The sequence below is a fragment of the Bidens hawaiensis genome, unplaced genomic scaffold (genome assembly GCF_021521415.1).
Source record: "Bidens hawaiensis isolate Kalapana, Puna unplaced genomic scaffold, B.hawaiensis_p1.1 tig00000326_1, whole genome shotgun sequence".
Taxonomy (NCBI): Eukaryota; Viridiplantae; Streptophyta; class Magnoliopsida; order Asterales; family Asteraceae; genus Bidens; species Bidens hawaiensis.
This window is the reverse complement of record NW_027491025.1, coordinates 7,067,750-7,128,697: the sequence shown is the minus strand read 5'-3', so window position 1 is coordinate 7,128,697 and position 60,948 is coordinate 7,067,750. Positions and strand designations below refer to the sequence as shown.

At 37.9% G+C, this 60,948-nt stretch overlaps 1 non-coding gene and 1 pseudogene across 1 annotated transcript; both read left to right on the top strand.

Moving 5' to 3' along the window:
* Positions 1 to 5,350: 5,350 nt before the first annotated feature.
* LOC143622516 (U6 spliceosomal RNA) lies at positions 5,351 to 5,453 on the top strand. Its single transcript, XR_013151724.1, has one exon. It is a non-coding gene; the product is annotated as a U6 spliceosomal RNA (small nuclear RNA).
* Positions 5,454 to 28,305: 22,852 nt separating this feature from the next.
* Positions 28,306 to 30,971, top strand: LOC143621712 (protein kinase PINOID-like; annotated as a pseudogene).
* The last annotated feature ends 29,977 nt before the right edge of the window (positions 30,972 to 60,948 follow it).

The window sequence follows — 60,948 nt, the reverse complement described above, 5'->3', positions numbered from 1 at the left end:
ATGTTATCCTTGGGTAGAGGTTCGGGTATTCCAGCCTTCTTTGCTTCATGTACATAGCTATTCATCATCTTCTTGAAAGACATCTAAAAAGTTGGGTGGTTTAGAGTGAGGAGGGAAAGAAAATCTTACCAGCCTATCTTATCCCAATTAAAATAGAACAAGTAATAACAATTATTTTTCGTATGTACTTGGATCGAAGCTTAGGTATTATTTTGTAATTCCTAATTTGCTAAGATCGATGGCTCTGATACCAACACCTGTCACACCCCAAACCGCAGCCTAGGCGTATGACACATATGTTGGTACCACATTTTTAAATATAGCAGAGTTAAGTTTTTAAAGCGGAAGTCTTTAGAAACATGTGGATTTAAAATATAATATTTACATTCATAAAAGACGGGATTTAAAAATTCCCGTTTAATGTTTTAAGGATTACTTGTTTTAATTACAAAACCACCATTTATATTATATTAAGTTTAACAAAAATATCCGAGCCATTGGATATCTTGAGCACTTCGTCATCCCAAGCCCTAACCTTGATCACCTGCAAAATGTTTAGAAAATACGTCAGCAACGCATGCTGGTGAATATGCTAACGCTAAAAATATTTTCTTTTACTTAATCACCCCTCGAGACTACGTAGGTCTCGGCCCATCGTGGCTTAGGAATAACCAAGTTAAAACAACACAATTTATAAACTCGAGTCTCTACACTAAATTCCCCAGCAAACACCGCAGCGTTCGACATAGTTATGTAACCATATGTATACACATGGTCATTAACTCCCCGCAGGTAAGCATCAATATAACCAGGTGTGGTGTGCCCACCACATATGTAAGGATCTAGACAAACGTATACTATGTCCTGAGGGCTAGGCTTATACTATTGTTTATAAATGTTTTAGAGACACGTAGTCTCATGTAAACCTTTTCATTTAAACACGTTTGACTCGTTTTAAAACAAGTTTGTAAAGTTGTATTCACCTTTTTGATTTGGATCGGCTTCAATACACCGTCCGAGAGTCTTTCCCGTTGCTATCTCGCATCTATAGTACGAGTATAACCCTTTGTTAGTCGGATATACAATCATGCTTAAGACCTTTAGTCTTTTTATAATCTTTACCTCGATTATTTTCTTTTGTGAACCTTTAGTTCAAATCTCTCTTTCTTTACTTTAAAACCTTTAGTTAAAAAGTATTCTTTTCTTTTGTAAACCTTTAGTTTATTTTCTTTAAAACCTACGTTTCTTCTTCTTTAAGAAACATATTCTTTTCGTTATTATTTAAGAATAGTTATTATTACTTAAATAATATTCTATAACAAAGAATTTAATAATATAATCACATTGATCTTATATATACATTCATAATTATATCTTTTATTCTCTTTGTTATATTTTCTTTTATTTATCGAGGTATCGAGTATAACCTCGATTTTAGGGTTTAAGCCTTTATAATATTTTATTATTATTTTATTCGTCATTATGCCTACCTTTGTCGGCTTATAATAACTCTAGACGATCGAGCAGTACTTCGACGTCTTTTACCCTTTTTAACTTTTTCTTGATCAACAGGTCACTTAGGCACGCAAAACGAAGCACCAACACTTCTTCTCACGCCAGCACACTTACGAGGCGGGTCGTCGGGACGTCGAGATGGTAACTCCTTCTTGGTTAGAACGTCCATGGTATATTGCACGCACTTCGAGGATCGAGAACGGAAAACGAGTATTATGGACACGTTTTTCGAGGTGGATCGAGGGTACGATTTTCGGGTTCTAGAGAGATGTTAGGGAGATAGAGAGGAGTGTGAAATTTTGGTGTGGAAATGGTTTAACACGTAGTTTCTATTTATAAGAAATTTCAGGGGAGGCATCGCGATACGCGATGGCCTCCTTGGCTAGCCCGTCGCGTATCGCGGGTCGCAGATCAGCTTCGTCACCATCTAGACCTGCCACGTGGCGCCACGTGGCTGGCGTTGTGCCACGTGTTGACACGTGGTGATACGTGGGGGCGTGCTACCACGTGGTGACACGTGGCGAACATTGTGCCACGTGTGGACACGTGGCAAGCCACGTGTTTCGCGTATCAGACAACCCATCGCGATACACGATGGGTTTCTCTTTTGATCCATCGCGTATCGTGATGGTTCAGGAAACCAGAATTTTCATTTTTAACCCTATGGTTTAGAATTTGACATTTTTGGTCCTTTGACTTTGAAAACTTAGTATTTTTGATCCAATATTTTCACGATGTTACAATTTACTTAAATATGTTACTTATAATAAGAGTTAAGTGCCATTTTAGTACATGTAGTTTAGCCAACTATGCAACTTTAGTACCTAAACTTTATTTTGTGCAACTGGCTACCTCAGTTTCAAAAAACTTACCATTTTAGTATTTTTGGCTAACGTTAATTTTTCTCGTTAAGTCAAGGGTAAACTTGTAATTTAAGTTATTTTATTAATTCCTTTAAGAGTTAAGTGCCATTTTAGTACATGTGGTTTGGCCAACTACGCAACTTTAGTACCTAAACTTTAGGTACTAAAGTTGCGTAGTTAGCCAAACCACATGTACTAAAATGGCACTTAACTCTTCATTTAATCAAATTCCCCCTTTTGTAAAGGTTTTGTTTAGTTTTTAAACATTTGAAAACCCTGGGGACCGATGGTGTCAAATCTAAAACTAAACAGCCCCCACCCCCTTTCTCTTTCGTTTTCCGACTTCTGTCCCGATCTCAATACCGGCGGGATTCCGGCCATCTCAGCTCTGGCCAACTGGTTAATTTTCATTTTGAATTCCAACCGAAAACTGCTATACAATATGTGCAGTTCATTGACCTGATTAAGCAGGGGATTAACAGCTCTGATTGACGAAATCGGAGGGTGGAATTGGGCCCAATTGTGGTTGTGTACTAGTTGCATGATCCGTTATGACCAATTTTGACATTTCTATGGTTTATGAGGATTTGGGGGTCTTTCAAACTTGACTATAAACGTATTCAGAACCAGCTTATGAACAAGTCAGTCACTTGTCCTACTGGCTATTGCATCCCTCGTTAAAACTTTGTAAAAACCATAGGCGCGAGTTCGAGTCCCTGTCACCACATATTTTTTTGAATTTATGATAAAATAATTGAAATTACAAGTTTACCTCGACTTAATGAGAAAAAATTAACGGGGTTAGCAAAAAGTACTATAATGGCAAGTTTTTTTTGAAGTTGGGGTAGCTAGTTGCACAAAAAAAAGTTTAGGTACTAAAGTTGCGTAGTTGGCCAAACCACAGGTACTAAAGTAGCACTTAACTCTTTTTAAGTTTATAATAAAATAATTGAAATTACAAGTTTACCCCTGACTTAACGAGAAAAAATTAACGGGGTTAGCAAAAAGTACTAAAATGGCAAGTTTTTTGAAGCTGGGGTATCTAGTTGCACAAAATAAAGGTTAGGTACTAAGTTGCGTAGTTGGTCAAACCACAGGTACTAAAGTGGCACTTAACTCCTTATAATAATAATTGTATATATTTAAAATATGTTATTTTCTATAAACATTAGATAAATAAGAGTGATAATAAATTAACGTAATATATAAACTTTCGCAAGAACACACTCGACCATCACTTTCCGAACTATCTAACTTTAGCTTCGTATGCAATCCATATTTATTTTCCCACAATTATGATTACTTAGGACTTCTCGTCGGTATCATTTTCGAAGAGCTTCGTTTACCGCTTTCTTACCTATTCATTATCTCTTGCTTAATCATCGATGTGAGTACCACATTCCCCCATTTTACTTCTTTTTCCACGTTTTGGGGACATATGCATAAATTATATTTCTTATATGTACTTATACTCAAAACTGCAACTATTGTCTTATGTGTTAACAACTTATACCTTATTTGTTTATGTACTTATTTGCTTTATATGCTTCCGCATTCGGAGAGGTCCAACATAATCTCAGTCTAGTATAATCATACGCCAGTCGTTATAGCCTTTGTGCTTCTCGACATCTCAGTTATACTTGCTCATTTGGTTAATTTGTTATTCTCATATGACTTGTTGCAATTACTTATATATATATGTACATTTAAACTGGTGTGTTGCTCACTCAACATGTGTTGTTGACAAAATTCTTTTTTATACACGTATGCAGGTTATCATAGAAATTTAATGCAGGTTGGTGAAGACTTAGTGAAGAATTTAAGTTAGAAAATAATTAATCAAGATCATTTGTGATATAAGTTGTATTGTTGTGTGATTATGGATTATGTATTTGTTTGTATTTGATTTATTTGAAAACTTAATTTAATTAATATATATTGTCATTTTAATAATGCACGATAGTAACCTTTGAAAAGCTGTGAGAAATCAGTTCGCGCCTCCGACATTTCCGCCATAGGTTGGGGTGTGATACTCAAAATGAATTAATAAACCAAAATAAGAACAAGATCTTCACAGCTACCTTGCTGCGCTACGCAGCCAGGTTAGGCTACTCTCCCCGCGCGGCGTGGCTTGGGAGGGTGTCCATAACTTTTCCAACTTGACATTTTTAGTTCCGGTGGTTCCGAAAATGCATTTTTTTAGCCATTTTAAGCAATTTTAAGAGTTTTTAAGGGCTATTTGGCAAGTTTGAAAGTTAGGGTATTATAAACTAAGATAAACATGAATAAAATACTCATAAATGCATGATTTTATTGATACGAAATATCCGAATTACATTCCCGAATCGTGTAAACAAATACGAATTCAAACACGAAAGATCCGAAATGTTACATCCCGACACCAATTCGTATCGCGACCGGCTTAGAGAAACCCCGTCACATAGCGCGACGGATGGATAAATCCCATAGTTTGTTTTTTTAGACAAAATTATCCCCTGGACTTTGTTTAGTTGCGATTTTGAAATTGAGTTTGTAAAATATCCTAAAAATATAAGTGAACATGATTAGACAAAATTTAACGCGAACGAACATAAATGAAAATCCGAAAATTTAAACGAGTCAGGTTTTTGGGTTTGGAAAATAGCAAATGTTACATGGAACTCATTCAACAGTTAAGGTCAACACTATATCAGATAAGGGAAGGTTCATAATAAAGAAAAGATCCTTTGATTGTAACGGGCCAGGTAAACTGTGCCAAAATATTGTCTGCTTTGCCCTCGATGCATTAACCGTCTAAAAACTCATGGTATTGTTTTGACTCTAAGAATTGCTCACACGGGCAAAATGTATATAGTAGTGAAGGTTCCCACCCCTTTATACGGAAATTTGTGTTCTCCTTCTCAACCGGCAGGGGACTTACATCTCCACCCTTTTAGAGAGCCTAGTGTCCTCGGTGGCACATTGGCTCGGATGCCCCTTCATTGATATCCGTTAAAACTGGAATGTTACAGGAAAGATTAGTTTGACCCTTGCGTAAGAATGGCATGCACATATCGAGAAATAGTCTAAAAAAATTCTACACGAGAATTTAAAAGTAATAAATAGTATCAAAGCCACTCTTGAGTCATTTGAGATGGAGGGAAAATCTCACCAAAAATGACGAGTCCTTGGGGGTGTCCTTGAAACCACCATAGGAAAATTCCACATCTCTAGTTGGGATGGTAGGGTAAACCTCATTGGGAACGATGAGCCCATTTATAAGGGGGTGGGTGGTGATTGTAATACCCGAGGAAAATTTCACATTCGTTGTTGAATAATAGATTCATAGTTCATAAGGAATGTCCTTCCTCATATATCACCAACGCCTTTTGGGCATAATTGTGGAGTCAATGCAAAGAACAAACTCCGCAGTATGCGTTTTCGAATGAGAGTAATACCAGGATGGGTGAACTTTTGAAAAGTTTCCACAGTGACAACCAAGCTAAATCTGTAAGTTCCTAGATAAACAATCAATCTGGGGTCACCCCAAAGTAATTAACTTGTAATGAACCTCAATTATTCCAAGGGAATAACCACATCGTTCGATAACCATGAATACCTTTTTCAAGACCCCTCCTTATCAACTTGTATTAAAATCTTCGTTAGCTTCATCTAGTGGCGAATCTTAGACAAAAACGCTGGGTGGCCGGATTCGATATGTATAAAGAAATTTATAAACTGGAGTGGTCGGGCTCAATATCTTCAGACAAAAACGAGTAATTTACACTACGTATAAGAATTTTCGAACAAAGCACGCATAATTTACACTACTGAACAAGAAAACAGAACACCCAGACCACAATACAAGTTTTTCATTTGGCTTCAACATATCACACACCTTGACAAGAATTAACCTATGAACCATTGGAAATGATATATTATCTGCTATAATTTATATAATTTAAATTTACAAGAAATTTTGGAAAGAACAATCATACAAAATAAAAGATTAGAAGTCATCTCAAAATAAAATAATAAAAAATTAGATGGGACATTGTAAAAAGAAAAGATTCCAGTGTGTAAAAGGCACAGGGTGGTAAAATGGAAAATTGGTTGATGTGAGCGGTTTTTGTTTGTTTGTCCCCCCATCAAAACACCGAGAATATTGCGTGCATGCTCCTTTTCGTTTCTAATAACTCAAATTCTTAGTTTTTTTTATATATTTTATATCAATTGCGTTGTCGTGGATGGTTAAAAGAGACACCAAATTCTTAGTTATAAATACTTTGCTTGAAGAGTGGAAATGAAAAGAATTCATGTGCTACTTGTTTTGGGAAAACGTAATATTGACGTCGGCTAAGTCGTGTGTCCAATGTGTAGGTAGGAGTTGGCGGGACACTTATTTTCATCATGTAGATTTGCACATTTAATTTAGGATAAAAAAAATGTGAGTTGGCGTAAGGTGCATAACTTCTTTTTTTCAATTTGTGGTTTTCTTGAAGCGCATTGGTGTTTCATGTCATTCACTTAACAACAATATGGTGTATTTGGAAAGCTAGAAATGATTCGGTGTTTAAAGAAAAGAGGCTAATCTAAGTGGAGTAATACGAGAAATAAAGGGTTTAAGTTTTCTATAGATCTGGAATAGATCAAAACATATAAGCTTAACTTGGGAGAGATGGGACGATTTCAACTTTGATCTATTGTATGGGTTACGGACGATTTGAGTAGTTGGTTTTTGGCTTGGTATTAACCTTTGTTATGTTTTTGACTGGGCTAGCATTTTGTTGGTTTCCGTTTACTTTTTTTTAATAGTATTTCTTACTTGGTCGTTAAAAAAAAAAAACCACCAAATTGATATTTTTATTTGTCTTTCTGAATGATGAAATATACAACTTTCATGAGAAAATATCGTCTACATTCCCACTCATGATCATGTACGTATTTGCAACTGCTTCAATCCTCAAAGAGCAAGTAACATGTTTCTAATTTTCTATTAATCTTTGCCACACATCTCACTTTTATATCTATGACTGTTAAATTAAATTTAATACGATTTTCCATGGACATAGTCACCAACAACTACAAGTGCTAAGATCATGTGTAGTCATAAAGCTCCATATTCAGACGTTATGTGCCACGTGGCGCTCGATCAAAGTTATAGTTTTTACAAAATCAGGGTGTAGTCATAAAGCCCCACACCCAGGCGTTATGCGCCACGTGGCGCCCAGTCACTATTAATTGTTTTGTTTTTATAAATAATAATTCATTTAAATAATTAAATATAAAATTAAAAAACTACATTAAAATTAAAAAACTACATTAAAATTAAAAAAAAATGAACTCACAAATAAAAACTAAATTAAAATTTAAAAAATACATTAAATTAAAAAATACAACAATAAATAATAATAAGACTACATGTTGTATTTTTCAAAATTTTTCGCTTGTCGAATTGCTTTTAGAGATTGGACTCTCTGGTCGTCTTCGGATAACTCCTTTGTTAAAACCTCGATGTCGTGGTCCAATTCATTCCTTTTAAGTACTTCGACGACGTTTAGCTCCAAGTTCTTGTATATCTTTGAGTCGAATGTTCATTTCTTTTAAATGACTTTCCATTTCAGCATTTGAACCCGTTGTCGACAACGACGCGACCCCTTTCCCCTTTCCCTTTCCTTTGCTTCTTCTACCCCCCGGTCGAGGCATCTCAGTAATATCCGCATAAGGATTTTCGGCTTCATTATCGCTTAGGTTGAAGTTTCGAGCGTCGGAACGGGGCGTTTCTGGATCAACCGAAGACGATGTTTTAGACCTTTTTTTAGGCTGACTACTTTCGATGTTGGCCTCCATAACCGGGCCCCATTTTGGGTGAAACCTCAGGTATTGCTTCCATAAGACAAAGTAACTGAAGCTCCCCGAGACCTTATGTTGATACTCTGTCAACGCTCTTTCCATTATTTCCACGTCAGAGACACCGCTACTACACGTTCGATTCATACGAGAGTGAACCGTATGAAATGCCGTGCATTTGGTGTTGATATCGTTCCATTTCGACTGTAAGGAATATTTTTCTCGACGCGAGTCCCCGCCAAATCCGTGGAACAACTCTTTAATCTCGTGCCAAAATACGCCCGTTTGTTGATAGTTCGCTAAAAAAATAAAAACATTACAGGTTCAATGTTTGTTCTAAAAAATTTAAAAAATATATATATTTTTTTAAAAATTTACCGCACTCGGCATCTTCTGATATCGCGCACCAAGAAAGAGTACGTAGTTCGCACTCGTCGATACTCCACGGTATAGTGTTCTTTTTAGCCCGAGGTTCGCCGGCGGGTTTCTTTGCGCGTTTTCCCGGACATCCGCGTTTGCTCGAACTGCCGCGAGTCTCCGGGACAGGTTGTGGCTCCGGGTTGATTTGTGTCTCCGGCACTGTCTCGTTGTCGGGTTGAAAACCCGAACCGGCCATCATGTTGTGGTTGGGTTTTGAAAACCGAACACCGTATTTGGGATAGGGGCTCCGTAACTTAGATATTGCATATACGCAGCCATACGTGCTTCGAACGGATACGGGGATTGTGGGACGGGGACGGTTGGCATCGGGACAGTAGATGGGTTCGGTTGTGGATTTTAGTTGTTTGCGTTGCCTTGACGAGCATATTGACCGAAATCGAGAACATTTTGGTTGTTAAACAAAAACATTTTGGTAGTAGTAGAATTGTGTAAAAAATATTTGATAGAGAAGTAGTAGAAAGAATTGTGTAAAAAATGAGGTTTGGGTTTGTTTGTATAGTACATTTATATTAATATTTAAAAAAAAAAAAATTTAGTTCCAACGGCTATATCCTCTTCAACGGATATATTTTTTTTTGAAAAATGAGCCACTTCTCGCGTTATTATCAAAACGCCGGACCCAAAAATACACCCCAAAACGAGGGGGGAGGGGCGGTGTGCCCCCGGCGTTATGGGGCAAAACGCCGAAAAAAAAAGCCCGACCACGGTTGGTCTAATTGAATAGAAAAGATCTTTATTAAGGGTATGTTTGGGATCCCTTATTTTGCCTCCTTATAATTTTTTATTAAATTAATAACTTATAAAGTATAATTTATGGAACTTTTCCTCTCACAATATAAGCAATCCTAAACACAAAATTACTTTTCAAAAAGTTATAAATTATAAGTTGATTAAAATAAGATCCCAAACACCCCCTAAGAATGAGTCTCTTAAAAATCATATCTAACTCTATACATCAAACATTTGAAACGCTTATTTTGTATCGTTTAGGGGTGAGCAACTTAACCACCCTAACCAATAAACAGAACCATAACCGACATAACAGAACCGATTTCAACCGATAACGGACATAACCGGTGGGTCGGTTAATGGATTTAAAAAACCGCCAAATACGGGTCGGTTTTGGTTAAAGATAATTCCAAACCGCTATAACCGAACCGACCCATTTATTTAATCAACAATATGTTTGGGATTATCTTCCACCAAACATGTTGTTGAATTATATAATTTTGATACCTATGATTCAATGTTTATTATCAAATTATGTTGAATTTCATTGTTGGATTATATGCCATTCTTTTTTTGAAAAAAGGTCTGGGACAACTGAATATTACAGGAAAATGGAGGATTTTAGATCCTAGACGAGGGTTGATCTCAGTGACATTATTAATGCTCCTTTTCACAATCCTAACAATGACAAAAAGGCTATAGATTTCTGGATTTCTTGAGGAATCAAGTTGATTGAGGATTCCCGAATATGACTACAGCTAAGTTATTCTTGAAGAAAGCCAAAGGGGTCCGAGATCCGAAGACGGGGAAGACGATGGTCAATGTTATCTAGCCGAAAACCAAGAAGGAAACTCACATTCCTTTGTCTAACATAATTCCAAATGAGGCTTTAGATGAGATGACATTCTAAACGTATGACGGTGAGACGGCTACGATCGTTATCCGTCTACGAAAAAGACAATTTCGATTTGTCGACCCACGTGATCTGCTGAAGTTTGGTGAGAAAGACATTAAAACTCTTAACAATTTTCAGATTATGGCTGAACCATTGTATAAGCCTGCTGCTAAAGAGTATACAAGAATGGTGGGATCGATCATCAAGACATGTTTATGGGAAGGTGCTTACAAGGAAGCGGACACAAATATTCTTGGGCACGATTAACGATGAAGATACAAACCAAGGGGGAGATTGTTGGGCTAGTATTAGTATGGTTTGTACTTGGTATTGGGCTTACATTGTAAACCGAAATTTCTATGGATCTCGATGGGCTTTTGGGTTGTTTTGGTCTTGAGTGTAGTGCCTATATAAACTATGTATCTAGGTTTATCATAGGTTGGTTGTGCATAATATAGAGAATGAAATGTCGGTGTAGTTGGTGTAACCATTGTGTTTAAGCACCAGACGGAATATACGTGTGTTTTGAAGCAGATTATTTGTGTTCTTTGTGTGTTTGCTTGCATAACATTGAATCATGTCTTGTTAGTTTCCGCATAACAACGAGATTGTGTGATATCATATTTAAAGATCCGTCTAAAGGACTTACATGGTAATCAGGGTGGTAGTTCATCGGGTGGATAGAATCAGGACTAGCAGAAAGGGTCCTCGGGTAATTTAGATGAGTCCGTGCACTCGAAGTTGGACGCTTTGCTGAAGATAGTGAAAAATAATCAAAAAGAAACTCAAAAGTAGTTCGAGTTACGAGACAAATCTTCTGAAACAATGTTAAAACATACTGGCAAGCTCGCCGCATATACGACAAAGTTGCATAAAAGTGCGGGTCAGCTGCCGAGTGACACCACAGTGAACCCGAATCATTACAGTTCGAGCTACAAGAAACAGGTGAACCAGGTAAGTGATGTGCTAAAAGTAGTCAAATAATTTATTAACTAAAATATGCTAATCTAGAGATTAAGTAATAATTCTAGACTCTTAAACTTAACTTCAACTACTAACCGGCAAGTGAACCGGTTGACTATAAGACTTACCAGTTTTATAAATTAAACTTCCTTATGGTTATTTAATAATTTATGTTCAAGTATCTTTATGACGAAAACCTACCTTACAGCGCAGAATTCAAAGATAGCAAAGCAGAATCAATTAACTTAATAGACTAAGCTGACAATCAAATCTAGACAGACTCCTTACGAAGAACTAAATCTAGCAATCCTAACCAACAAACATCTATCAATAGCTTATCACCTTACAGTTTTCTAGGCTGGCAGTTCACTTTTTTCTATTTAATTAGTTTTATTGTTTCTATGATCTTAATCGATATCAATCATAAATTAGTCAATAACACACAGTAAATGACCTAACAAAACCCTATCCTATGAAACAATCAACAAGGGTAATGTGAAACAATAAATCTAAATAAATAAACCAAGTAATCATACGCATCAATCAATTCAAACTTACCAGTTTACTTAGAACATAAAATCCATAACGAAAAGAAATCCCAAATAATATCAAACCAAACAAAGGTTCATCACAAGCATAGGCAGTCTAATGTATAGCCTAGCATATTAAAATCAAAGAAACTAAAATAACTAAGTGGAACAACCAAGCTCATTAATAAAATAATAAATTCAAATCGAACTATGTTGATGCTTGGGTGAGTAGGTGTTAAACCCAAACGATCTCGACTCAAACGAACGCTTTCGTCCTTCCAAAACACCTTATTTGCGAATGTTCAAATATGTCGAACAAGGGAAGTGGTTTTGTGGGGTTCTCACCTCTGCCTCCCCTTTCTTTATTAATTTATTCCATAAATATATATTTTCTTAAAATTTCATCGACCCTGTTCTTGTTAGTAGGCCCAAAACGCTGGCCCACCTTTTACTTCATAATCACGTAATCTTGGCAAATAATTCATACCACTCCTTTTAGTCTTTTAGATGCCACTTACTGTATCACATATAAAAAACGTTTCTTTAAGATATGAATTTGAATAACAAAAAAAACAAATTAACTATATTCATGTTTAACCATATTGCTTTAATTTATATTAGAGTGCACCCTTTAGTAATAATCAAATATAAGTAAAATACACTCAAATGTCCACTCGTTGGTCTCAAATTTAATATGCATACTCAATTTTAGCTCGTTGTCTCAAGTTTAGTAAAAGTAAACAATTTTAGCTCATTACATCTTAGAACCTTAAAAAAAACACATATGAAACAGCTAAGAATAATATTCATTAAAAATCTAGTTTCAAAGTACTTAAAAGTGTAGGAAATATTTATATAATAATATATATATTTTAGACCATATCAATAAGTATATTAAGAAAAACGGTAAGAAATATGATAATGAGGTTGGGCTTCCATCACCATTGGTTGAGGGAGTGGTGGAAGAAGTTGAAACCGTCATCAGTGATGACGAACCAGAACCGGTTACTTTAACTAAACATAATAAAAGTGAAAATAAAATTAACAAACCGCATCTGAAAGACGGCACCACCGATACTAAGGACAAGCGGATGGTTAAAACCGTCCCGTGTCCCGATGCATTGTTAGCGCCATCTAAGTCGAAGATGGCAACAAAATGGGGCCCACAACAAGAGGATATGTGGGAAATATTTAAACATGTTAAAATTAATATTCCCCAATTAGTTGCCATAAAAAAATTCCCGCCTATTCTAAGTACTTTAAAAAGTTGTTCACACAAAAGAGGAATCACAAAATTCATAAACAGGTACTGATAAAGTGAGTGTAATTCTTTCGGTTGCTCTTCAACCTAATATACAAGATACAAAAGCGCCTATTATGCCCATTCAAGTGGGCGATTTTAAAAACTCTCTATGAAAATATGCCAAGGTTATATAACGGTTATACTCAATGGTGTAAAAGTTGGACAAGTAGTCGCAAGTACTCGGTAATCTTATAAGGCGCTTTCCTCCTATAGTACTCAGACTCGGATTTAGGAGGTCAACCTAGAGCCACAAGGATCTAGTGGGCAATTACTCGTATCTAGACGGTGGTCAACTAGGAACTTCTCGAAGATTACTTGGAGCAACTCCGATTTACGCGATTATTAACACTTGTCCGTTTAGTTAATTATAATATTCATGTACGTCGTTATAAATATTAGTTAACTTATTATAATTGACATGTGACTAGTATACAATTTTGCAAAAAAAACAAATATATCTTTATTATTTTACATGTTACAATCCCATACTACTCCCGGCATAGGCCGGGTACTCACAACTAATTTGTCGACTGACCTGACATCGTCTAGCAACCTTTGGATATAGTATGTTGAGGGTTGGTTCAAAATATAACCCTAACCCCGATGGTGGATGATTGTTATGTTTTTTAAGCTGACAACATTATGTTTTTTAAGCTGACAACATAACACATCTCTTTTCTAACAAACCATCACAATTATCATACTCACACAATCTCTTTCTCCACTATAAACACATTTCTCGCTCATGTCTTTTTCTTTCTCTTTACTCTCTCAAAAAAGAAGTTTTACCACTTAACATTACCCATCCCTTCTCTCCTCGACCCTCTCACGTATTCCATTCATCTCATTTTTTCTCTTTATTAAAAACCCACATTATGGAATGACTAATGGAAAGATTATAGATTGGATCATAAGAACAAGAAACCTAGCAATTTGATATTTATTTCAGACTTTGGTCGTTTTATTGAACATCAAAAGTATTCGAGAAACATAACAACATTTAATTTAAAAAACTAATAATGGCAACAACATATTGATGGATATCCCCCTCTACAATTATCACTATAAAAGCCTACACTTTGGCAAAGACCCGCACAATCCGTATGTGAGTCACACCGTGCTAGGCATGGTGCAGAGATAGCTGTATGTAGAAACAATCGATTAGTACATTTTACCATTGAAGTGTTTTTGAAAAAGTAAAGAAATTTTACACACCATCAGATGGAACTAATGCCATGACAAGAAATGCCAACATAAAATGTGCCAACATAACAGAACGTTTCGACATGAACACCATTAGTTATATGATTTTTGACGTTTCTTGATAATGTTTTTTTAGATAATGTAAAGATGATAGTTGTTGTGGCCGTAAGGCTTCTTAAATAGCCATATATATTAAATGCGAAAGATATATATTCTTATCAAGTAATATTGCATTAATATGATATGTAATCGTTAAAAAAAGTGTTATGATTTTTTATTTAATACAATATATGTCTTGATGTAAAGTTCTCGTTTTCTAAAAGAGTATTTGTTATAAAAAACTGTGTTAATATTTTGCTTTTTAGAAACTATTTACCAAAATAGTATTGCCATATCTTTTTACTTAACCAACATAGGATCCTATACCATATATTAGGGGTGAGCATCTTAACCGACATTGCCGTTAAACCGAACCATAACCGACATAACCGAACCGATTTCAACCGATAACCGACATAACCGTTGGGTCAGTTAATGAATTTTAAAAACCGCCAAATACGGGTCGGTTTCGGTTAAAGATAATTCCAAAACCGCTATAACCGAACCGACCCATTTATTTAACCAACAATATGTTTGGGATTAACTTCCACAAAACATGTTGTTGGATTATATAATTTTGATACTTATGATTCAATGTTTATTATCAAATTATGTTGAATTTCAATTTTGGATTATATGTCCTTCTTTGTTTAAAAAGAAGGTCTGGGACAGCCGAATATTACAGGAAAATGAAGGATTTTAGATTCTGGACGAAGGTTGATCTCAGTAACCTTATTAATTCTCCTTTTCACAATCCTAACAATGACAAAAAGGCAATAGATTTATGGAATTTCTTGAGGATTCAAGTTGGTCGAGGATTCCCGAATATGACTACAGCTGAGTCATTCTTGATGAAAGCCAAAGGGGTCCGAGATCCGAAGACGGGGAAGACGATGGTCAATGTTAAGTGACCGAATTCCAAGAAGGCAACTCACATTCCTTTGTCTACCAGAATTCCAGATGGGGCTTTAGATGAGATGACATTCTAGACGTATGACGGTGAGACGGCTACAGTCGTTATCCGTTTAGGAAAAAGACAATTTTGATTTGTCGACCCACGTGATCTGCTGAAGTTTGGTGAGAAAGACATTTAAACTCTTAGCAATTTTCAGATTATGGCTGAACCGTTGTATGAGCCTGCTGCTAAAGAGTATACAAGAATGGTGGGATCGATCATCGGAATAGGTTTATGGGCAGATGCTTACAAGGAAGCGGACACAAATATTCTTGGGCACGATTAACGATGAAGATACAAACCAAGGGGGCGACTGTTAGGCTAGTATTAGTATGGTTTGTACTTGGTATTGGGCTTATATTGTAAACCGAGATCTCTGGATCTCGATGGGCTTTTGGGTTGTTTTGGGCTTGAGTGTAGTGCCTATATAAACTATGTATCTAGGTTTATCATAGGTGTGTCGTTCATAATATAGAGAACGAGATGTCGGTGTAGTTGGTGTAACCATTGTGTTTAAGCACCAGACGGAATATACGTGTGTTTTAAAGCAGATTATTTGTGTTCTTTTTGTGTTTGCTTGCATAACATTGAATCATGTCTTGTTAGTTTCCGCATAACAACGAGATTGTGTGATATCACATTTAAAGATCCTTCTAAAGGACTTACATGGTAATCAGGGTGGTAGTTCATCGGGTGGATAGAATCAAGACTAGCAGAAAGGGTCCTCGAGTAATTCAGACGAGTTCGTGCACTCGAACTTGGACACTTTGTTGAAGATAGTGAAAAATAATCAAAAAGAAACTCAAAAGCAGTTCGAGTTACGAGACAAATCTTCTGAAGCAATGTTAAAACATATTGGCAAGCTCGCCGCATATATGGAAAAGTTGCATAAAAGTGCGGGTCAGCTGCCGAGTGACACCACGGTGAACCCGAATCATTACAGTTCGAGCTACAAGAAACAGGTGAACCAGGTAAGTATATTAATAAAAACGGTAAGAAATATGATAATAAGGTTGGGCTTCCATCACCATTGGTTGAGGGGGTGGTGGAAGAAGTTGTTGAAACCGTCATCAGTGATAACGAACCAGAACCGGTTACTTTAGCTAAACCTAATAAAAGTGAAAATAAAAATAACAAACCGCATATGAAAGACGGCACCACCGATACTAAGGACAAGGGGAAGGTTAAAACCGTCCCATATCCCGATGTATTGTTGACGCCATCTAAGTCGAAGATCACAACTAAATGGGGCCCACAACAGGAGGAGATGTGGGAAACTTTTAAACATGTTAAAATTAATATTCCCTTATTAGATGCGATAGAAAAAATTCCCGCCAATTCTAAGTACTTTAAAGAGTTGTTCACACAAAAGAGGAATCACAAAATTCCTAAACAGATTGATTTTACTGATAAAGTGAGTGCAATTATTTCGGTTGCTCTTCCACCTAAGTTACAAGATCCAAGAGCGCCTATTATACCCATTCATGTGGGCGATTTTAAAAAAGTTCTATGAAAAGATCCCAGGTTATATAACGGTTATACTCAGTGGTGTAAAAGCTGGACGAGTAGTAGGCAAGTACTCGGTACTCTTATGAGGCGCTTTCCTCCTATGGTACTCTGACTCGTATTTAGGAGGTCAACTTAGAGCCACAGGGATCTAGTGGGCAATTACTTGTATCTAACCGGTGGTCAACTCGGAACTTCTCGAAGATTACTCGGAGTAACTACAATTTACGCGATTATGAACACGTGTCTACTAAGTTAATTATAATATTCATGTACGTCGTTATAAATATTTGTTAACTTATTATACTTGACATGTGACCAATATAAAATTGCGCAAAAAAATATTTCGTTATTATTTAACATGTTACTAATCCCATACTACTCCCAGCATAGGCCGAGTACTCACAACTCATTTTTCGACTGACCTGACATCGCCTAGAAACCTTATGATATAATTTGTTGAGGGTTGGTTCAAAATATAACCCTAACCCCGATGGTGGATGATTTTTATGTTTTTTAAGTTGACAACATAACACATCTTTTGTCAAACAAACCACCACAATTATCATACTCACACAATCTCTTTCTCCAATAAAAACGCATTTCTCTCTCATGTCTTTTTCTTTCTTTTTACTCCCTCAAAAAAGAAGTTTTACCCCTTAACACTACCCATCCCTTCTCTCCTCGACCCTCTCACGCATTCCATTCATCTCATTTTTTCTATTTTTTAAAAACATACATTATGGAATGACTAATGGAAAGACTAGAGATTGGATCATACGGAACAAGATAAACCAATCAATTTGATATTTATTTCAGACTTTGGTCGTTTTATTGAACATCAAAAGTATTTGAGAAACATAACAACATTTAATTTAAAAAACTAATAATGACAACAGCATAATGATGGATATCCCCCTCTACAATTACCACTATAAAAGCCTACACTTCGGAAAAGACCCGCGCAATCCGTATGTGAGTCACACCGTGCTAGGCATGGTGCAGAGATAGCTGTATGTAGGAACAATCGATTAGTACATTTTACCATTGAAGTGTTTTTGAAAAAGTAAAGAAATTTTACACACCATCAGATGGAACTAATGTCATGACAAGAAATGCCAACATAAAATGTGCCAACATAACAGAACGTTTCGACATGAACGCCATTAGTTATATGATTTTTGACGTTTCTTGATAATGTTTTTTTAGATAATGTAAAGATGATAGTTGTTGTGGCCGTAAGGCTTCTTAAATAGCCATATATATTAAATGCGAAAGATATACATTCTTATAAAGTAATACTGCATTAATATGATATGTACTCGTTAAAAAAAGTGTTATGATTTTTTATTTAATACAATATATGTCTTGATGTAAAGTTCTCGTTTTCTAAAAGAGTATTTGTTATAAAAAACCGTGTTAATATTTTGCTTTTTAGAAACTATTTACCAAAAGAGTATTGCCATATCTTTTTACTTAACTAACATAGGATCCTATACCATATATTAGGGGTGAGCATCTTAACCGACATAGCCGTTAAACTGAACCATAACCGACATAACCGAACCGATTTCAACCGATAACCGACATAACCGTTGGGTCAGTTAATGAATTTTAAAAACCGCCAAATACGGGTCGGTTTCGGTTAAAGATAATTCCAAAACCGCTATAACCGAACCGACCCATTTATTTAACCAACAATATGTTTGGGATTAACTTCCACAAAACATGTTGTTGGATTATATAATTTTGATACTTATGATTCAATGTTTATTATCAAATTATGTTGAATTTCAATGTTGGATTATATGTCATTCTATTTTTGAATATTTGGTATTAATATTATGGATTATATACTTTGTAAGATTATGTCATGTTGTTTTTTTGTAATAACTGATACCAAACTTATAGGTTAAATTACATTTATTTTTTGTTACGGTTAACCGACCCATAACCGACTCATTATAATCTAAAAAACCGATTAACCAAAACCGCCATAACGGGTCGGTTATGGTTATTGATATCCATTAACCGACATATAGATTATGGTTATGGGTTTGGTTTAAAACCGTCTCAAACCGTCCATGCACATCCCTAGTATCTTTATACATATACATTGTTGTTTGATTCCGACTTGTCACCACATTGTGGATCCCAAAGTACCGATACAAAGAGAATTAAATTTGCAAAGTTATATCATTTTCATGTTAGGTCGACACTTATTTTTTATTTTTTTTACATCATTTACTATTACACTAAAAAGTTAAATGTAACAATCGACATTTGTTTTTGTCCCCTTGAAAGTGGCTCTAATGATATGAAAGCAACGGGTGTACGCAAAATGTTTGCTTCAAAATTAATTTTGTAAAAAATCTACTATTATAATAAAACTCACTTGTGTCACTTGTCACTACCTTAGCCATTCTCATCTTTTTTTTAGCTTTTTTTCAAAAACATAAATTTGAATATGGTCAACTCATTTACCATGTTTCCTTAAAATTCGAATTCTTTGTTTATTTGGAAATATACAATCATGATTTACTATACTCGTGTAATACACTAGCGTGCCACTAAAGTGCAGTGAGGTAAATCATAATTTCCCTTTTAAAATTTTCATCAATTACTCATGTAATATACGGGTCTCAAACTAGTTCTTATATATATAAAAAAAGAATAGAAACATTATCTCTATCTAGTGGTATAATCAATATAACTTTATATGCGGCTTTATTTGCAATATGTAATAATCAAGTAATCAGTCATAACAACATTATCAAGTCACATCAAAATTATCAAGAACAAATCATAAAAGAAATCTGATCATACATAGGGATAACAACAGGTCGGGTTTGTAAGAAATAAAAATAAAGAAACATTTTCATCAAGCTGCAAAACAACATAAAGATTAAAATTTTCATACACTTTGAAAACATTTCTATTATTTGAATTCGAATAGGCTAAATTCGAATAGTAAGCAATTAATGGTGATCTACAATAACTTATAAGGTGTTTGATAAATAAGTATTCTATATGATTTTTCCATTCTTTATTATCTATTTAATTAATATACTATTTACGCTTTTTTATGCAATTGAGTGTCGATTTTGCCATGGAAGGGTTGTGGAGATGTGTTATATATACATGGGAAATGGGAAAGTCTAAATACTTTTTTAGAAATATCTAGATGTGAAGCTAAAACATGTATGGACTTGGATAGAGGGTTTAGGATTAGAAAGTTATAGCTTGGACTGTTACTTATGCTTTAAGTATTTTCAACACTAGTCATATCAAAAACTTATAAACGCGTTACTTAGCTGTTACATTAGATTACTTTCAAACACCCACTTTATCTCCGATACTATATCCTTTTTCAAGCATTGTTTTAAATATTCAAGTAATATTTTGTGTGTGCGTGCATACATGTGTGTGTGGAGAGAGAGAAAGAGGGGAGGGGTGTGCGTTTAGGCCCCTACACTACTTGTTTGTTCTTGATGGAAGTTTTCTCGATGATCAAGTGGTAATTTAATTCTAATTAAAAAAAGTATTTATTCATGAATAAGAAAAATACAAAGTGCTTCGTACCGGAAATTTATGTGAACAATTGAATTTAAAACTAAATGTTTATTCGACTGTGTATTCATATATGTTATCTGGTATCAAAAGTGCATGCTCTTGACATAAGGTTTTGGGTATGTGTATACCGTCAAGTCTTTTTTTTTTCTTTTTTTTAAAAGTGTCATTTTATAAAAAAAAATCATCATAGCAAGACGCTAGAACTTTGAAAAAGCAACATTACATATACAATAAAGAATCCTTGATTAATGCACTCGGTCCTATAAATATTGCATTTCCAATATCTACTACAATACCAATGAAAAAAATTGCAACATATTCTCAAATAGTGCTTGCTTGTTGAGGCGATTCATCTTAAACACCAAATCATTTCTAAATCTCCATACGACCTTATGAAGTGATATAAATAACCAACCCGATAAGGTACTTCTTATGTTTTTCAACTTTCAACACCACCACTTCATTACCTCAGTTAGTGTAGTAGATGAATCCAATGGTAGACCAAGCCATGACGCAACAAATTTCCAAATACGAGTAGCAACCAAGCATATACCGAAAACATGGTCTCTAGTCTCATCCACCTCATCACACAACATACATAAAGTTCTTGGAATATCTAAACATTTCACCACAAAATTTACTATACTAGGCAATCTATTAATCAACACCCTCTAACTCTCTAAGCACAAATGCTAACTTTTCTATAAAGAAATTCAAACCATTTGTCTTTTGTGCCCCTGTCGAGAGAATATATCAACATGTCTTTTTATCATATTCATTCATGATTTAGGTGTTGTTTGTTTTTTCAGAGGTAAAATATATGCAGTCTGTGGACCACATCTGCCAACATCTGTCGCAGAAGAGGTGGACCAAACCTCTGCAGTCTGCAACAAGAAGATTGTTTTTTAACAGCTGCAGACTGCTAAAATAAACTGAAATTTAAATAAAAAGGTCTTCAACATCCAAATTTAAATAATAGTCAACAACACTGAAATAATATTCATAATACCACAAACATTTTTTAAATCATTTATTCCGTACTTTGCATTAACTGCTCAGCAATTTCATCTCATAATATATTCCCGATCTGATGCAGTGCCAAGTTCTTCAACCTCGTCTCCATCAGCATCAATTTGCCCACTACTATTTCCAAGTGACGCATCGGGTTGATCGTATTGTGTAAACAACTCATCGTCTCGCGGTGTTTATCGCTTTAATGCAAGTTTCTAATAATCATTTTATATGCTCATTCGACCATTGTTGTTCCTCTCCCATTTTTATGATCAACTAACAAGAAACAACAATTCTATTAAAGCAACAATTCACCGAACCTAAACTATCTACAAACTTTATTAAACAACAAACTAATAACAATATTCAACAAACCTAAATTTTCTACAAACTAATAACAATCTAACAAAATTAACAAAAACATTTATGTAAGGCCCCGTTACCGGTACCCTACTTTGGACGTTGGATTGACTCATAAACGTAGTTCTAAATATCAGAGTTAATTAAAACATTCGCGGAATATTAAAAACTTTCATAAACATTACAATCAAATCCATAACTTTGTCGTTAACGAACATATTGTTTTTCAAATCAAAAACATTAATTAAAAGTGTCTTAGGTCTTCAGATGCCAGACTTTTTATTCTTCTGCCATGTGCCCCCGCTCAAGCCAGCTGTCTCATTCTACTCACCTGCGTGCATACTAAAAGTCAATTACGCTGAGTGAGTTCTAGTTAATCATACCACATACAACACATTCATAACTACATACTTTCGTACATACTTCATGCTTTCATACTTGCATGACCATACCTTACGTATTAATAAGCATTACGCCCTATAACCTTCGCATATATTATTAGGGTATGCAACCCTTTAACCTTCACATATATTATTAGGGTATGCAAGCCTTTAACCTTACCTTACATCTTCATTATCACCTCTATACATTTAATATCATACATATCGTACTCTTATATACTTCCTTATTCACATATACATATCATACATACTACACTATACTTGCCTTAACAATACGTGCAATACCCGAAGATCGTTCGCGTACTGTCAAGCGTACATTAATAACTATCACATTCGTCATTAAGACATACATTTACCATTTAAGGTAAGTGTATTAATAGATCACATCGAGTATGCACACAGCCCCGAAAACATAACAAGGAAATGGGGCTAGAAACTCACCTGAATGCGGTTATGTTCACCGTTAACTTTAATCCCTTTCTTTAATTGAGCACGACTAATTGTATAACAATTACGCATATCAATTAACTATCACTACCCATATCGTGTTTTATAGTTCAATTATTACTCACAACGAATGGGGGTCCAGGGGCAGCGCCCCTGGCAGCGCGGTTCTAGGGGCGGCAGCCCCTAGCGTAGTCCAAGGGGCAGAGCCCCTGGCTGGGGTTAAGCTGCCAGGTCAGGTTGGAAAAAAATTATATATCCAGTAACTGTCTTAACGCATTTTCCATTAGGATTTTAAATTATTATTTTATTTTAGCATTCTAGTACTTTATCTCTTAGGTCCTTACATTGTATACCTTCACGCGTATGCACGTATAGGTATACATATACAGGTCGCTATGTATCCGAGTCTCCATTTAAATGAACTGAGATATAAGCGAGCTTAGATATAAGCGAACTTAGGTATAAGTGACTTAGATATCAGGCGAACTTAGGTATAAGCGAACTTAGATATCCGGCGAACTTATATATAAGCGAACTTAAATATCCGGCGAACTTATACATCAGCGAACTTAAATATCAGGCGAACTTGACATCCGGCGAACTTAACATAGGCGAACTTGGCGTGCTGCGAACTTAACTGCGGGCGAAGTTATATGGCAAAGTTACCCAGCAGCAGTTACGGGTTTGATTCTAACCCTATAAACATCTCTATTTCAACATGTAAACTTTTGATATGATACTAACCAATCTCATAAACATTCCCAAGGTCATTCTCGGATAAGACTCGACCCGGAAAAGCATAAAGTTTGGACCTTTAAGCTAAAAACGTTCAATACTAGATCTAAGGTTTATTTTAAACGAGTCGTGCCTAGCCGTGGGTTTATTAGGTTCGTTTTAACGTCAAGTTTGTTACTTTATGTTTCGTTTATGCCCGATCTACTCTCGTTTCAAGTTTCAAGGCTAACCGATCCTAAAAACATAAACTTTAAGGTAAGAGACATACCTTTATGTGTTCGGCGTGGTCGCGGTTTTCTTGGTTATCTTGTATCCAGCTTGTGTATTAAATATCTAATAATGTTTAGCTTGATTTTTGGCCTCGGATCTTGTTTCTCACTCACGGCCGTATATAATGTTCTTGAGTGTGTATGCAACTATGGAAAGATGGAAATGAGGATTAGGGTTTTAGGATGGTTTAAGGGGGGTATTTATATCCCTTAAAGCCCATGGACCTAAGGCCCATTACCCTTTAATCCACCTTAATTAATCCAAGTCCATGATCCTTTCTTGTTTAATATTAATTAATCATAAACACACGACAACTTAACACAACTTTCTTTATTTAATATTAGAATATTTTAGGATGTTACAATTTAACAATTAACAAAAAACTACAAACTTTATTCAACAACAAACTAATAACAATATTCAACAAACCTAAACTTTCTACATACTAATAATAATCTAACAAAACTAACAAAAACCTTTAACAATTAACAACAAACTAATAACAATGTTCATCAAACCTAAACTATCTATAAACTTATAACAATCTAACAAAACTAACAAAAACATTTAACAATTAACAAAAAACTACAAACTTTATTCAACAACAAACTAGTAACAATATTCAACAAACCTAAACTTTCTACAAACTAATAACAATCTAACAAAATTAATAAAAAAACTTTAACAATCAACCAAAATTAAAACTTTAACAATCTAACATAATCTAACAAAGTTAGCAAAAAAACTAACAAGATCTAACAATCTAAAACTTTAACAATCTAATATAATCTAACAAAGTTAACAAAAAACTAACAATCTAAAACTTTAACAATCTAACAAAATCACTTATGAAATTAAAACAAAAGGTAATTAGATAATAGCATAAGAGGGAAAGAGAGAAGCAAACCTGTTGGAGAGAGAGATGGGCGGCGGATCTGTGGTGGAGAGAGAGAGGCCGCGGATTGTGTTGGAGATAGAGAGAGAGGCGGCGGCGGATCTTTGAAGAGAGAAGGAGGGTGGCCGGCGGTGGTGGAGGAGAGGTCGCCGGCAGTGGAGGGTGGCCGACGGTGGAGGGTGGAGGGTGGAGGAGGCAGTTAGGGTTTGAGAGGAGAAGGAAGAGGGTGGAGGAGTGTGTTGTCTGATAATGAAAAAATAAGAAGATGAGAAGAGGTGAGAAGTGGCATGGACAAGGCTTCTAGGAGAAGAGGATGCACATACGTTTTTAAATGAAAGGTCTTCTAAAATACAAACATACTGCATAGCACAACGTCTGCGCGTGGTTTGCGCGGCATAGATAAAATGGTGGGGAAGTGCTTTTAATGAAAAACAAACACCACCTTAGTAGGGTTGAATCCTTAATGTTCAAAAATCATGCCAACCATCATTTTTATTATCGCTTTGTAATAAGTTTCATTCCTTAGACCATGTGCAGTTGAGGAATTTTAATTAACAAAACGTCTTGTCACATAGGCGAATGATAGTTCACTAACTAAACCATCAAATGTGTCTAATGGTTTAACCAAATTATTTAATATTCTTTTTTTATATATGAAAATATGAATAAATGAGTGAGATTGGTTGAAAAAAGTTATGGCCACGCCAATTATCAACCTCACCCCCTGCTAAGTGTTAACACCCGCCATTGAAGTGGTTCTTCCTCCCATTGGTGCTCCTTGCCTCCTCTCCCGTACCTAATTTGATGACATGGTAGTGAATTTAACGCCCACTACACAAAGTCTTAGCCTAAATTCCGTATATTTGTAGAGTTAAATCTAGGCACGTGAAAATTACGTAAGGGAAAAATGGTTTGTGAGTGTAAAGAGAAAAAAAAAAAGAATATACATAGATATTATTTAATTAACATATTAATAAAATTAATAAATAAAAATGTTTAACTTTTTTTAACAATGTTTTTTTAATCCACCTGTAACGGGATTCCAACCGTCCCTAGTTATTTAACGCTTTATGCTTGATTCGGAACCCTCATAAGCGAATACCCCAATCATTGGGTACCCCCGGGCCCGGGTGTAGGCGAAGACAATTAATATATATAAAAGTAGAGACAGAGAAACCATTGTACGCATACATATCATGTTTTAACAAACTTGATTTACTTTAATGCTTTATAATGACTATACAAACGTGATGAAAAGAGTATATAATAAATTGATTATTGGGAGCTAACCATGTCCATAACCGAGCTTCGGTTATCGAAGATTGTTGAACAATAACCAAGACCAAGTGGTCCGTTATGGCTTGGTTTTGATTAAATTCGGTTAATTGTCCGATGTATTTCTTTTCCCTTTGTTTCAATTCAAAATGGTTTGGTTATAGTGTTCCAAGCTGCACTATAAAGTTTTGACCTGAAATATGATGGTTCCAAGTTTGGTTATGATGTTTGAAGCTATGTTATAAATTAGTTGCAACATAAATTTAAATATTCGAAACTAGAATGATGGTATAATAATGGAATTAATGAAGACACATTAACCGTAACTATAAATTTAATGTTCTGTTAGTCACATTCATTTAACCGTAACAGTTGTTTCAATCGTTTATAGTCCATTTCCGTTATGATTCGGTTTTTAATTGTGGTTTGGATTATTTTTTTTGGAACGACCAACTGAGTAACTCCGGGTACTTTATACGCCCCCCATTGGCTAAAGGTAGCCCGAGCGGGCCACGAGTCCAGACGGACGGAGCCCCTAGCGGTCCACATATTGAGGGATTCCCCGGATAAAACTCGATCCCCACGCCCGTCAAATGGCTTAACAGCGAAGAGCCGGTAAAACCGGGTGAGATCAGGACTCGAACCCTTGCAAGCGAGAGTCATCCCTCATATCACCCATATAAATTGGTGATAGTGAGATTTGAAACCCTTATTTCTCACTATTAAAGTGTGTACTCTACCATTGAGACACATCCAAATTAATAAATTGTGGCTTGGATTTTGCTAACCCTAACTCATACCATCTTAAAATGTAAAAAGAAATAAACATAAAATATATAACTAAACCCGAAACCACACCAACAAAATCGTATATACTAACGTAAAACCAAACAAACTATAATATAATATCATGTCTCAGGTAACAAATAGTCAAAGATTAAAAGCTAAATATTTTCAAAGTTTAAATTAAATAATAAGGCTGAGGGGTGTGGGGGGCTCTAATGGGGGCGCGAGTTGGGGCTCCAGCCAATAATATTGTGACGTGTGGCAGAGAGAGAAACTAGATAAGGGGGGTGTTGGAGCCCCCGTTGGAGCCCCTGGCCCTGGTGTGGAGGGGCTCCAGCAGGGGCTCCAGCGGATTTTTTTTTTATTTTTTTATAAATATATTCAAAAAACGTATTATTAAAATAATGCCTAATCAAAGTATCGTTAGCACCCGATCGATCACGATCACGAGGTGGTGCTCTAACCCTCGGGAGTCGAGGTTGATGGGCTTGATTTTGCAAGAGATTGACCACGGTTGCGGTCAAAACTCCCCCTACATGAAGAAGCAAATCATCCTCTTCGGAGGAGCCGGAATCAGACGAGTACGACGACATTATTTTTAAATAAAAAATTGGGAAGATGGGTTGATTTTGGGTTTTTTTTTGAAGTTGTGGTAATTGTTTTATATGAAATGGGTTATATATAGGAAGAAAAAATTTTTTTTTTTAATAAATAAGAGCCCAACGGCTCAATTTAAATGTCCAACGGCTCTTTCACGTTTTCCCATGCCCCTTTACGCCATATTCATCCCGCGAAGGTGCTTGCGCCTGCTTTGTTTTTCGTGCTCGCGCCCCTCTCGCGCCCCGGGAGTGTGGTGCTAGCGCCTGGGGGCGCGAGCGAAGGGGCTCTAGCGCCCCCGTTGAAGCCCCACACCCCTGAGCCTAACATAAGCATCTTCTTGGAACCATCATCCTCTGAAATTTCTGATACATAACTAGCCATAGACCAGAAACAGAAGCTACTCGGACTCACGTGCCACCAAGACTCACCCTCAGCACGTGCAACAACTATTTCCCCTCACGTGCCACATTAATCCCATCTATAAAACCACAAAACAAAACCATAAACTCAAACCTACAACGTTAAACACAACTACCTAGCTCTAGTTTAACTGTTGACGATAATGTTGGAGTATTCAAACGATCATTCAGAAGGTTCAAGTCAAAGCTCCATGAGTAGTGATAGTAAATTTAGTATTTATTAATTCGGTTCAGTTCGGTTATTTAACCGTTAAAGCCAAACTTTTAATATAGACTAAATTTTTGATGACTGTTAGAATTTTACAAAAATGAAAACCATAAGCATTATAAAACGCATTAATTTCAAAATATACATAAAGATTACCCTAGAATTTAGTCTTAGTTTTAAGTTTTAACATGTGAAGAGAAAAAAAAATCACTATATAAAAGAATAAATACAATTTAATGTCATTGTCATTTGATTTGAAACAAATTAATTAAAACATTCAAGATAAAAAATACAATGGTAAAATTTTTTTGTTGGAAAATTATCTTTTTAAAGTATTAGAACATAATAACATTAGAAGAAGATGACGAATAAACGTATTGGTTAATCATTTCAATTTGGTTGTTTTCGATTATTAAAAAATGCTTAACCAAAAATTAACCAATGTTTCGGTTTTTTTTTTTTTTTAATTCGGTTTTATGCTCATCCACTGGTGGGCGATTAAGACGATGACGTTGAACAACACGAGTAATAGCTTAAGTTTTAGAGACTTTTGCCTTGTGCGGCAGATTGGAAGCGGTGATATTGGAAAAGTGTACCTATGCAGGTTACGGAATGAGGACATGGAAGAAAAGTGTTATTATGCTATGAAGGTGGTGGATAGAGAGGTGTTGGCGGTAAAGAAGAAGACGGATAGAGCGGTGACGGAGAATAAGATACTAAATAAGCTTGATCATCCGTTTTGCCGTCGGTTTATGCACAGTTTGACGTGTCGCATTACTCGTGTGTTGTTATGGAGTATTGTTCCGGTGGGGATTTGCATTCGCTCCGGCATAAGCAACCGCACAAACGGTTTTCTATCTCCGCTGCAAGGTATTGGTTTAGAACGTCTACTTTCTTTTTCTTTTTCTGTTTCTGTTTATGTTTAATTTAGTTACTTCCCTTTTTGTTGCTTTTGTTTAATTTGTTCGGTAATAATTTAGAAATGACAATATGTAGAAATGTGAACAATTTTGGACTCTAGCTAGGTCAGTAAACAAACCAAACCGAATGTGGTCTAATTCATTTTGTCCGTTAAGTTTTTGTCGGATAAACAAACGGTTAACGAACATGCTAAAAGAAATTTCTTGTTCGTGTCTGTTCATTAAGAAGAAAATGAACTTGTTTGTGAACGATTCACAGCACAAATGAACAATAAAATGTTTTATTTCATATAAAATAATTTTATATGAAATAACATGTTAATTTTCATATAAAATTATTAACCGTAACCGTAAACGTAACAATACCCAAATGTTCTGTTAATCACAGCACCAAGTTTGTATCTGTATTTTTTTAAGGAAAATTCCCAAAATAGCCCATTTATAAAATGTGGTTCCAATTTTTTCCCTCTAAATTCAAGTTTCCAACTTTGTCTCTTTGGTATCTCGTCGCCGGCGACATGTTAGCGAACATCGACGATGTGTTGACATAACATAGGGTTGACGATGCGTTATGTTGCTAACATAGGGTAGCAGCGATGCGTTAATGTTTAAAGCAGGGGTTCCACGATGCGTTAATTAGCTGATAACGCATCGTTGCTACCCTATGTTAGCAACATAAACGTATCTCGTCGCCGATGACATGTTAGTGAACACCGACGATGTGTTAACATAACATAGGGTTGACGATGCGTTTATGTTGCTAACATAGGGTAGCAGCGATGCGTTATCCACTAAAGCATCGTGGAACCCCTGCTTTAAACATTAACGCATCGCTGCTACCCTATGTTAGCAACATAACGCATCGTCAACCCTATGTTATGTTAACACATCGTCGGTGTTCACTAACATGTCGCCGGCGACGAGATACCAAAGAGACAAAATTAGAAACTTGAATTTAGGGGGACAAACTTGGAACCATATTCTATAAATGGGCTATTTTGGGAATTTTCTCTTTTTTTTAACATGTTAATTTTCATATAAAATAATTTTTTGTTTTATAATTAATAATTTTGTTTAAATCTATATGATAAAATTAGACTTGCCATTAAAAAATATAAAATGCTTTAATGAACAAATATAAACAAACAAATATTATTGAACATAAACGACCATAAATGATACATTGTTGAAAGTTCACAAACACAAATAAATGAATATGGCCTTTGTTTGTGTTCATTCACTTAGTCGAACTTTCGATTTTATAATTAATCGAACGTTCGTGTTCATTCCCGCCAAATATTAAAAGAACAGTTCGCCGAACTTTCTATTCGTTAACTCTTCCAATTAATCTATGATAATTCCAGATGACTTTTTACCTACAAATTGAGCAAATGATTTGATCATTCATCCGAATACATTTGTTTCTGATATTGATTTTGATGGAGATTTAGGTTCTATGCTGCTGAGGTATTAGTAGCTTTAGAGTATCTGCACATGCTAGGAATAATCTACAGAGACCTAAAGCCTGAAAATGTGTTAGGCAGATCAGACGGTCATATCATGCTCACTGATTTTGACCTCTCCTTATTCTCTGATTCAATCCCATCGCTTTCGTCATCGCCTGACCCACCCGTCCCTCCACGTCACACGTCACATCATTTCTCTTGCCTTCCGAGTCAACTCTTTAGGTCAAAGAAAATTCAGGCCTTCGCCACCGCGCAACATTTATTTGTAGCCGAGCCTGTCACCGCCAGGTCATGTTCGTTCGTCGGCACTCACGAGTACGTGGCGCCAGAAGTCGCTTCGGGTCATTCACACGCCAATGCTGTCGACTGGTGGGCGCTCGGGATATTCTTATACGAAATGATCTATGGTTGCACTCCGTTTGCGGGTGTATCAAATGAAGCCACGCTGCGTAACATTGTAAAAACGCCTTTACGGTTCCCAACGGTGCCCGTTATCTCTTCGCGCGAAAAGCAAGCGCGCGACTTGATATCTAGATTGTTGGATAAGGACCCACAAAGCCGGTTTGGGTCGAAACTTGGAGCCGCGGAAGTTAAGACCCACCTGTTTTTTAACGGGTTGAATTTCGCGCTTATCCGGTCAGCAACCCCGCTAGTGACCCCGGGACAAAAGACGAAGATGGCGGAGTCGAGGCATCGGGGTGGACTAACGACGTCGTTTGGTTTCTTCTGAATAGTTGAAATTGTTAATGAGGATATGTAAATATAGTTATGTTTAGGTGTAGATCTATTTTTGCTAATGAAAATTCAGATGTTTATTGTTGGACTGTGATGATGGGGGTAGCCTAAGGAAATAATAAAATGGCTGGAGCACATTAACGCTAAAAAGGTTGAAAGGTTAAAAGCTTCATTTCCCTCCCAAACTTATGTAAACAAGTACCCACGTGCTACAGCACGATGTTAACTCAAGACTCACATCACTGTTCCCTCTGAGCAAGGGACATGCTCAGATAAAATACTATTATTTTAATCACGGACCAACGGTCCAAAGCTTCCCGCCCACAATTCATCCCTCTAAGCGAACCGGAGGTCAATTAGTTTGTACACTGGATAAAGGGCTTGGTCTCTCATTCTATAAAAGGGGGACTTAAGCCATAAACATGGGATCATCAGATCTGGAGATAACACCTTCTCCCTGATATTCTCTTCTTCCTTGAGAAATATACTCTTAGCTTATTTCTTTCTTACTTCAATAACTTCATAGCTTCACCAAGAACACCATTCAAGAACAGATCCCAAACATCACGGTTCTTGATCCTCGGTGAACTATAACTATCAACAACAAACTAGTAAACCTCCTTCTACGTTTTGCAAACGTAGAGGGACACCACGAACTGCATTAGGTTAACATGAACCCTTGAAGCTTGTTAGCCTAACCAGCCCATTCACTATCATTGGTCTTATCTTTGTTGTAGCAACAAGTTGGCGCCCACCGTGGGGCTACGCCGCTTACTTTATCATAAAGACCAGTAGTGTAGCTCCATTCTCATCAGAATCTTCATGACAGAAGGTGAATCTCCCGATGAAGTCGACCAAGTGTCAAGAACACCGACGCCAAGTGTCGGCCAAGAAACTTCGGCAACAACCTCTATTTTTTCCACCCCGGGAGGTACTTCGATGGAACCTTTGTTCCTCGAGTTTTCACCTTTTAGAACTTCAACCCCTTCACGATCCGGAGTCCTTCTCCTCATGCAGGAGTCACGAACACCCTGGAGCGTGTTGACTAGACGATGGAAGGAGTGTCACGACATTTCTTGCAACTAAGACATCTCCTTAACCAACACGTGAGCCAAGAAAGAGAGAAGGGGATAAGGTTAAGGCTGGAGTATGATGACCCAGAACCCTCATTGTCACTCGGACGTCCACCTTCCCCTCTAACCAGCTCACGTCCTGCTGCTTCTCGTTTAGAAGCTGGTCCAAGTGTAACCTGCCAACCTTTTAACCCATCTCTTTATACCTATGCAAAGCCAAGCCCAACGGCTTTCCCTTTGTACACTTCACAACCCCTTGGGCACGAGACCACTTTCGACCAAATATGGCAGTCACCAGCTTCAAGTGTTCCCCCTCCTACAGCCACCACGTGGGAACAGGCCATGTCGGTCCTACCCTTGGCTCGAAATGCAACGATGAGCACTCCCATGGGAACAAACCAAGCAGCAGCAACCCCTGAAAGCCTTCAAGGCTTCAACCTCATGCCTCAAATGATGGCTCAAATGATGGCACACTTCCCTTGGACCTAGCTCATCAACCAAGCACTGGGTACTCACCAAGGAACAACGAGTCATAATACAAGGATAGATGAAGTCCTTGCGAAGCCTTACAAGCCCGACAACCTTTCTTGTTTCTCTCAACAAATTGCCGATTATGACTCTCAAACAAAGATCAAAATGCCACCCCATATAAAAAAATATGATGGGACCGAGGATCCCGAAGACCACCTCCAGGTATTTACCGGTGCTGCCAGAATTGAAAAGTGGTCCCATGCTGAATGTTGTTTAATGTTCATGCAAACACTTGTCGGATCAGCCAGGATATGGTTCAATGACCTTCCTGCTTAAAGCGTCTGAAGCTTCGATGATCTGAGCAAAGGATTTTTGGCCCACTTTTCACAATAAAGGAGGTATGTCAAGGATGCCACGGTCATTTTCCAGATAAAGCAGAAAGATGATGAAGGCCTTCGAGACTTTATCGAAAGGTATAAAAAAAAAGGTTACAATATGTGGGGGCTGACGAAAAAATGAGGGTGGCAGGCTTCATGAACGCCATCACCTCCGAATACCTCACAAGGGACTTCAACAAGTGCTTACCTAAAACCCTTGAAGAAGCTCTCGAACGAGCTGAAGCTCATATTCGAGGCGAGGAGGCCATTGATTTCAAAGAACAAAGGAAGAGAACTCCTAGTTGGCGAGGCAACAGCCCCAACCGAAAGAAAGGGAACTACAACCCCTATGACAAATACCCCAGGAGCTCAGATCAACGAAGGCTTGAAGGCCGGAACCCTCCAATCAGGAAAAGACTTTGAAATTCACAGCCTTAACCAAAACACGTCAGGAGATCCTTGCCAGGGAAGAGGTGAAACACAACTTCCGACCACCTCGACCCTTGCCCAAGAGCAAGAAAAACGAAAGCTCCACCCAGTTTTATGATTTTCACGAAGAAAAAGGTCACCACACCAACGATTGCTTTCAACTCAAAAGAAGAATTGAGGAAGCTGTTAAGTCCGGGGAATTGGCTCATTTGGTGAAAGGGGTCAAGGACAAGATGGCCGAAAGAAAAGGCAAAGAGGTGAATATGGTGAATATAGACGATGGTGTTTCCCACAAACGACAACGCTTGGAGGCTTGGGAGCTTCAATGTGTCTGCTTCCCACCACCTCAAGGTGACTTACTCTCAAACCCTTTGGTGGTAGAAGTGAATGTGGGAACACTCAAAACAAGCAAAGCCTACATCGACACAAGGGCGGCCACAGAGATCATGTATGAAAGGTTCTTCAATCAACTAAGCAAAGAAGAACGTTCAAGGCTTCAACCCTCCGGGTCTTCTATAAAAGGTATCGCCGATGTACCCTTAAAGCCTTTAGGCCAACTAACCCTTGACGTCTGTTTTAGTGAAGGCGAAATGAAGAAAACCAAACCACTCACTTTTGTGGTTATCAACATACCTTCCAACTATGATGTGATCATAGGAAGGCCAGGACAGTGCGCGTTCAACATGGCTGTCTCAGTTGGTTAGGGTGCTGAGAAGTTCCTAACTGACAGAGGAATTTCAACCCTTCAACCTACCCAAGAGGTTTACACGGTTGAAGGGGAAATTTCAAAAACTGAAAACGAAGAACAAGGCTTGATCATAAACCCAAAGTATCCTGAACAAAAGTTCGGGTAAACACAAGCCTTTCTAAAGAAACCCTCTCACACCTTGTGAAACTGTTGATATGTTACAACGATGTCTTTGCTTGGTGCCCGGAAGACATGACCGACATCCCTCGAAGCATTGCAGAGCATGAGCTGAAAATACCTTCTGATTTCAAGCATGTTGTCCAAAAGAAACGGAGCCTAGCTCCTGAAAGAAGCTTGGCAGCGTGTCAAGAGGTCGAAAAGCTTGTACAAGCTGGGATCTTACGGGAGGTCAAGTATCAATCTTGGGTGGCTAATCCAGTCATGGTTCCAAAGCCTGACAAGTCTTGGAGGATGTGCATCGACTTCAAAGACTTAAACAAAGCATGCCCTAAGGATTGCTATCCCTTACCCGAGATGGACCTTAAGGTTGACTCCTTAACCGGCCATCCCTTCAAGTGTTTTCTTGATGCTTACAAGGGTTATCATCAAATCCTCATGAAAGTGGAAGATGAAGAAAAAACCGCATTCCACACGGACAAGGGTATTTTCTGTTATCAAAAGATGCCTTTTGGCCTACGAAATGCCGGTGCAACTTACCAATGTTTGATCGACAAAGCATTCGCTAGTCAAATTAGCAGAAACCTGGAAGCTTATGTCGACGATCTGGTAATCCAAAGCAAAGCCGAGCATCAAATGCTTGAGGACATAGAAGAAACCTTCCAAAACTTGAAAAAGATCAATATGAAGCTCAACCATGGAAAATGCTCATTTGGGTTCGAAGAAGGCAAGTTTTTGGGACACATTGTGGGGAAACAAAGCATAAAAGCCAATCCCATCAAAGTCAGGCTATTCTTGAAACTAAATCTCCACAAAGCAAAAAAGAAGTGGAAAGCCTGAACGGAAGGCTTGCAGTCTTGAAGCGTTTTACCTCCAAGCTCGCTGAGAAATCCCTACCCTTTTTCAAAACGTTAAAGGGTTGCACCAGCAAGAAACATTTCAGGTGGACGGAAGAAGCAGAAGAAGCCTTCAACCAAATGAAGCAACACTTGGCTTCACTTCCAACCATTGCAGCCCCTGAAACAGGAAAACTGATATCTGTCTATCTCTCAGTGGCTGAAGAAGCATTAAGCGCGGTTCTAACCATCGAACGAGACAAAGTTCAGGTACCCATTTATTTCTTTAGTAAAACGCTAAAACTGGCAGAGATCAAATATCCTCCCTTGGAAAAACTTTCTCTTGCCTTAATTCAAACGACCAGAAGGCTTCGAAGGTACTTCCAAGCGCACCCTATACAAGTGGTCACTGACCAACCCATCAAGAGTGTGTTTGAAAAATCAGAAAATTCAGGCCGATTTGCCAAATGGGCTGTAGAACTAGGTGAACATAACATCACCTATGTACCAAGAAAAGTCATCAAAGCCCAAGTCTTGGCAGATTTCATTGTAGAAATCCCGAAGCAAGTCACTCCTGAAATACACACAACTGCCACTGAACCTTTTGACCCCGAAGCCTGGAAGCTTTTTACCGATGAAGCTTCTAGCATCGAAGGGTCAGGAGCTGGGCTCGTTTTAATCAACCCTGAAGGGTTAGAATTTACATATGCTCTTCGACTTGAATTTCATACCACCAACAACGAAGCTTAATACGAAGCATTGATCGCTGTTCTGAAGATTGCCAAAGAGATGAAGATCCAAAAGCTACAAGTCTTCACAGACTCGTTGCTTGTTTCAAGTCAAGTCAATGATAGCTATGTAGCAAAAGAGCCCAACATGAAGAAGTATCGTGAAAAGGCAAAAGGGTTGATAACCACATTTCAAGAGTGCACTATCAAGCAAGTCCCAAAATCACAAAACAAGAAAGCGGATGCCCTGAGCAAGCTAGCATCCCTCACATTTGCACATCTCACCAAGAAAGTATTGGTGGAAGTGTTGAAAAATCCTTCAATTCAATAATTGAAGGTTCAAGATGTAATCACTGAAGAAGGTCCCAGTTGGATGACTCCCATTGAAAAGTTCCTCAAAAATGGTGAGTTACCTTTGGAACAGACAGAGGCTGAAAGGGTTCGAATCAAGTCCCGACAGTATGTGTTGCAAGGAGAAACCCTTTATAAAAAGGCTTACCTTGCACCACTACTAAGATGTGTGGGCCCTGAACAAAGCCAGTATCTGATCAAAGAGGTTCATGAGGGAATATGTGGAGCTCATTTTGGGCCAAGAACGGTGGTTGCAAAGTTGATGAACCTTGGATACTTCTGGCCCACGATGCACCACGATGCAACCGAACAGCTCAAAAAATGTGAAGCTTGTCAAATTCATGCACCTGTTCCCAAAAGCCCTAAACATGATCTGGTTCCCATCTCTTCGGCTTGGCCATTCCACAAGTGGGGAATGGATATCGTTGGTCCATTCCCACCAGCCAAGGGCGGGGTAAAATTTTTGTTGGTAGTCAAGGACTACTTCACCAAGTGGCCTGAAATCAATCACTTGCAAAAATAACGGGCAAACAAGTCATTGACTTTGTATGGGAAAGCATCATTTGACGCTATGGGTTGCCAGGAGTGTTGGTCACGGATAATGGGAAGCAATTTGCCGAGAAGCCTTTTAGCACATGGTGCAAAGAATTCCGAATCACTCAAGTGTTCAGCTCGGTTGCTTACCCACAATCCAACGGTCAAGTTGAAAGAACAAACAGAACCATTGTTGAAGGTATCAAAACAAGGCTAGGAAGACATAACAACAATTGGCTTGAAGTACTCCCAAATGTTCTATGGGCAATAAGAACAACCGAAAAAACAAGACACATACGAACACCTTACAGCTTAGTGTTCGGATCAGAAGCTGTAATCCCAGCCGAAGTCGGAGTTGTGACTCAAAGAACACTCAACATGGATCTCGAATCAAACGACAATGAGACCATGTTGAATTTGCAACTCCTTGAAAAAGTTCGTGATCAAGCCGCAATACAAGAGGCTAAGTACAAGAAGAAAATGGAAGCTTATTACAATGCAAGAGTAAAACATGAACGTTTCAAGCCTGGAGACTTGTACTCCGAAACAATGAGGCCAGCAAGAAAGAAAACCAAGGAAAACTTGGCCCAAAGTGGGAAGGGTCATACACAATCCTTGAAGCTCACAAGGGTGGATCCTACAAGTTGGCCGACACAGAAGGCAAAAATCTTCCAAGACACTGGAACGACAAAACCCTTAAAAGGTTCCATGTCTAGTCAAAGTCTTAAAATGTATTTCAAGAGATGTATAATTCTCCTTTTTGTGAACATCAACCTCTTGAATGAATGATAAAGTTTTTGTCATAACTTGTCTTTACTATTCTATAATCAGGTTAAAGGGGATGAGCTCCCAGGCCACATCGCTCAATAGGTTCAAGGGTTAAATGGACCTATATAAGGGGTGAGTACCTATATCAATACAACTCCATGAGACTTAGAAAATTTTTTCAACTGAAAACTTGTCTCATAGACGGGTCTGAACAGCCTACATCAAATCGTTCCTTAAGCTTTGAAAAAGTTTTCGAAACAAAAACATACACTAAGTAGTGATACAAAGGGTGGTCAACATGTGCTTTTTACCTAATGAAGCCTTGAAGCTAAAGTGACTGCAGCACTAAAACTTCTTAAGGAAAGTTAGCTAAAATCACATCAAACTAACAAGACAAGCAACCAAAACATAAATGCATAGAACATCATAGTTCATAAACAAGGCCATTGCAAGGCCATAACTAATAAGCATTTATAATAAGCTAATTAAGGTGATTTGGACAAAAATCACACAAGGATAATGTATCCAAATTCGTAATTGTGAGGTAAGGTGCTAACAAGATAATATTGAGTGTGTAATCGTAATCTGGATGAACACAATGATTTGATCGCGAGGGAAAAAGCCCTTAACCAAAATAATCTTACTTCGGTCAAAACTTATCAAGGCAATCTTTGGTAAAATAACTCCGGTCAAGGATTAATAAGCTAATCTTTGGTCGAATTACTTTAGTCAATGATCGACAAGGTAACCTTTGGTCGACAAGTATATGATTATCGTGGTCTCCGGCACAAAAAACCCCCGGACGGTGAAAACTATCACCATCGATTATATTAATAAACAAAAGGTGGTTACAAATGCGGTGGAGTATATGATCGAGATTACAAAGTGTGCTAGTGTAGAGAGAATGCTTGTTTTTGCTCTAGTGTGTGTGTATACAATGTGTTTTCTAACTGATCATAATCTCCATTATATATCAAAAATAATAACTCAATGGAGTTATTAATATTAAAGACTATTAACTAATAATCCCTAAAATCCGCCATGTCTTCATTATAATCATAACAGCCACTTTGACCACGTGCTCCATCACTCAGGCTGCGAAAAAGGGGGTAGACCAGGTCTTGGAGCCGTTATACTTGATATATATCAGCCTTCATATAAGAAACAACCGTTAACAGCACCGAATACCGAGGATCCATGATCCTGACATAGCTTTGGAACTCTTAAGAAGGGCAACTGATCCAGACACGTCAATATCTTCTTGACTGCAAGTTAGTGGATTGACTGAGTCTTCTAACCGTTATACCTACTAAATATAAGACTACACATGAGAACAACCATTAGTAAATAATAAGTACGGTGGATCCTTGATCCTGACGGGATCTAGAACACACGCTAAGGATAACTGATCCAAAACATATGCCAGGATAACATATCCACAGTGTCAAATTTCTGTGCACTAACAGTTGCCCCCAAAATGGCGGTTGTGATAAAATCACAGCTGTCATTTTGCCTTTGAATTCAAACTTCTTTGCAAAATCATATGAGATTTGACAAGATGGATATAATTGTCATATATCAATGGATTTTCCATGGGAACTTCCCTTCCGGATGTATATCCTTCTCCCTGCAAATCATGAACAACTAGTAACACCTGTTTAACCCGGGTGGATGGTTCATTTTTTGAATGGTGAAATCCGGGTTAAGATTTTTGGATAAGTCCAGGTGACTCATGTTTAATAACAATCTAAAACTTTTGACTATTCGCTTGATATAGATTTATACTTGTTGAAAGTTTTGAGAAATATTCTTTAGTAAAAAGTTTTTAGGATAAAATATCCTTGCAAAAATAAACCAGGATCTTAAATCCTTATAAAAATAGATTGAGAATAATGAATCCTTATATCTATGAAGATATAAACTGAAATCAAATAAGTGTAAACCGATAAACAGAAATCATACCGTAAGGTCTGGTTAGACCTAAGTTACCATAAGTAATTATCCTTCTGTGATCCTGCTAGAAGCAATTTAAGGATTTTGAATCCATAAGTCTTGATCTTCACAATGAACTTAGAATCTGTTGCAAACAACTTAAAATATTAACTGGGACTAAACCCATTAAGCTGGGGACAAGCCCATAAATAAACTGGGGACAAGCCCGTGCAATTGGGGACAAGCCCGTGCAATCTGGGGACAAGCCCGTGTAACTGGGGATAAGCCCAAATACGGATGTTAACTGGCGACATGGCCCTTGAGAAGAGGTGAAAACCCCTTAAACCTTAGGATTAAACTGGCGACAAGTCCCTTGAGTAGAGGTGAAAACCCTTAAACCTAAGGAAATGGTACGTCTACCATTATTCGTAGGATCCTCCATACAGCCGGAGACAACGAAATTGTCAGCCACTAAGCGTGTACTGGTCCCGCTGCCCCGAACTATACGTCAAATAGCGTGCACAACTGGCGATCGTGAGAAAGGTGAAAACCTTTAAACCGTAGGGGATATGACCATCGGGGGTCATACCCAATCGTGGGCAAGGCCAAGGGAAATAGTAAAGTACCTTATATGAAATGAGAGGTGGCCAACCTCTTAGAATTTGAACCTCTTATCGAAATCTGCATTGTTACTTAAAAACTTGAAAAAGATAAATGTTAAGAATATATTATCCTTAGAATAATAAGAATAAAAAGTAGATAAGTAATCAGATAGATATTACCGATTTTAAGATCCTTGATCCTTTGAGGATAATATATCCTCTCAAGATACTGGATCCTGATTAGAAAAAAAACTTCTTTAGGTGGATAGCATTCCATGTTCTCGGTAGTCTATTGCCTTCCTTTGTGAGCAAATGATATGCCCCCTTTCCTGCTTCCGACTCAATCTGATAAGGTCCTTCCCATTTGGGCGCTAGTTTCCCATCAGCCGGATTTGTTGTGTTTTGGAAGGCTTTCCTTAACACTAGATCTCCTTCTTGAAATCTTCTGATTCTGATATTTTTGTTGTATGCCCCAGCTACCCTTTGTTGATAAGCTGCCATTCTGATTTTTGCTTGGTCTATGAGTTCTTCTATAGTATCCAAGTATTCAAGAAGTATTTCCTCATTGGCTTGAGGATCACGGATGTTCGTTCTCGCAGTAGGAACCACCATTTCTGTGGGAATTACTGCTTTTGATCCAAACACCAATGAGAATGGTGTTTGGCCTGTTGCATTTTTAGGCGTAGTCCTGTCAGCCCAAAGAACATAAGGAAGTTCTTCAGCCCATTTTCCCTTCTTGGATCCTAGCTTATTCTTTAGAGTGTTGATGATGATCTTATTGCTAGACTCTGCTTGACCATTGGCTTAAGGATGAACCGGAGTGGAAGTAATCATTTTGATGCCCCAACTGTCACAAAAGTTAGTGGTTCTATTCCCGATAAACTGGGAACCATTGTCAAACAATTTCAGAAGGAACACCAAATCTAGTTATAATATTTCGTTTAATAAAAGATATCACTTCCCTTTCTCGGACTTGTACAAATGCTTCTGCCTCAATCCATTTGGAGAAGTAGTCAGTCATAGCAAGCATAAAGACTTTTCCACCGGGTGCTTTTGGTAGCTTACCTACAATATCCATACCCCATTTCATGAAAGGCCATGTGGAGGATATAGGATATAAAGGCTCCACTGGTTGATGAAGGTTGTTTGCATGTCTTTGACAAGCATCATATTTCCTTGAATACTCCACTGCATCCTTCTTCATTGTTGGCCAGAAGTATCCAGTTCTAAGTATTCTAGAAAATAATGCTCTTCCACCTGTGTGATTGCCGCAATCTCCTTCATGAAAATTCTTGAGTACTTATCTCAGAATCCTCGATGCACCTCAAGTATGGACCTGCAAGAGATTTTCTGTATAGCATATCGTCTAATAAAATATATTGCGATACCTTGAGTCTGAAGGATTTTGGATTCTCCGTAGCTGGAATTTCTCCATATTGGATGTATTTTTTGATTGGGAGGATCCAGGATCCTTGGCTGACTGAGGATAATGGATCCAAAAGTACAATCTGTTTGTCACTTGTTATCTCCCCAACTTCTCGCTTTCCTATTGCTGGCGAGAGTATGTGAATAATTAGGATCTTTGTATCTTCTGGAATTTTCAAGGACGAGGCTAAATTTGCTAAGGCATCCGCCCCGGCATTTTCCTCTCTTGGTACCTGAATAATACTAAACAACTCGAAGGATTTTGCTAATTCCTTCACAACTTCTAAATATTTGATCATTTTCTCACCTTTCACGGCATAAGAACCGTTAAAGTGGTTAGTTATAAGTAAAGAATCTATATAAACTTGAAGATACCTGATCCTCACGCTTTTTGCTAAAAGTAAACCTGCGACGAGTGCTTCGTACTCTGCTTCATTGTTGGTGGCTTGAAATGCGTATGCAATGGACTGGGGTATTATGTCCCCCTGTGGCGATTTTAGTAGTATGCCCAATCCCGATCCTCTTACGTTGGATGCTCCATCTGTGAAGAGGATCCAAGGATCCTTGGCTTCTTCTAGTTGTTAGACTTCTAAATCAGCCTCCTTTTGCATGTCACTGTTGAAATCAGCCACAAAGTCCGCTAGTGCCTGCGATTTGATAGCTGTTCTAGGCTCATACTGAATGTCATATGCACTTAGCTTCACAGCCCACTTGGCCATCCTTCTTGACAATTCCGGTTTTCTAAGCACATTCTTAACAGGATAATTAGTTCTCAAAATAATAGTATGAGTCTCAAAATAATGTCTTAATTTAGTGAAAGCCATAATCAAAGCTAGGATTAATTTTTCAAGGTAAGAATACATGGCTTCTGCATCTAATAGACTTTTACTTACATAATATACCGGGTGTTGTTCACCTTCATGATCCTTGACGAGGACATCACTTATTGCATTACCTGAAACTGCAAGATACATATATAAGGATTCTCCATCCACAGGCTTCATCAGAGCTGGAGCTGAGGTTAAGTAATCCTTCAAGGCTTTGAGCGCAGCCTCATGCTTTTCTGTCCATTCAAACTTCTTATTCTTTTTAAGAATGTCGTAGAAGTCTTTGCATTTCTCGGAGGATCTTGAGATGAATCTGTTGAGAGCGGCTATTCTTCCCGTGAGCCTTTGGATATCCTTGGCATTTGAAGGTGACTTTAGGTTGATGATGGCTTCAATCTGCTCTGGGCTTGTTTCAATTCCTCTTTTAGTCACCATATATCCAGAAACTTTCCAGCCTTAACACCAAAGTGGCATTTTAACGGATTCAGTTTCATATTGTACTGGTCAAGGATATTGAAAGCTTCTTCGAGATCCCTGAGGTGATCCTCGACCTTCTTTGATTTCACCACCATGTTATCTATATAGACTTCCATGGTTTTGCCTAACTGATCCTTGAACATCATGTTGACCAGTCTTTGATATGTTTCCCCTGCATTTCTTAGTCCAAATGGCATAGCAATATAACAATATATGCCGGTAGGAGTCATGAATGCGGTATCCTCTTGATCAGATGGTTCCATCTGAATTTGTTGAAATCCAGAGGAAGCATCCATGAAGGTAAACATTTCATGTCCTGCCGTTGCATCCACCATGGAGCCTATATGTGGTAACGGGAAAGGATCCTTGGGACATGCTTTGTTTAAATCTGTAAAATCAACGCATACCCTCCACTTTCCATTCTTTTTTTGAAACTACAACCACATTAGCTAACCATCGAAGATACTTAACCTCTCTGATCATATCGGCCTTAAGAAGTTTTTCAACTTCTTCTTGTATGATCGTGTTCCTCTCAGGAGCGAATTTCCTTCGCTTCTGATGGACGGGTTTAATAGAATGATCAAGGCCCAATTTATGAGTAATTACCTCCTTAGAAAAACCTGTCATGTCTGAATGTCTGAAGGCAAATGTGGATTTTCGTCACTTTAGGAAGGATATTATATCCTCCTCGATCTCGTCAGGTATACAGGATCCTAGGAACACCTTCATGTCTGGATCTTCAGGATCTAAATATTCTTCTTTTAGGTCCTGCTCTCGAGCTTCCAGTACATTCCTAGGATTTTGCTGTAATTGCTATGCTGTTGTCTGTTTAGCTGTCGGCTTCATGGATGAAGAATAATAATTCTTGGTCTCCACTTGGTCACCATCTATCATTACTACTCCCCAAGGAGTTGGTAGTTTGTTGCATTGGTGGTAGGTTGAGGCCACCGCCTTCATCCTATGGAGCCAGGGCCTACCTAAAATAACATTGCAACAAGAAAGGTTATCAATTACACAGAATTTTTGATATGAATTTAACCCTTTAATATAAATTGGAAGGTTGATGTCCCCCAATGTCTTCTTGGTTTCTCCGCTGAAACCGACTAGCACTGATGTTCTAGGGACGATCTTGGAATCTGGAATGTTCATTTTCTTAAGGACATCATGCTGGATGATGTTGACCGAGCTTCCACCGTCCACTAGGATCCTGCGTACATAGTGGTTAGCAATAAATAAAGTAATAATTAAACCATCATGGTGAGGATCCTGGATGTTTAGTTTGTCTTCCCATCGAAGAAGATCCTTTTGTCTGTCGTTAAAGTGGTAGATACTATTGGTCGTTCTCCGTTGTCCAACTTGATCACTTTGACGAGCCTTTTGCTGCTGAGAAGGAAGTTCCTCATATGTCGGATCCTCCATAGATGAAATTGACCATTCGTACATCCAGTTCATCCTGGTGAGGATCCTGGATGCTTGAATCGAAGAATATCCTTTCATCAGTTATTCGAGTAGTGGGGATGAGTGGCCTTCTTTCATCGTCCAACTTGAATTCTTCTATAGGATAAGATGTTTGAAATATGTCATAGTCTCTAGAGACGAAGTTGATCACGTGAGCATCCGGTGGTGGTGGCGTTGCTTTTTGTGGAAGATCTTCAGGATCCTGGATTTCTTCCTTCCCAAGAGTTCTTTGAAGTGGCCCTTGCTCAGGAGGTATCCAATTTCTTTCCTTAAGCCAATGCACTCGTCTGTCATGTGACCAAAATCTTCGTGGAAAGCACACCACTTAGACTTGTCTTTGAAGGTGGTAGTCTTCTCGTTCTTTCGGGCCACCTTGCTTTTTCCCCTAGATCCTTCATGGCACAAACTAAGCCATGGGTATCTACGGAGAAACAATACTCGAAGATGCAGGGATAGTCTTCATCATCATCTCCTTCTTCGACTGTTCGTACATTTTGATTGTAGACCTTGGTGTACGGCTTTGAGTTGTTGTTCCTGTATGAGGATCCTTTATTCTTGTCAGGGGATTCCAGTTCTGTTTGAGCCCCCAGACGATCTTGGATCCTCTTGTCGTCTTCCAATCGTATGACCCAGAGTGCCCTGTTTCTTACTTCATCTAGAGACCTGCAAGGAGTCATCACAATATTATCATAAAAGGGGGAGCCCCTCTGAAGTCCCATCTTGAATGCTTCAACAGCAGTAGCCATGTCAAGATTAGGGATTTCTAGAGCTTCCCTGCTGAACCTCGTAACAAAATCCCTAAGGGATTCATGTCAAGGTTGGATAACTCGGTATAAATCACTAGTTAACTTCTCAAATTTCCTACTACAGGAAAATTGGCTGTTGAACAAGTTAACTAAATGTGAAAAAGAAGTAACTGAAAAGGGAGGAAGACTTAGCAGCCACTTTAAGGCGGATCCTGTGAGTGTGTATCCGAAGCCTTTGCACAAGCAAGCTTCCTTGAGTCTCTCCGGGATAGGGTTGATTTCCATACGCTCCCTATATTGTGCAACGTGCTTTTTAGGATCAGTGGTCCCATCATAAGTCTTCATGTTGGGGGTCTGGAACCGCTTCGGGATTTCAGCATCACAGATAGGTGGAGCAAATCTGGATAACTTGTGACTTCCCTCAGGTATCTCGGGGATTGGTCGTATCACCCCGGGAACACTTGATATCATATCCTTGAGATTCTGTAGCTCCTTGGCTATAGCTTGGTTAATACCTGCATCCTGCACGGGACCACGGTTAGCGTTAAAAGATATAGGATCATATGGGTTACCTCTTTGCTAGGTGAAGGTAGGCATCCCGGATGAGTAGCTGGGATAAGAAGAATCTGCGATAGGAGTTGGTCCTCTAGAAGCTATGGTCTGCATGGGGATAATGTTTCCTTCATGGACCTCCGAAGACCTTTGATGTTGAACCCTTGAGAATCCTTGATCCTTGAAGAAGGATCCTTGATTGTGGATGAAGGATCCTAGTGGTTGGGAGTTGAAGGATCCTTGAAGATACAATCCGGAGGATCCTGGTTGAAGGATCGATGGTCCTTGTTGAAAGGTTGAGGATCCTTGAGCTGGTTGAACCATGGACTCTTATTGGAGGATAGATGATTCTGGTTGAAAGATCGAGGATCCTTGAGTATGCTAACCCACGGACCCTGGTTGAAGGATGGATGATCCTTTCTGGAAGATCGAGGATCCTTGAGTATGCTGACCCACGGACCCTGGTTGAAGGATGGATGATCCTTGTTGGAAGATCGAGGATCCTTGAGTTGTTGAGCCACGGATCCTGGAGTAGAGAATTCCAGCACCCTAGGCATCAAGGGAGTCTGATCCTCCGCTGGCCTCTTTCTTTTCTTGAGATCTTCAATTTCACGTAGGATTCTCTGGATGGTTTTGTTCTGTTGCTCCATGTATGCCTTAACCTGTGAAAACAATGCAGAAACATCATTGTTAGATTTTACCACCGAAGTGGCAGCAGTGGTTTTTGAGCTCTGGAGAACTGGAATTTGAGTCTTGTTTCCAGCCGCGGTGGTCTTTGGTGCTCCTGTAATTGGAGGAGGCATCGGCGGCAAAGTTCTTGATGAGAGAGAAACCGAGGATGGCATGGTTGATGAAGCAGAGGTTGATTGAGAGGCCATTGATAGTGATATGGGTATGAAAATGTTGAAAATGATAGGAATAATCTGGATTATAGCACCAATTGCCCCACGGTGGGCGCCAAATTGTTTTGGACAAAAATCACACAAGGATAATATATCCAAATTCGTAATTGTGAGGTAAGGTGCTAACGCGATAATATTGAGTGTCTAATCGTAATCTGGATGAACACAATGATTTGATCACGAGGGAAAAAGCCCTTAACCAAAATAATCTTACTTCGGTCAAAACTTATCAAGGCAATCTTTGGTAAAATAACTTCGGTCAAGGATTAATAAACTAATCTTTGGTCGAATTACTTTAGTCAATGATCGACAAGGTAACCTTTGGTCGACGAGTATATGATTATCGTGGTCTCCGACACAAAAACCCCCGGACGGTGAAAACTATCACCGTCGATTTTATTGATAAACAAAAGGTGGTTAAAAATGCGGTGGAGTATATAATCGAGATTACAAAGTGTGCTAGTGTAGAGAGAATGCTGGTTTATGCTATAGTGTGTGTGTATACAATGTGTTTTCTAACTGATCATAATCTCCATTATATATCAGAAATAATAACTCAATGGAGTTATTAATATTAAAGACTATTAACTAATAATCCCTAAAAATCCGCCATGTCTTCATTATAATCGTAACAGCCACTTTGACCACGTGCTCCATCACTCAGGCTGCGAAAAAGGGGGTAGACCAGGTCTTGGAGCTGTTATACTTGATAAATATCAGCCTTCATATAAGAAACAACCGTTAAAAGCACCGAATACTGAGGATCCATGATCCTGACATAGCTCTGGAACTCTTAAGAAGGACAACTGATCCAGACACGTCAATATCTTCTTGACTGCAAGTTAGTGGATAGACTGAGTCTTCTAACCATTATACCTACTAAATATAAGACTACACATGAGAACAACCATTAGTAAATAATAAGTACGGTGTATCCTTGATCCTGAGGGGATCTAGAACACACGCTAAGGATAACTGATCCAAAACATATGCCAGGATAACATATCCATAATGTCAAATTTCCGTGCACTAACATAAGGCTAAACGAGGAAATCACAAGGATTCCCAAGAAAATGTACAAAGGGCCAAAAGGCCAAACACAACCATAAGGCAGAAACTTTAAGAGTTTCATGCCAGACCTACATTGTTCAAAGATTACAATTCATTGTTTAAAGATGCTAACAAAGCTACGAATAAAATGTTTCAAACACCAGCAACAGGCTTGGAAGTACTAGCCTTAACACTTTTACTCTTCTTGGATATCTTGACTTGCGAGCCAACATCAGCAACAGCCGAGCCTTCGAGGCTTGCCACATGAGATCCGTCGCTTTCCCCGGATAAATTCTCCTCACTATCACCGGAATGGGAGCGTTTCTTCGACAAGGACTCAAGCACCTCTTTAGCAACCATGTCATCAAGGCCGGCTGGTTTCAAACCCTGCAACACAGAAAGGGGCTTACCAAAGCATGGTGACACTTCACCCACATAGGGGTAGGTGAGCCTTTCCATTGAACAAATTGTATCCATGAAAAGCTTGTAATCTTCACGGTTGAACAGGGGTGACTTCTCTATAGGCTGGCCAGACTCATGATGACTAAAGCCTACAACAAAGCCAAAATGCTTACCATGGGCCAACAACTTCGTATACACAACACCCAACACCGAGTTGAACTCACTAGAATGAAGCAAGTAAGTCACAACCTGTTGAAACCCGTCCTCAATCAACCACTCGTTGTCACTAGAAGTCTGTGCAACCGAAGCTTTCAAGCCTTCATTCTCCATCTCGAAGGCTCTCCTCTTCACCTCAAAGGCTTCCCGGTCAGCATCCAATTTAACCCTGTCAGCTTCCATAGCTTTCTTCAAACCTGCCATCTCAATCTCATGGCTACGAGACAACTCGTCAATCCTCTTCACATACACTTTTTCCTTCTCTCAAAAACCTTCAACCTCCTTCTTCATGGCCGCCATAGAGGCCTTCATCTTTTCCTTCGTCTTCATAAACTCCTCGTACTCCTGCATCCCTTTGCGAAACCGAGTGACACCCTCTGCCAAAAGGGCATAAACGTTAACAGAGTTCAAGATCAACCTTGATAGCAGAGAATCACCCTCCATCCCGGAGATAACATCACGAACCCCCGGAGGAGCAAAATTGGCAAACACATCAGCACAAACTTCGGGATCTTTAAAGCTATCCCCAACCTTGACACTCCACTCTGGCACATAAACAACATCCCCATCCAACCCTTGAACCACAAACATCACAGCCTTCTTCCCAGCCGATTTCCTCTTCTTGGAAACCACCAAACCCTGCTCCTTCTCACTCTCCACAGTTGGACCTTGTTCTTCGACAACCTGAATGTCATCACTAACCTCAACCGGTTTGTGAGAAGATGAGGGGCCAACCGACTTCAGTAAACTTCGTGTGGAACGACGAGTAGAAGACTTCGGAGCAGCGGTCTTGGTGAATCCTTTAACTTTTGAAACCCCAACATACTCAGCATCCTCAAACCGACCATCCTTCCCCCGAGCCACCGAGTCATCCTCGACAACAGCAGCAACATCAGTAAAACCAACATCAGAGGTATCATCGCTCTTTAGGAAGTCCAAAGCGGACATGACTGCAAATACAAAAGAAACACATTAACAAATATATTAACGAGATAAAGCAAATACGGGATAAACAAATGCATACCCTTATTATCCCTCACAAGCACGGGATCCCGATTAGGCTTATCCTATAGTTTGCTAATTCCTAATAACACGAGAAGATGTTCGGGAAAAGGACGAAGACGCAATGGACATTTCCTAATTGATTTCAAAAAGGCTTCATTTAACTCGGATTCAGCCGGCTCCGGTTTATTTAAAACAGCCTCGGGTTGTCGCTAAACAGGTTTAAATGGAAGGATAGAGTCGAAAACAAAGAAAAACCGGTCCTTCCAAGTACCGAGGGTTGTAACCGCCGAGGAAAACAAACAAATGTCGACCTTGGTATGTTCAAAAGTATAACAATCACCGTTCTTTGCTAAGCGAAAGAAACAGCGAAAACTCAACAAGGAAGGGTCCTAACCTAGGGCTCTACACAAAACCTCAAAATGCAAAACCCTAGCAAGCCCTAAAGAATGGATTTGACCGAACGATACACGGTAATACTCCAAAACATTCAAAACAAAAACTGAAAAAGGGTGCCGGAGATTAGAAAATTCAAAGTGACGGCAATATAAAGCAATAAAGCCTGCCGGAAAATGATCAATCGAAGAATCGACCGGCGGAGAAATTGGCTTATACTTTAACCCTATTCCCCACTCAACACAAAACGATTCGACCTCTTATTGGGTCAATCGAGAAAAACTGACCAAAAGATCCTTTTTGGCAACCATAATTTTGAAGGAAAGATGAAAGATCGAAACTAACCTGATAGAAGATTGAAAGGAACTTGAATGTGTTTATGATAATAACTTTAAAAGAAATCTGGAAGAAAGTGAATAGTTATCCCATTGATAACTATTAATGAAAAAGCAGTTATTGGGAACTGCAATATGGCAGTTACCATCACATCAACTGTCACATCAGTAATTCAAAAAACAACCAAAACTTAACAAAGCCTCGAAGCTTACAAGCCTTGAAGCCTTTAAGCAATAAACAAAACGTGTGCAAAAGTCAGAAGCCCTTGAACTTACCTCTCAAACACCTCTGACTTGGGGGGCTGATGACGGGGGTAGCCCAAGGAAATAATAAAATGGCTGGAACACATTAACGCTAAAAAGGTTGAAAGGTTAAAAGCTTTATTTCCCGCCCAAACTTATGTAAACAAGTACCCACGTGCTACAGTACGATGTTAACTCAAGACTCACATCACTGTTCCCTCTGAGCAAGGGACATGCTCAGATAAAGTACTATTATTTTAATCACGGACCAACGGTCCAAAGCTTCCCGCCCACAAAGGTCAACCCTCTAAGCGAACTGGAGGTCAATTAGTTTGTACACTGGATAAAGGGCTTGGTCTCTCATTCTATAAAAGGGGGACTTAAGCCATAAACATGGGATCATCAGATCTGGAGATAACACCTTCTCCTTGATATTCTCTTCTTCCTTGAGAAATATGCTTTTAGCTTATTTCTTTCTTACTTCAATAACTTCATAGCTTCACCAAGAACACCATTCAAGAACCGATCCCAAACATCACGGTTCTTGATCCTCAGTGAACTATAACGATCAACAACAAACTAGTGAACCTCCTTCTACGTTTTGCAAATGTAGAGGGACACCACGACCTGCGTTAGGTTAACCTGAACCCTTGAAGCTTGTTAGCCTAACCAGCCCATTCACTATTATTAGTCTTATCTTTGTTGTAGCAACAAACTGCTTCATTTATATAGCAGCAAATTATTCTACCTAACATCCATCGACCGCAACTATAAGGATTTAAACCCAACACTACATTTTTTAAATTAAGTAGGGACACCGTACCACTATATCAATATATAATGTTATCAATATCACATGCTTCTTTTGCTATCAATATTGTTATATGCTACCACTACAACGATTTGTACAATACTAAACTTGATTTGTACACCTTAATATACATTACAAAAAGACTCCATACAAAACAACATTAGCCACTGCGACAAAGTTTCACTATTAAATTGCGTCTTCCCTCAATTAACTTGTCCACATATGAGAGAACAAAAATACAATGTTTCTGGCAATTAGCAATTTTGTTATCGTTATAAACGTTACATTATGGTAAAGACATATGTGATGCAATCGAGTAGTTACATCTATGATCAGAGACGGATCCAGAAATTTTCTTTACGAGGGGCACAAAACGGATAGGGTAAAAAACAGGCCGGGTCATAGGAGCGTCAAACCGTTCTGGAAGCCTAGAGTCGTAATGAACTTTCGGGACACATGAGAGCGTAAATGAGTTACATTTTACACACCACCCTTTAAAAGTTAAATCACATATTATAATATTATATAGATAGAGTAAGTTTATAATAAGAAGTGGATTTTTCTTAAAAAGTGTAGAAAATGTGTTTTCACCATTAGATCTAATAAAACACACCGTACAATAAACACACCACAACTAAAATAAAACACACTGCACAATAAACATACTTTCCATATCCACCATCAGATCAACATATCTAACGCACCGGTACACTTCTTAAACACACTTCATTTCTTATTTTAACTCCACCCTATATATATATATATATATATATATATATATATATATAATTAGAATTAAGTTGCATTTTGGACACATTATTTAATCATTACATACACTATCACCAAACACCGCCATCATTATTATGACATGTTCAACAACTAGTGGCGGAACCTAAACCTTTTAATCGGAAGGTCACATGATAGTTTATGCTTAGATTTATCGTCACATGTTATTGAATGTCGTCTAGTTATATGCATATTTATAAATAAAATAAAATAGTTATATAAATAATACATAAATACAAGTAAGGTGTTGTTTGTTTTTTAAAGACAAGAATTGTTTACAATCTGATTTCATCTGATTTAATGTCTGCAACTGAATATGTGGTCTGAATGTCTGCAATCTGAAAATACAATACTGTTTTTTTTATAGACCGAATATCGTCTGCATAAGCCGAAAATTATTTACCTATCATATTTATTACAGTAGATAAAAGTCATTTAACGTTTGTAGACTGCTAAAATAATTGGTAGTGATGTATGAACTATGGAAGTGGGTGGTGGTAGGTGGTGAACGGTGGGTGGTGGTGATGGACGGTTGTGGTGGTGCGTGGTGGACGGTGATGGTGGCCGACAATGGGTGGTGGTGGTGATGAACGGTGGTGGTGTGTCCCACCCTGACCAAAGGTGGGAACATGTCGGGGTGCAAACCGAATTCTAACATTGCAAATAATATATCGTTCGTTTTGCTAATATCCTAATAGTCTTGACAACATTTTTCTTCAAGTTCTCGAGTCAATCTAAATTCAAACATGTAACATTGCATAAATAGAATTTGTCAACACAAAGATTGGTGAACAATTTCATAGTTTGAACAATATGTATATGATAGGAAATTCCACAACTTGTATACGAAACAATAAATAAAAGCAACAATTTAGATAATGAAATCGTTAATAAGAATACATTAACGACACCGTCTATAAGAGAATACCAGATAGACTCGGATTTTATATGAAATCGTTAATAAGAATACATTAATGACACCGTCTATAAGAGAATACCAAATAGACTCGGATTCTATATGAAATCGTTAATAAGAATACATTAACGACACCTTGCTATAAGAGAATACCAAATAGCTTAAGATTTATGAATCAACCAACCAAAAGCGATAAACACATTAGCATTTAAGCATGTAAGCATATAACACCAAATCGAGCATTTATTTAAGTAAAGTATACAATAAGTTGTGTGGTTTAAGACTCAAGTATAAAACATTTAGTTTGAATAAGTATGCAATCACCCCAAAACGAAATATGGAAAACGGGGTATGAAAAGCACTCACATTCAAGTAATAAACTTGATTTGGTAAAATGACGAGTAACCAGAAGGATGAGGTTTAACGAGCAAAGTCTATATGAAAGGAAGTCTTGAATTAGAAAGGTTGTCTAGGATGTCTTTAAATAAAATAAATGATAGGAAATGTAAACAATTTAAAGTTAAAGGTTTATAATGTAAATATTTAAGAAAAACATAATAATAGTCTTTTAAAAATATAAGTTTGCTCGAAACCGGGTTAAAGTATCTAGCCCTTAATATTTACCCAGCCTATGTTAAGTAATAAGGTGGGTAAAAAATGCAAGAATGCAAGCCCCTTTGTAATATAGATACTAAAACGGGTTTTAACGAGTGTTTCGGGTCGTTGGTTCGGCTCTTGATAATTGGTCAAACCCAAAGTCAACTTTCCAAAATAATGAATGTTATGAGATTACTCAATAAACTTTAATAAGACATAACCAAGTATGTAGTTCTATTGTTTTAGAACTAACAACGTCCGTTAAGTGAGTGTTCGGTTTTGTCAGTCCAAACTTTGTTATAAGATCAAGTTGGACTCCGCATTCCAAGTACTTTGAGAAAATATTTAAAAATCAGTTTATAAACTATTTTTTAAAGAAATATACAAGTCTTGGTAGCTAGAAACACACTTGTGTGTCTTAAGCGAGTGAAAATCTGTTTAGTTCGGTTTCCATCTCACAATAAGTTCATGGATGGTTGCTACATGCCCAAATATCAAAGAACATGTATAATATTTATAAATGATGATACTTAAGTTTTACAACCATAAAGTTAACAATAAAGTCTTTAAACGAAAGTTCGGTTTTTGGTTCGGATCTTGTTTCGGGTTAAGACTGAGGTAAGATTCTACAAACCCATAACCATAGAACTTATAAAAATGATTTTAGAAACTTAAATCTAACAATAAGCATGTTTAAACAATTATTTAACAAAGCTAATAAACAAAGTTCGGTTTACGGTTTAGAGCTATTTACGGTTAAACCGAGGCTAGTCTCTACAAACCCATAACCATGGAACTTCATAAATATGATATAAAAACTAAAATGAGCAGAATTTAAGCATGGTTAGTAAGCAATAATAAAGTTAGATGGTTAGATAGTTTAATATATATCAAGGACCACGAAAGTCCTCCATGAAGCCTTGCCTTAAGAGGCCCGACACTCCACCGACTGAGACCGGGAAAGTGACCACCAAAGGTAACAAAGGGTGTATATTATATATATGTTGCAACAACAAACTTGAATCATATGGAGTTAGCAGAAATCAAAGGAAACCCTTGTTTGACTCTTGAAGGTCAAACAAGTAAGAATCTTGAAGGTTGGAGCTTAGAACTTAGGTTGGGAGTGTTTGGTGAGTATGAGCAGGTTCAAATGAGTGGTGAGGCTTGGTTTTATGAAGGATAAGGTGTTAGGGTTATCCATAAGGTTGCTTTAGAGATTTCCAAGCATTTTGATTGGTTTAGAGGGTCAAACAAGTAATAAATAATAACAACGGATTTGATGACTACAGGTGTCTGGCCGAGCCACGCGACCAACCTATCCTCCTTGGCTGCGCGGCGCGGCCTGCTAGGGGGGTTGAGTTGGTCAACTCGTCTTGCGTGGTTCGTTTTCGATGTAGTTTGAGCGTTTTAAAGACGTTTTCGAATCCGTAAAAGGGGTTTTTAAACTTAGCAATATATCTGCGACTTGAAAGGGCGGGCACGTGATCAATCCCGAGGATAAAAATCTGCTCCCAACAATTGCCCCCAATTTTTATAGTTATTGCATGACAGATGTAAAAAAATTAAATTTTAAACTTAGCAATATATCTGCGACTTGAAAGGGCGGGCACGTGAATTGAGGAAACCCTATAACCGTCCTTTTAGGTTATAATTAACCCATTCCCAAATCTCAAAATCACAATAATCTCTTCATCGTTTCGCAAGAAGGTCAGTCTCTCTCTTTCATATTTTAATTTTTTGAAGCTCCTTGTCTAATTCGAATAACAATTTTTTTGACAAATCATATATTCGATATAGTTCACAAACCGAGCTACATCTAGATAATGGGTAAGCGAGCAACAAGCTGCGCCGCTATCCCCTTTTGAATCGCAAAGCCTATTCTACTAAATATAAATCCTTGGTTCCTCGGGCTCTGCGAGTCACTGTGGACCACCTTCTGCACCCGCTCCAATAAGCGAACCGCCTCGGGAGCTAGGGATCCAAATGTGTCGAAGGCAAATGGAATGAACACGTGCTGATTCTCCAAACACGCTGCCTCATGCTTAGCAACCTTCCTAGATTCCACTCTCAAAACCGCCTGTCCCGGTACAAAGCCACTATCTCTTAGCCCCACCAACGGGGACACCCCAGTGAGGTCAACACACGCATGCTTTCCCCCTGTCCAGCCAAACACAAGAACGTCTGCAGGACGCAGGGTAGATCTTCCCTCTGGCGGATAAGTCAAAAAGTTAACAGGTGCCTCTTTCTTGGCTGAGAACCCGGCACGCCTAAGCACATCCCATAAGACATCTCTAACTGAGTCATGACGATACTTGAATCCCGAAATTCCTTACAGTGGAGGGCATGCACACCAAATCTATCCAAAAAAGCTTTTTTACAAATGGGGCATGATTCATCTGGAGGAAAAAGAGGAATCATAAGCCGGTATTTAAGGATGGCTCTGTATTCAACTGCCGACATCCGTTGCCCAAGACCTTCAATGAGCATAACAGTCAAAAAATCCTGGGCATGAGCCCCTTTGAGACAAGCTAAAACTGCCTTTTGTCTCAGGGTCATATTGAATCGCTCCTCCAAATCATGTACGTGTTTACCATAAAGAGCCTCGATCGCTCAACCCTTACTCTTTCGTAACCTCCGAAGATTTCATCGATCAGGGTCACATCCCTGCTACTGATGAGGATTAGTGTCTCTTCAACGATGTCGACATCAAATTTCTAAAAATTTCTGGTTTGTTACCCGCTAAGGCCGTCGTCAGACCATACGACCCCAAAGCCAAAGCCGATTTCTCGTCCGAAACCTGTGTTTGTTTTTTCTACTATCCCTTTTCAATCGGTCTCTCGTGCCTATTTTCCCCGCTCATTAAGGAATTCTTCGATATTACCGGCTTCTCCTACTCCCAGGTTATGCCAATGGTGTGGAGAGTCTTATCTACAATAGATCGTTTGAATAAAACCCACCAATTGACCATAGGTATCCCAGAGATAGCCACAACCTATAACCTTCGCACACACATATCTTACCATTATTGCCTCCAATCTAAAACCAGCCGCCTCTACATGGTCCCCAAAGTGTCTACTAACGACCACAATTGGAAGAAATTCTTCTTTGTACGCCGTGACTCAATTCCTGATGGAGTAAAGTTGCCTGTTGAATGGGTTCATAAGGGTAGGAAATCCTTAGGATATAATTTCTTTCTGTAAACAGTTTGTATTAATACATCTTCTTTTTTGCAGTGGTTTTTGATGATTTGGTAAGGTATAGAAAAGATACGAATCGAAGGCTTAAAGCTTTATTCAAAATTCCGGCACAAGAAAGAGATTTTCGGTTTGAAGGAGAAATAGGCGACACCAGCACAACTGCCGGTAGGTCTTCTGAAAGTATGTCTTCTGGTAAGTATCCTGGGTATTTCATAGAACCCTTAGGATTTCGCTTTCTCGAAAATAACTCGATGAATTATTGCACAGAAATGCCGAAACCAAAATCTTCCTTCAACTTGATCGACTTGGACGACTTCATCGAGGACAAAACTGTGGTGAAACAGGAGCATGATATACATCTATTTATACATCTCGAATCCCTTGTAAAGTTGTGTTTATTTAATGTTTCATGTTCGGTTTAGTTTGTGTTTATTTCATCTTTTATTAATTTAGGTTTTGAGTCAAGTTTATTATATGTTTACATGTTTTAAATCGTTTGTTGTCTTGCATGTTAAGCTTTAATTCTTTCTATCATTTCATGCGAAGTTTATGTTCGTTTTGATCGTCAACGGTTACATGATTATTTCACTTAGAGTTTTAATTTGTTTTCATGTAGTTTGTGGCTTGAGAGTCAACGAAGTTCTAGAAAGTTCCTATCGTTTCTTGGAGTTCAAGGGAGAGATCTAGCATGATTTAGCAATAAATAAACAAAATAATAAAAAAAATTCTAGAATCCTTCTCCTATAGCACGCCGCGCCACGCGACGGGGGAGGCCAGGCCCGGTCGCGCGGCGCCTACTTCTTCTGGTCAGCCAAAAAATGCAAGCCCAAGCCCGGTTTTCGTTTTATATAAAGGGGATTACAAACCTAGACGAAGAAAGAACAGATTGCAGCCGATTTTAAGCCAATTTTCCAAGGTTTTGAAGATTATTTGGAGACCAGGTTGAGAGAAGATCATCAAGCTTTCATACGGGTGTTCAAGGGTCAATTAAGAAGGGTTCTCTCGTTCTTTTTCATTGTTCTTGATGTGTAGTAAAACACACTTACTTTCCTTATGATTTTATCATGGTTTTTATGCTTAATTGTTTATTTTATGAAAGTATTGGAGGTTAAGTGCAATAATTTACAAAGTTTAAATATTAATTGTAGGTTTATGAAAGATGGTGAAAAAAGAGTTAATTTGGAAGATTCTAGAGGCCTTGTTGGTCAAGTTTTAAAGCTACAACTCAAGGCCCAACCCAATCCCACAAGTTAGAAGCCTTGTATAATATTATATTAAGATAATTAATTGAGTTTTCAGCCATAATCCTTCCCACAAACCCGAAATAAAAAGAACCCTAGCTTCTTCATCAGTTCCGATCGGAACTACTGCAGCAGCAAAGAAAAAAAAGAAGTAAGTGGCGGCTGGAGTGGCTGTGACGGCTGGAGAGGAAGAAGAACATCAAGGAGACTCTTGTGCAGCTGCTAGGCATCAAATACATCCATAAACTCAGCCATATAACCCTAAGTAATCATCTTTAAACTTTTTTTATTGTTCAAGAACCCTAACTAGTTGAATTGATCTTTTTCTTTGGATTGTTTTGCAAGTAATTGATTGTTTAACTTTGATTTAGTTATTCTTGGATCTTGAATGAGTTTGATTATGTTTATGATGATGTTTATGATGTTTTACTTGAATGTTAATGGCTGTCCAAAATTAATGAGTAGCTAATCTTGTTTGTTCTACCTAGGTTTGATGAATATTGTTAGGTTTTGACTAGTAATATAGATTGTTAATGATCATGGCTTAAATTGTTAATGTAAAGTTTGATTTAATAGTAAATTAGATTGTGTTTGGTGGCTGTGTTTTGTTTGATTATACCTAATAACCTCGTGCTTTAATTAATTGAATCGGTTTTGATTAGTTGTTGCATGTTTAAGGCTCTTTACTTTGTGTTTAGGGTTTGTTTGCGGGGTGTACAACCGTAGGGATAAGTGGGTAAATTAATTAAATAAAATCAGTTGTGAAACACCTTCTTAGAGACCGAGAGGTGATAAGAAGTAAACTCGTCTCATTACTTTTACTTGTTAGAATTAAGATCGCGCGAGAGCGGGTTTTGTTCTTGTCGGGTTTGGTTGTTTGAGCGATTAGTTGGTCTAGTTTAAGTTAAGTTGAATTGTTCCTCTATCCTTGGTTGCGTAGTATTCGTTTCAATTAGGCTAGTGTGTCGGTGAGACCGAGAGGTGAGTCGGTATTAGAACACGTTAATAATTTGTTTTCCCGGTTTGTTCTTAAAATCAACTAAAATAAGTTAGAGTTTGTTGGTGAGACCAAGAGGTGATCTAATCTTCTTGAACGAACCTTAGTTGTGTCATCCTTTAGAACCGGTGTCGTGAGAGTTTTCAATCCATTGTCTTGTCATCTCCTTCAATATGATTCTTACCTAGGTAGACGTTTTTATCACTGCAGTCAAAGTTTCCAAAGTTTTGTTAAAAGTTTTCATTTAGTTAAGTTAAGTAGTTAAATTAAATTTGAAAAAAAATCAATTAAATATTTTGGTGAGTCTTGGTTAGAGTTTAGTAATTATAAACGTTTTCACGTGTCTTCGAGTTCGATATCCGGACTTTCCTCATCTGTTCTATACGCGATCGGTACACTTGCCGTTTATGTGAACTAGGATAGATTGTTTGGTTTTTAAAGCTTAGTTGCGTTTGTGTTTTCGCACATCAGTTCTTGTTCATTATCTTTCATGATGTTTCTCTTTGTTACTTGTTCTAGTTATTTGTCTTTGATTATGACTATGCTAGGCCAGACATCATGTCTACCTAGGTTTAATGAACATGTTTTGATTTGAATCTTGCTTTGGACAATTGATTTGATTATGGTTTTGTTATATTAATAGTAAAGACTTGATTTTGCTTTTATGATGCATATGCGTATTTATTATCTTGATTGATTGTTAACTATTGCTTCACATAGATCTTTTATCTCTTGATTTTGTTCTTTAGATTTAGGATTTAAGTTTAATCATTACTTGGTGTTTTGATTATTGTGATTGAATATGCCTATTAGATCATAGAAGCTAGTTGATAGTTGGTTAGGTTTAAAATGTACTGCTAAATTCCAATAGCTGTAAGGTGAGGAGTTGTTCATGTGTCTTGGTCAATCGCATGCAAGGATAGATTAGTGACAATATTCTTGCTTATTGTGTTGATCCTTATTTATGATCTCGTGTTTAGCTTATCAAGTTATCTAGGGCTTAGTGTTTCGTAAGATTGCTTGCTTTAGATACTATTAATTAACCCTAATTGATGTCTGTGAGGAAATCAATATAATTGATTGCTTAATAATATAATATTCATTCTTTAGGATTTTACTTGATGCGATTGAGGGTCCTTTCGGGTTTGTTAGATGAATATATTAAGAAATTAGTTTCCATATCATATTAGTTGTCCATTGCTTGATGATTGTTGATACATGGGATTCTTACCTAGGTAGATTCTTTATATTATTGGTTTCAATCTTGTGATTAATTGCTTGCTTCTTGTTTATTTGCTTATTTAATTTCTTAGTTTAATATTAGTTTAAAAAACCCCCCTCAAAACATTAATAATAAATAGTCGTGTCGTAAGTCGAGTCTAATTAGCTAATTAACGTAATTTATAGAGTCCTGTGGGTTCGATATTCTGGACTTACTTAGCTTAATACAATTGATCGGTTCACTTTCCGGTGTTTTGTTTAGTTGAGTCTTAGGTCTAGTTTTATTACTTGTTTAATTTAGTTAATATTTAATTGACTGTTTCCAACACATCAAGTTTTTGGCGTCGTTGCCGCGGACTCTTGGCAATTGCGTTATTTGCGTTAATTGGATTTATTTGATAAATACGTTCTATTTGTTTTATTTTCGTTTGAGTCGTAGGAGTCTAATTAAATTTTAGTTTAATTTAGTTTTAGTTTTTATTTTTAGATTCCACATCTTCGTTCGCAAGGACCACCGCTAGAAAATCTGGAATTTTCTCCGTTAAAGACCGAGGCTAGCTCGTCAGCAGAGAAACAATCGTCGGATACCGGTTCTACACCAAAGTCGTCACCAACCAGTTCGCCTCCAGAAAGTCTGAGAAGTCAACCATACGTTCAAATGGCCGACGATAAGACAATTTTTGCTCAAGCCTTTGATGGCCTAAACGAAAACCAGTCATGCATTGTCGTTCCCAAGATCTACAACCCCAACTTATGGAAAATTCCGTCATACGTTATGAACAACATCGTTCAAACAAATTAGTTTCATGGGCGTGATGACGAGGATGCACCGGCTCACATTAACCGACTTTACAGCGTATTGAAAACTTTCAATTTACAAGGTGCTACTGAAGATGCTCTTTTATTACATCTATTTTTGTTTTCACTTGCAAGTAAAGCTACTACTTGGGAGGCGTTACGTTCAGCGTTTATCAAGAAGTACTTTTCACCTGCTAAAGCGGCTGTTCTTCGTGATCAAATTCATTCTTTTCACATGGAACCGGGGGAGAAATATTGTCATGCTTGGGAGCGTTTTCAGAACATGCTATCCCGTTGCTCACAGAATGGTCTCACACCATGGGCTCTTGTGGAAAAATTTTACAATGGTTTGAACTACGAAACCCAAGTTCGGTTCGACACGGTCGCGGGAAAAAGTTTACTGGCAAAGAAGAATGTCACCGAATGTAACGAGGTATTTGAGAGTTTTGCTCAAT